At 43.9% G+C, this 69751-nt stretch overlaps 5 protein-coding genes across 24 annotated transcripts in view; 4 read left to right on the forward strand and 1 right to left on the reverse strand.

Annotated features, from left to right (window-relative positions):
• Positions 1-1306: 1306 nt before the first annotated feature.
• ARMCX4 (armadillo repeat containing X-linked 4) lies at positions 1307-35952 on the forward strand. Of its 10 annotated transcripts, XR_012493464.1 has the most exons (9): positions 1307-1486; positions 1914-2042; positions 2796-2885; positions 3246-3302; positions 3608-3699; positions 14124-14309; positions 21549-21637; positions 29379-29446; positions 31408-35952. XR_012493464.1 is itself a non-coding variant. In XM_074323967.1 (7 exons), the coding sequence occupies exon 7, from the start codon at positions 4201-4203 to the stop codon at positions 11590-11592; it is 7392 nt and encodes a 2463-aa protein (XP_074180068.1). In that variant the 5' UTR covers positions 1323-1486; positions 1914-2042; positions 2504-2582; positions 2796-2885; positions 3246-3302; positions 3608-3699; positions 4057-4200; the 3' UTR covers positions 11593-14168. The 10 variants fall into 10 exon arrangements, 7 of the variants coding, with proteins under 7 accessions (XP_074180068.1, XP_074180067.1, XP_074180066.1 ...); XR_012493463.1 differs by lacking the exon at positions 21549-21637 and having other exon boundaries at positions 1310-1486; positions 31408-35950; XR_012493465.1 differs by lacking the exons at positions 21549-21637; positions 29379-29446 and having other exon boundaries at positions 1312-1486; positions 31408-35950.
• A 451-nt stretch (positions 35953-36403) lies between these two features.
• On the forward strand, positions 36404-40579 carry ARMCX1 (armadillo repeat containing X-linked 1). 6 transcript variants are annotated; one of them, XM_019716643.2, is made up of 4 exons: positions 36404-36538; positions 37357-37518; positions 38298-38408; positions 38668-40579. In XM_019716643.2, exon 4 carries the CDS (start codon positions 38806-38808, stop codon positions 40174-40176), a length of 1371 nt encoding a protein of 456 aa, XP_019572202.2. In that variant the 5' UTR covers positions 36404-36538; positions 37357-37518; positions 38298-38408; positions 38668-38805; the 3' UTR covers positions 40177-40579. The 6 variants fall into 6 exon arrangements, with proteins under 6 accessions (XP_019572202.2, XP_019572200.2, XP_019572204.2 ...); XM_019716641.2 differs by having other exon boundaries at positions 36406-36561; XM_019716645.2 differs by having other exon boundaries at positions 36406-36561; positions 37417-37518.
• Positions 40580-44971: 4392 nt separating this feature from the next.
• On the forward strand, positions 44972-49027 carry LOC141569696 (protein ARMCX6-like). Its single transcript, XM_074323974.1, has one exon. The coding sequence runs from the start codon at positions 47840-47842 to the stop codon at positions 48422-48424; it is 585 nt and encodes a 194-aa protein (XP_074180075.1). The 5' UTR covers positions 44972-47839; the 3' UTR covers positions 48425-49027.
• Positions 49028-58145: 9118 nt separating this feature from the next.
• On the reverse strand, positions 58146-61046 carry LOC109437428 (armadillo repeat containing X-linked 6). Of its 2 annotated transcripts, none has more exons than XM_019716646.2 (4): positions 60916-61046; positions 60540-60631; positions 60101-60183; positions 58146-59796 (listed from the first exon to the last, which is right to left on the reverse strand). In XM_019716646.2, exon 4 carries the CDS (start codon positions 59649-59651, stop codon positions 58749-58751), a length of 903 nt encoding a protein of 300 aa, XP_019572205.2. In that variant the 5' UTR covers positions 59652-59796; positions 60101-60183; positions 60540-60631; positions 60916-61046; the 3' UTR covers positions 58146-58748. The 2 variants fall into 2 exon arrangements, 1 of the variants encoding a protein (XP_019572205.2); XR_012493549.1 differs by having other exon boundaries at positions 59659-59796; positions 60101-60221.
• A 4928-nt stretch (positions 61047-65974) lies between these two features.
• ARMCX3 (armadillo repeat containing X-linked 3) overlaps positions 65975-69751 on the forward strand; it is a 4611-nt gene continuing 834 nt past the window's right edge. Inside the window, exons 1-5 of one of the 5 annotated variants that reach the window (XM_019716657.2) lie at positions 65978-66114; positions 66228-66268; positions 66614-66720; positions 67006-67066; positions 67659-69751. The exon at positions 67659-69751 is cut by the window's right edge and continues 834 nt beyond it. In XM_019716657.2, coding sequence (XP_019572216.1) covers positions 67802-68941 — 1140 coding nt within the window. In that variant the 5' untranslated portion in view covers positions 65978-66114; positions 66228-66268; positions 66614-66720; positions 67006-67066; positions 67659-67801 and the 3' untranslated portion in view covers positions 68942-69751. Of the gene's footprint in view, positions 66115-66227; positions 66269-66613; positions 66721-67005; positions 67067-67658 lie in introns of all 5 variants that reach the window. The other 4 variants (XM_019716659.2, XM_074324290.1, XM_019716656.2 and 1 more) reach the window with 4 other exon arrangements.

Genomic DNA, 69751 nt, shown 5'->3' on the forward strand with positions numbered 1-69751 from the left:
GTCTATATTTAGAATATGAATCCCCAGTCGGTACAGCTGGATGTCTGGGGACTAACTTCTGCATACTTTGTCCCTGAGTTCTGGGATTATTCTGAGGGGTTTGTATAGGTGGTGCAGTGAAAATATAACAGAAGGCAGGGAATGAAAAAGACTCTTTCTCCTGGCAACTGCTTGGGATCCTGTAAACTGTGCTTTTTGTGAGGAAAAAATGACATGGATCTCACGCGTGTTGCAGTGATTTCCAGACACCCACAGACTTTTACCACTGTCTCCACTAAAAGATGCTGAACACTAGCTGCTGTTACGGTGACACGGCACATGAATGACAGATACCAGAGATATCACCAGGGTCGTGATTAAATGAAAAGTCCACCTGCTAAGCCTCATTTCCATCAGTGGGATAACAGTTGGCCCTTTCCAGGGTGTGATGAGACTGATTTGACCACATGCTTATGTAAAACACAAATAAAACAAAACCCCTGGGACGGAAAACAGGTTAATCTGGGAAGTCTCTAGTTAGCAGGCACTGGGTTCATCAGGAGCTGGGTCTTCATTCAATTGTCCAGGAGTCATCTATGAAGAAATTCTCAGACACCTGACACAAGATCATAAGTTCAGCCAGAACTTCAAAAGGTTGTATTGTAAATCGCTTGTGGAAAATTGCCAAGAGTAGAAAACTGAATGTGTTTCCAAAGATTAATTTATAAATCACATTGTTTAGGAAAATTTTGTATTTAAAATGTCAAGAATTACTAGTCTGTTTTGAAAGCTGTGATATAGTTTATAGCAACTAGAAAACATTTTGTAATGTGGCGCAAAAATAATGTAAACAAATGAGTCTTGTTATTTTTACGACCTCATTTTTAATGTCAAATGAAAATTGCTTGACTGCGTTTCCGGCTTACAAAAACAATGAATGTAATGTTAAAAAGAAAAAAAAGTTGCATAAAAAGAAAGTTAAGGCTTTCCCTTGCACTCTCTGCTTCTTTCCTGACATCCCTTCCCTAAGACAATTTTGGTACAGCAAAGTACCCGATGGGGAGCATTGGTCTAATAGCCTAAGAGAGAGAGGATTCTTCAAAAAGACAGCAGAAAAGGCTGGAGCCCAAGACTGGAGGTGGGTGGGGGATGTAGACCCTCCCAGGTAACCAGAGAGGAGCAAACCCCAACCGCAGGGTGGTGAAGCCACTTGTGGGCCCTCCAATTGGAGAGGACTGGGCTGAGTGACAGGGAGGTGCACGCTGGGGTCCCGCGCAGGGACGCGGGGAGGGGGAGTTCTGCAGGCGGAGTTGGGGGGAGGGTCGGTCGAACTCCTCGCGGGCCCTGGGAGGGGTAGGGAGCGCTCGTTGGTGACGCGGGGCCCTCACGTGACCGGGAGCTGCAGAGCGACGCAGCCTTCGGTGCAGTCGTCACTCCTGTCTGGGTACCAGCTGCCCGCTGCCCTGCGCACGGCGGGCTGGCATCGGGCCGGGGGAAAGCCGAGCAGGTAAGGGCAGGAGGCCGGGCGGAGGCCAGGGCGGCAGCCGCCCCCCAACCCCCTTAACGGATCCGGGGGTGAGGGACCAAGCGAGGTCAAGTGCCAGGAGCTTTCGCTGATTCTCCTGAGCCCCCTTCCCCCTGCAGGAGAACCGTGGACTTTGACAGGGTGGCTGGTGGCGGCGGGGGGGGGGCAGGAGGGTGGGAAGGGGAGTGTCTCAAGAGGGAAATACAGAGATTGAGATGTCCCTTCCTCCTTTACTCTAATTACTGACCGCACACGTCTGCGCAGCTTCCTGCTCATTTCAGTGGAAGGGACACGCCACGGTGGCGTTCTCAGAGAAAATAAAATGGTGGGCCTTAGTGACTGGACGGTTGGTGGGGGTGGGGTATTGGAATGTTGGGAGGGCGTTTGATAACCAGGTTCCTGAATCCAGACAGGCTAATATTGGGATCTGTGTCCTCGGTGCTGGTCCAAGCATTCAGTGCCTTTACTTTTGGTGTGGCATAGTTTGTGGCGAGGTGAGGGAAGAAGGAGTGGAGAAAACTGCACAGGACCTGTGGAGGTTAGTGCGAGCGTGGGCAATGTCTGTGGACCGCCCGTTGTATGTGAATTATGTATGACAGGAATTTAGGCGCCACTATCTGGTTGGAATATGGGGTGGGACTAGCTAGGGGACTTTCCCTAAACTGTGTTTACTTACCAAGCTTATAATTTGTAACTTAAATTGTATGCTGAAGACCAATAAAGATAGCAAACTTTTTTATGGATGCTTTTGTTTGCACTTTAGATAATATTGAGAAGATATAAATTGTTGTATTGAAGAACATTTCAATTTTTTTTTTCGAAAGAGAGCCTTTGTAGGGGATGGATAGTGATTTTGCAGAAGCAAAAGCCTTCCCCCACACCTTGTCTCTTCTACTGCTGGAGACTCCTAGAGGTGGGTTTAAGGGGAAGTAGAGGACTGTAGGCTGTGATTCTAGAGTATGGGATCTGGGGACCTCTATCTTTCTTGCTGTCCTCCAGTTCTCCAGATACCCTGCCTGTCTGAGCATCTTGGTGAAGGAAATGATGGACATTTGGGAGAAGTCCTAGAATCCTACAGGTGGTTTTAAAATATTTTGCCTGTGTTTCTCCCGTTTTATTTTTCCTGCCTCTCTTTTCCACCCTGCCCATTTCAGTGTTGGGGAAGTGTCAGGGTCTACTTGCCAGGGAATGGGTCTCTAAATCAAGTAAGGCAGGTACTGGGACCCATGCCTTAGATGCTGGGATGTCACAAGCACTCAACATTCACCTTCCCCCTTTTCTCTGTTCCTAGGTCTTCTCATACACCTACAGTAGGGCTCTTTACCACTGGAAGCAAGGGAAAGGGGGAGACTGGCCTGAAACCATGGAAGTTGGTGTGAAGGTAGGCAGTGCCTGGGGATGACAAGAGAGGGTGGCACCAGAGATGGCTGAGACTTGAGAGGGTCTCAGTAGATGGTACTTCTGTCTCTCCTACATTCTGCCAGATTTCCACAGTGTTACCACACCCCGTACTGACTTCAGTACAGGAAACAGTACGAATATTTGGGTAAGAGTAGGCTGGAGTGTGACTGAAAAGAGAAGACTTGGGTGGGGTGCCACGAGATGTGACACATTAGCAGACTGGACCTGGGCTCTGGCAAGGCAAGTACTGGGGTCAGGGATCAGGGTGCTTGTCTGTTCTATGAAGGATTCAGTCTCTATTACCTCCTGTTTGTTTACTTGTCCATAAATCTGCCTGTAGGTCTGCTTCAGGGCTTGAGATAACTGGAAGAAAAGAAACAAAGAGGAAATTGCCCTGGTCAGTATAGACTGGTAAGAGGGATGGGGACTGCCTGGGTAGACCTCAAGGGTGGGTTGGTGGAGGCCAGTGTGTATCCAGTAGGGTCAGTGTCCAGTCTGGAGGATCTTTAGCTTCTCCCTCTCCCAGCCACCTTTCCCACCATCCCTGTCACTTACCCCACACCCTCACCTATATTTTGGTACAGGGAGAGGGTTGAAATGCAGGTGATAAAGAAGTAGTTAATTAATATGCCTGTCACATCAAGAACAAAATATCTACTTTCATCTGTCCTTCCATCTCTCTGTCTGTCTGTCTGTCTCTAGGTCCATAGATCTCATGAGTTTATAGATCTATTTTAAGGTGTATCAGCAACCAAGAAAAAGAAAGAGGAGGAAACTGCCTTGGATTAATACAGGTTGGTATGAGGGTGGGGACCTGTGGGAATGGTAGCCCGAGTAGGTCCAGTAAAAATCAAGGTCTTCTGAGGCCTTCTCAGTCTCTCCCAGTCATAGTGAGTCCTCCCACTATCTTTTCCACCATTTTTTTTTTGGTATAAGGAAATGTGTATGGAAATTCCTTGGGGGAAAATTGTTGGGTACTGGGGGAAATGGGGAGGGGATAAAATAAAAGGGATGGAGAGAGAGTTTGCTAATGATCCTCTTCACCCACCAAGCACATCATTTCTGCATTTTCCTGTCCTTCTGTTTATCTATCTGTATGATGCACAGAATTAGATGAGAAATTTTAGTCCATTTCCTTCCTCCACTTCTAGGTCTACCTCCAGTGGCAGCTGTAGTGGCCTTTGAGTGGCTGAAGACCAACACCCTCACAGGCTTACATCCAAATCTAACACCCTTTTTCCCTAGCCCAACTGAGTACCCCTGTACCTTGTTCGTGCCTTCAGCTGAGTGGTTACATGGGTCGCCTTCAGGAAGTGGGCTGGGTGACTGCAGGACTGGTGATCTGGGCTGGTACTTGCTACTACATTTACAGATTAACCAGGGGAACAGCCCAGAGTGTGAGGAGACTTGCCAGCAATGGGTCTAGAGTCAAGATGGAGACTGTGGCTGGGCTACAGAACCAGACCTTGGCCATGAATGAAGCCATGACTGAGACAGAGATTGAGACTAGGCCCAAGGCCAAAACTGGAGCAGAAACTGGAATGGGAGATGGGGCTGGGGCTGAAGTAGAGACTAAGGCCACTTCTAGAGCCAAACCCAAAACCAACTCTCAGTCTAAGGCAATGGCTGGGGCAGAAGCAGAGGCCCAATCTGAGGTCAAAACAGTGGTCGTGACAGAGACAGAGACTCTGGCTGAGGCCAAAGTCAAAGCCAAGGAAGTGGCCATGAAAGAGGCAGTGACCCAAACTGACTCTGAGACTGGGAGAGTAGTCAAGAAAGAGGCAGTGACCCAGACCAAGGCTAAAGCTTGGGGACTGGTTGCCAGGGTAGGGACCAAGAAAGAAGCAATGACTCAGACAAAAGTGGAAGCTTGTATATTGGCTGAAAAAGAGAAAGAGATGAACAGAGTACTGGTGACACAGAATGAGGCCTTGGCAGCGACCAGGGAAGTGGCCAAGATGAGTGCCATAAACAAGATGGGAATTATGGCTGAGACCAAAGCAAGAGCCCTGGAAGAGACTGTGAGTGTGGCCAAGACTCAGTCTGAGGCCAGGTCTCATACCACAGTTGATGCTAAGGGAAATCTTAATACCATGTCCAGGGCAGAAGCTGGAGTAAATATGAGGTCCTGTGTATCATCTCAGGCTGTGGCCAAGATCCAGGTTAACGACATGCCTCATGCTGGGGTTGAAGCCAAGGGAAATTGCAAAACTGTGTCTAGGGCAGGGTCTGGGGCAGACAAGAGGGCTTCTGCCCAGCCTCAGATTGTAACCAAGGCCCAAGCTGAGTTCAGGACTGGGGCAAGTGTTGATGCTGGGGGTAATACCAATACCATGTGTAAGGCAGGGGCAGAGGCAGATATGAGAGCTACACAACCTCAGACTGTGGCCAAGAAACAGCCTGAGGCAATGTCTGGTGCCAAGGTTGATGACAGGGGAAATACCAATATCATGACATCTAGGTCAATGATTGGAGCTGACATGAAGTCTGTTGCTCAGCCTGAGACTATGCCTGATACCAGGGTTAAGGGTAGAGGTAATTCCAATGCTGTATCTAAAACAGGGGACAAGGCAAACTTGAAAGTCAGTTCCCAGGTTGAGGCCTTGCCTGATTCCAGGGTTAAGACCAGAGACAATCCCAATGCCATGTCTAAGGTGGGAGCTGAGACAGACATGTTATCCTATACACAGCCCCAGCCTTTGGCCAGTGTCCAAGTTGATGCCTTCCCCGATGGCAAGATTAAGGCTAAGGGCAATGCCAACACCATGGCTAAGGAAGGGGCTGGGACAGATACAAAGGCACAGTCTCAGGCTTCTGCCAAGAGCCAGGTTGAGGCTTTATCTAGTGCTAGAGGTAAGGCTAGAAGCAAAGCCAAAGGCAAATGTAAGACAGGGGTCGGGACAGACATGAAAACCCGTGCACAGCCTCAGGCTGGGGCCAAGACACAAGCGGATGTTTTGCCTGATTCCAGGGTTGATACCAGTGAAGATCCTCATGCCATATCTAAGGCAGGAGCTAAGGCAGAACTGAGGGCCTGTGGTCAGCCTCAGGCTATGGCTAGCACCCAGGATGAAACCTTATCTGGTGCTCAGAAAAAAGTCCGAGGCAATCCCAATGCTGTGTCTAAGGCAAGGGCTGGACCAGATGCAAAAGGCTCTGCCCAGTCCCAGGCTGTGGCCAATTCCCCAGGTGAAGCCTTGCCCGGTGCCAGGAAGAAAGTCAAGGGCAATCCCAATGTATCTAAGGCAGGGACTGGGACAGATGTAACAGGCTCTGCCCAGCCCCAGGTGGTGTCAAATTCCCAAGGTGATGCCTTGCCTGGAACCAGGAATAAAGTCAGGGGCAATCCCAATACTATGTGTAAGGCAGGGACTGGGCCAGATGCAACAGGCTCTGCTCTACCCCAGGCTGTGGCCAATTCCCTGGGTGAAGCCTTGCCTGGTGCCAGGAAGAAAGTCAAGGGCAATCCCAATGTGTCTAAAGAATGGGCTGAGCCAGATGTAACAGGCTCTGCCCAGTCCCAGGCTGTGGCCAATTCCCCAGGTGAAGCCTTGCCCGGTGCCAGGAAGAAAGTCAAGGGCAATCCCAATGTATCTAAGGCAGGGACTGGGACAGATGTAACAGGCTCTGCCCAGCCCCAGGTGGTGTCAAATTCCCAAGGTGATGCCTTGCCTGGAACCAGGAATAAAGTCAGGGGCAATCCCAATACTATATGTAAGGCAGGGACTGGGCCAGATGCAACAGGCTCTGCTCTACCCCAGGCTGTGGCCAATTCCCTGGGTGAAGCCTTGCCTGGTGCCAGGAAGAAAGTCAAGGGCAATCCCAATGTGTCTAAAGAACGGGCTGAGCCAGATGTAACAGGCTCTGCCCAGTCCCAGGCTGTGGCCAATTCCCCAGGTGAAGCCTTGCCCGGTGCCAGGAAGAAAGTCAAGGGCAATCCCAATGTATCTAAGGCAGGGACTGGGACAGATGTAACAGGCTCTGCCCAGCCCCAGGTGGTGTCAAATTCCCAAGGTGATGCCTTGCCTGGAACCAGGAATAAAGTCAGGGGCAATCCCAATACTATGTGTAAGGCAGGGACCGGGCCAGATGCAACAGGCTCTGCTCTACCCCAGGCTGTGGCCAATTCCCTGGGTGAAGCCTTGCCTGGTGCCAGGAAGAAAGTCAAGGGCAATCCCAATGTGTCTAAAGAACGGGCTGAGCCAGATGTAACAGGCTCTGCCCATCCTCAGGCTGTGGCCAATTCCCAGGGTGAGGCCTTGCCTGGTGCCAAAAATAAGGTCAAGGGCAATCCCAATGCTGTGTCTAAGGCAAGGGCTGGGCCAGATGCAACAGGCTCTGCCCAGCCCCAGGCTGTGGCCAGTTCTCAAGGTGAAGCCTTGCCTGGTACCAGGAGTAAGGTTAAGGGTAATCCCAATGCTGTGTCTAAGGCAGAGGCCAGGGCAGATGCAACAGGCTCTGCTCAGCCCCAGGCGGTGGTCAATTCTCAGAGAGAGGCCTTGCCTGGTACTAAGAATAAGGTCAAGGGCGATCCCAATGCTGTGTCTAAAGTAGAGACTGTAGCAGATACAATGGGCTCTGCCCAGCCCCAGGAGGTGTCAAATTCCCAAGGTGATGCCTTGCCTGGAACCAGGAATAAAGTCAGGGGCAATCCCAATGCTATGTGTAAAGCAGAGACTGAGCCAGATGCAACAGGCTCTGCCCAGCCCCAGGCTGTGGCCAATTCCCCGGGTGAAGCCTTGCCTGGTGCCAGGAAGAAAGTCAAGGGCAATCCCAGTGTGTCTAAGGCAGTGGCTGGGCCAGATGCAACAGGCTCTGCCCAGCCCCAGGCTGTGGCCAATTCTCAGAGTGAGGCCTTGTGTGGTGCCAAACATAAGGTCAGGGACAAACCTAATGCTATGTCTAAGGCAGAGGCCAGGGCAGATACAACAGACTTTGCTCAGCCCAAAGCTGTGACCAATTCTCAGGGTGAGCCCTTGCTTGTTGCCAGGTGTCTGACCAAGGATAATCCCAATATTGTGTCCAAGTCAGAGGCTGGAGCAGATAAAACAAGCTCTGCTCAGCCCCAGGCCATGGACAGTTCCCAGGGTGTGGCCTTGCTTGGTGCCAGGAGTAAGATCAGGGGCAAACCCAATGCTGAGTCTAAGATAGAGGCCAGTACAGATACAATGGACTACAGTGAGCCTCAATCAATGGCCCATTCCCAGAGTAAGACCTTGCTTGGTGCAAAGGGCAAGGCTGTACCCAAGTCTGAGGCAGAAGCCACAGAGCAAGGTGCTGTCTATGCAAATCCCAAGGCTGAGGCCATACCCACTCCTGAGAGTGAGGGTGGGACCAGCACTCAGGCCTACAGAAAGACTCAGCCTGAGGTCCATGACTATTACTGGAGTGGAATTGGTATTGAAGATTGGATTGCTTCTGAGCGATGGATCAAATTTAGGTTTCAGGCTAGGGATGGATACTGGGAGAATAGCATGTCCTGGGCTGATGATGAGATTGAAGCCAGTATTGAGTCTTGGAGTGGGGCTAGTGAGAAGTCTGGTATTAGGTCCTGGGCAGGGGCTTGTGATGAGACTGACATTAAGTCCTGTCCTGGGGCTATGGCTGAGAATGAGGTTGGTATTAGATCCTGGGCTGAAGTTGGAGACCAGGCCAGCAGGGGGCTCTGGGATGGGAATCATGCCAGTGAAGGGTCCTGGGCTGGGGATAAGGCCATTGCAGGGTCCTGGACTGGAGCTGAGAACCAGGTCAGTGGGGGGTCTTGGGCTGGCAGTGGGAACCAGGCTATTGGGGAATGCTGGACTGGAGGTCAGGCCAGTGAGGGTTCCTGGTCTGGGGGCCAGGCCAGTGGGGTGTCCTGGGCTGGGGAAGAGGCCTTTGGAGGGTCCTGGACTATGGCTGAGAATGAGGTCAATGGAGAGTCTTGGGCTGGGGCTCAAGAACAGGCCAGTGGGAGGTCCCGGGATGGGGCTGGGATTCAGGCTAACGGAGGGTCCTGTGCTGAGGCTAGGGCTGAGAATGAGGCTAGTATTGGGTACTGGGCTGGGGCTCTGGACCAGGCTAGTGAAGAGTCCTGGTTTGGGACTGGTGATCCAGTTGGTGATGGATCCAAGCCTAGATTTGATAATCAGACCAGTGAAAATGTATCCTGGGCTGGTGCTGGTGGCCAGGGCAGTGGAGGGTCTAGGCTGGGGTCTGAGGAGCAGTCCAGTGGAAGGTCCTGGGCTAGGGCTGGGAACCAGGCCAGTAGAGGATTCTTGGTTGGGGTTGTGGACCAGGCTAATGAGGGGTCCTGGGTTAGGACTGGTGATCATTCTGGTGGTGGGTCCAAGCCTAGATCTGAGGATCAGGTCAGTGAAGAAGGGTCTTTGTCTGGGGCCGGTGTCCAGGCTGGTGGAGGGTCCAGGTTGGGGCCTGAGAACCAGTCTAGTGGACAATCCTGGCCTGACTCTGGGGATCAAGCCAGTGAAGGGTTCTTTGTTGGGGTTATGGCCCAGGCCAAAGGAGGGTCCTGGACCAGACCTGGGGATGAGGCTGGTGGTGAAACAAACACTAGATTTGAAGATCAGGCCAATGGAAGAGGGTCCTGGCCTGACAATGGAGGCCAGGCTGGTGGAGGTTCTAGGCTAGGGCCCAGGGACCAGTCCATTAGAGATTCCTGGGCTAGCACTGGGGACCAAGCCAGTGGAGGGTCCACACAGGGGCCTGAGGATCAGTCCAATGGATGGTTCTGTGCTTGCAGTGGAAGTCAGGCCAATGAAAGAGGGTTTTGGGCTGGAGCTGATGGCCAGGCTGTTGGAGGGTCTAAGCCAGGGTCCACAGACCAGTCCAGTGGTGAGTCCTGGGCTGGCACTGGGTGTCAGGCCAGTGGAAGGTCCTGGGTTGGGGCTAGAGATCAGGCAGGTAGCTATTCCAAACCTAGATTTAAGGATCAGGCCAGTGGAGGAGGCTCCCGGGCTGAGACTGGAGATCAAGCTGGTGGCAAATCCTGGACTGGGTCTAGGCTGGAACCTGAGAACCAGGCAAGTGTAGGGTCTTGGCCTATGGCAGGGGACCAGGCCAGTCGAAGGTCCAAGGTCAGTGCTGGGATGGAGGCCAACAAGGAATACTGGTTTAGGGCTGGGGGTCATGCTAATACAGGGTCCTTGTTCTGGAGAGGAGAAGAAGCTGGTATTGTGACCAGGCCTGGAGGTGAAAATGAACCCAGTATAGAATCTAGATCAGGAGCTGAGGAAAAGGGCATCATTAGTTCCAGATTTGGGACTGAGGACAAGGCCAGTATTGGGTCCTGGATGAGATCTGAAGAGGAGTCCTTTATGGATTCCTGTGTGGGGGCTGAGGCTGGAGCTGAGGCCAGGAAGGAGTCTTGGCTTTGGGATGGAGATGCAACCACTACAGGGTCTAGACTTGGGGCTGGGGAAGAGCCTGGCATGGGGTCCTGGGCTTTGGCTGAGGATATAGATGAGGATGAGCTAAGTAGAGCATCTAGCCCTGATATTGAGGAGATCAGTTTAAGGTCTTTGTTTTGGGCTGAGAGTGAGAATAGTAATGAATACAGATCTAAGAGTGAGGAAAATGTCAGTTTTGAGGGTGGTGTTGGAGCTAAGGCCAACACCAAGGATAAGCTTGAGGCTGCTGGTGGAGTCAATGTAAGGTCTTGTTTCCGGGATGGTAATGAAAACAGAAGTGAAGACAAATCTGCACCTAAGGCTAAAGCCAAAAAGTCATCTGAGTCAAGGGGCACATATCCATCCATGGTTCCTGGGGCAGGAATGGGGTCGTGGGCAGGAGCCATGATTTGGACAGAAATGAAGTTTCCATACCAAAATGAGTTCTCCTTACCACCTGAAGATGAGCTCAGAAAGCAGATCAGGTCTGGGGAGAAAACTCAGCCCTGGGCTTGCCGCTGCAAACACAAAGCTAATATGGATCCACAAGAGCTTGAAAAACTCATTTGCATGATTGAAATGACTGAAGATCCTTCTATTCATGAAATAGCCAATAATGCTCTATATAACAGTCCTGATTATCCATTTTCCCACGAAGTCATTCGTAATGCAGGTAGAATCTCAATTATTGAAAGCTTGCTTAGTAATCCCCATCCCAGTGTTAGGCAGAAGGCTTTAAATGCACTGAATAACATCTCGGTGGCTGCTGAAAATCATAGGAAGGTTAAAACATACTTGAACCAAGTCTGTGAAGACACGGTCACCTACCCTTTGAATTCAAATGTGCAGCTGGCTGGACTAAGACTGATAAAGCACCTGACTATTATTAGTGAATATCAGCATATGGTTACAAATTACATTTCAGAATTTCTTCGTTTGTTAACTGTGGGAAGTGGAGAAACTAAAGACCATATTTTGGGAATGCTTTTGAATTTCTCTAAAAATCCATCTATGACAAAAGACTTGCTCATAGCCAATGCACCAACATCACTGATTAATATCTTTAGCAAGAAAGAGACAAAAGAGAACATTCTTAATGCTCTTTCACTATTTGAAAATATAAATTACCATTTTAAAAGAAGAGCAAGAGTGTTTACCCAGGACAAGTTCAGTAAAAATTCCCTTTATTTTGTATTCCAACGACCTAAAGCATGTGCCAAGAAACTTCGAGTCTTAGCAGCAGAATACAATGACCCTGAGGTGAAAGAAAAAGTTGAGCTGTTGTTAAGTAAACTCTGATTAGTTGTATGTTTCCAAACAAATCTGAGTAATATTTTGGTTTTGCAGCCTGGGGGTAATGCACTTTGTAAATTGCATTATAACTTTGAGACTGATGTTACTTATGATGGTCTATAGCTGGACTGTTTTAGGAACACCAAATGAATTCAAACTTTTACTGAAAATACATACGCTGATTTTTACCTTGTCTGGATTGAGATAATTTTAGTATGCTTCATGAGCAGAAACTAAATTGATTCTTCATAAGTAAGGTAATCTTTGGTCCTTTGTGGGGACTTATGTTTATACATTTGAGGTTTTATTTTTCTCATCAATAAAGTTGTGTGTTTTAAGCAGAAAAAAGACATGTCTTTGTCCTTGAGTTTATGATCTTTTTGAAACAGCAAGATGTATGGGGAAAAAATACTAACAAAACCAGAAGTGTCTGACATAGCCAGACCCTTCCCATCAGGGCAGAAACTTCTGCAGGCAACAGTGTTCAGAGAAAGTTTTACAGAGGAGGGGCACTTAAGTAAGCTGGGCTTGAAGGATGGGTTAAAAACGGGGCACAAGGGCATTGGAGGAAGAAAGAGTGGTGGGAAGAAAGGCATGGAGGTGGGAATCCTGCTCCAGAGAGGAGGCTGACCTGCCTGGAGTGCAAAGTGTGGGAAGGAGAGTGATGGGAAATACAGTCCAGCATTTGGGGTGTGTCCCATTCATGGAGGATCCCTGATTGCTAAACTGAGGTGCCTGCATATTACTCCATCCACCCCTGGAAGACACCAAAACCTTTCGTAACCACAGGAATGACAGGATGAAAGGAAAACGATACAGCTGATTTGTGTGCAAGATGGGTCAGAGTTGGGGATGGCCACTGGAGATTGGAACACTGGTTAGGAAGTTATTACCATCGTCCAAGTGCAAGATGATAAAGGCGTGAAATTTCACTGCTGATCATGGGAATGGTAAGGAAGGAAGTGAGAGACCCTTTGAATGAAGAAATGTTGGAATCCATTCTGGGGGCATACGGAGAGGGACAGTTTTATTTTAGAGTTCTGAGGGCATTTGATAGGAAAACATCCTCTTTCTTGGCCAACTCTGGTATCTATGTAAGTGAATACACTAGTTACTATTTGGAAATAAGAAAATATAATAGAAGAAAGAATAATTTTCAGCACTTCTATCAGATTTCTTTTATAAGGCCGGCTGGGCCAGGATCTTTATGGAACCATCAAGAGGGCTGTTGGCATCCATACTGGAGAAGATCCACCTCTCTCCCACCCCAGAGTGTGGTGAGGGGGGCGCACTCCAACTGTGCTGGTGGGAGCATACACTGGTACAAGGCCCATTTGGACACATGTTTTAGCAGCCTTTAAGATGTGCATGCTCTTTGACCCAGTAATTCCACTTGTAGAAATTTATCCTGAGGAAATAACCAAATAATTAGCTTGTACAAGGCTTCACATCATTTTGAAGAGTGAAAAATTGTGAATGACTCAAATGTTTCAAAATAGGCACCTGGCTAAACAAATTAGGGTATGTCTACACATTGAAACATTATGCAGCTCTTAGAAATGTTGATGTGCAGCTACATTAATTTTTAAAAATATATTTTTTCAGTTACAGTTGACATTCAATATTATTTCAAATTAGTTTCAGGTGTACAGCATAGTGGTTAGACATTTTTATAATTCATGCAGTGATCCCCTGATTAGTCTAGTACCCACCTGGCACTATGCATAGTTGTTGCAACATCTATGCTTATTTATTTGTAAAGGACTCAGCATACAATCTTAAGTGGGAAAATAGGCTGTGAAAACACATCTTATACTTTTTAATGAAGAAAAATATATATTTAAATTATCTCTGTGTAAGAACTCTGATGTATACTCTAAGAATGTTAATAGTTTCCTGTGGGTGTTAGATTAATAAGTGATTTTATCTGTGTTGAACTCATCTGAATTTTCTGATTTTTATATAATAAACCAGGATATTTTGCATAATTTACCAAATGGAAACAGTGAGTTCAGGCTAAGCCAGGCTGTAAGTAGCATTTCAGAAGCCTAGAGCAAAAGTATAAATGGATGCTCACATATTTAAGTCTGAGTATTTGGAAGGTATAAACTAAATTTTCAAATAAATATTATTTAAATAAAGCTGTAAATGTGTGTGTAAATGTTTGAAAATTTAAATCTTACTAACTTTTTAAGAAACTGAAACTGTTCTCTATTCTAGCATCCAATGGCTACCAACTTTCTAATGGAAAAAATGATATCACACTTGTGGTGGATTGTGCAATCTGCTGCCTTAATCCCCCTTCAGGAATAAAGAGTTTATTATTTCAGTTGCTAGGAGTGCTTCCAGCAGACAGCCCTCAGCTGTCAGCCCTCTTCAGGAATTTCCTCAGCTGGAGAGCCACCTCCCCCAAGGTCATACCCCACTCCTGGGGTACTTCACATGCAATGACTGATCAACATTGCCTTCTTGCCCCAAATTGGTTAGCTTAATTTCTCCCTATGTCCAATCCTACTTTTTTCTTTTCCTGTCCACAGGTGTTGATCCCAAGAACATTCCCTAATAAAAGCCCTTCATGCTGATCTCTGTCTCTGAGTCTGCTCTCCAGGAAGCCAGCCTATAACAGTTGGTATGAGAAGCAGTGAGGAAAGCATACATTGTGATTTAATTTTGGAGATGGATCACCTACTGCTCAGCTGGCAATGAGGACTCAGTCATTGGTGGTAGGTGGAATAGAGAGGCACCTGAAACAGGTGGCAGAGGAATTGTTACAGCTTTCACTGATGATGAAATGGGGGGGGGCACTGGTGGAAGAGAATGCATTAATTGCTACCATATAGCAGAATTTTGAGAAATATGTGGGAAATATTAAATATAAGGAAGTCCAGAAAATTGGGTGGCTATTGCTAAGCTTGATTGACCTCCAGAAAGAAAGAAAGAAAAAAGAAAAGCTGAATGAAATTAATGAAAATTAAAAGCTATGTGAGAAAGTCAGAGAGGGCTTCATTCAGAGCATATAAAGAAGCCCTCACCTTTTCCAGGTAGAAGGTAAAGAAATTTGAGAACCAGGCCCAGGACTTATTGGAAGCAAGCTTCAAAGAAAGTTAAAATCCCAACCAAGACAAGTCTGCTATGCCCTGCTTGGAAGGAATGAGACCCTGACACATGAGATGATGACATGTTGATTGATGTCCCTAAAAATCTTGTGTCCGCAGATTTCCCTAAACTCCCTGAACATTCAGAAGTATCCCACTTCTTTTTATTAAGGGGTAGTGCCTCACCTTGCCTGAACATGCAAACCCCTTTCCCCTGTAAGATAACGTGTTTCCCTCAGAATCTGTCCCCACCTCCCATTCTGTCCATTGGGCCTATATCTAGGGCTATGGCATAGCATAGCTGCCAGCAGACAGCTGCCACATCTCTGGGGATGTGCTAGGCCTGATAAGGAAGAAAAGAGAATGCCCAAAGAAAGAGCTGCAGGACCTAGCCAGCAAGTACTAGCAGGTGCTAAGGGAATAAGCATGGGACTGATCAGGGGAGCTAGAATATAAAATTGACTAAGGGTGAATTAATTGATTTAGGAGTTCTGTCTCAAAATACAATATCTATCACCCTGGGAAAGACCCCAGGAGATCATGTGAACTCACACTAGAATGACTCCTCAAAGTATGCAAAAATACAGTGGCCCACATTGAGTGAGGTATAAATGCCAGAGCTGTCATAGCAGATGGTGGGAGAAGGGATTAAAGGCTCAGGGGAGTGGGAATGATAGAATTAATATGCTATATAAGCCAGGAAATACTCCAGAGAACCATGTTCTGCAGGAAGACCTAAAGGGCACACCCTATAAGGAATGCACTGGTGAGAGGATCACCAGCATCACTGAGAAGTTCAGTGGTGGCTAGCTTTTGAAGGCCAGAGCTCAGAGAAGGAGAGGATGTTATAGGATGAGAATGACTGATAGAAACAGTGATGGCTCTGAAGCAATAGAGGATGATTTACTTAACTGTCAGAAGTCACGTGGATGAAAATACCATAATGGACAGCAGGGAGATCTGACCTGCAGAGAGCTGAGGAGATGGTTAATAGAATACAGTACCCCTACTAAATAGATGGTTAAGAGGTAATCAATAGAAGATGAGTAGTCAATATAACAGCACCCTAAGGAAAATTGGCAGCCAACAATCTGTACTCAATCCGTGCAATCAAAAGAAATTTAATATGTTCAGGAGTCTGAGGAAGGTGTCTCAATAAAAAGTCATAATCCCTTGCTCACCTTCTGGCCCTAAGTCAGTTTTTTTAAAAAAATATTTTTTAATTAAAATACAGCTAACATACAATGTTATATTAGTTTCAGGTGTACATCATAGTTATTAAACAGTACCCACCTAGATCTATACAGTGTTATTACCATATTATTGATTTTATTCCCTATGCTAAAGAAGTGATCACCATAAGTCCAGCAACCATCTGACACTGTACTATGCTATCACAATATAATTGATCTTCCCCCCCCTTTAAAATTTTCAATTAGAGTTGACGTTCAATATTATTTTATATTAGTTTCAAGTGTACAGCATAGTGGTTAGACATTTATATAATTTAAGAAGTGATCCCCCTAACTAGTACCACCTGGCCCTATACATAGTTATTGCCATATTATTAATTATATTCCTATACTTTACATCCTCGTGATTATTTTGTAACTACCAATTTGGATTTCTTAATACCTTCACCTTTTTCACCCTGCATCCAACCCCATTCCCATCTATCACCATGATAGATCTAACACCTATCTGACACCATACATAGTTATTACAATATTATTGACTATATTCTTTATGCTAGACCCTACATCCCCATGACTACTGTGTAACAGCCAATTTGTACTTCTTAATATCTTTCCCTTTTCACCCATCATTAACCCTCTCCCATCTTAAAGAAGTCCCTCTAAGATTCCTTGTAATACTGGTATGGTGGTGATAAACTCCTTTAGCTTTTTCTTGTCTGGGAAGCTCTTTATCTGTCCTTTGATTCTAAATGATAGCTTTGCTGGGCAGAGTAATCTTGATTATAGGTCCTTGCTTTGAATACTTCCTGCCGATCTCTTCTGGCCTGCAAAGTTTCTGTTGAGAAATCAGCTGACAGTCTTATGGGGGCTCCCTTGTAGGTAACTAACTGCTTTTCTCTTGCTGCTTTTAAGATTCTCTCTTTGTCTTTAACCTTTGGCATTTTAATTATGATGTGTCTTGGTGTTGGCCTCTTTGGGTTCATCTTGTTTGGGACTCTCTGTGCTTTCTGGGCTTGTATATCTATTTCCTTCACCAGGTTAGGGAAGTTTTCTGTCATTGTTTCTTCAAATAGGTTTTCAATTCCTTGCTCTCTCTCTTCTCTTTCTGGTACCCCTATAATGTGAATATTGCTATGCTTGATATTGTCCCAGAGGCCCCTTAAATGCTCCTCAATTTTTTGGATTCTTTTTTCTTTTTGCTGTTCTGCTTGGGTGTTTTCGGTTACTTTATTTTCTACATTGCTGGTTTGATCCTCTGTTTCATCTAATCTACTGTTGATTCCCTGTCATGTATTCTCCACTTCTGTTACTGTATCCTTTATTTCTTACTCGTTCTTTTCCATGTTTTCTATCTCCATTTTTATGTTTTCTATCTCTTTGTTAAAGTTCTTCCTGAGATAATTGAGCATCCTTATAACCAGTGTTTGAAACTCTGTATCTGATAGATTGCTTGTCTCCATTTTGTTTAGTTATTTTTCTGGAGCTTTGTTTTGTTCTTTCATCTGGGACACGTTTCTTTGTTTCCCCATTTTGGCTGCCTCCCTGTGTTTGTTTCATGTATTAGGTAGGGCTTCTGCGTCTTCTGTTCTTACTAGAGTGACCTTATGTAGTAGGTGTGCTGTGGGGCTCAGTGTGCAGTCTTTCTGGCCACCTGAGCCACACACTCCAGGTGTGTCCTTGTGTGGGTTATGTGTGCCCTCCTCTTGTAGTTGAGCCTTGATTGATAATTGCTCGTCAATGGAAGGGACTGACCCTTGGGCTCACTGGTTGTGAGGACTGGCCTTGACTACAGTGGAAGAGTTGTTATGCAGGGGCTGACCTTACAGAGAAGTATCTGCCTCAGCAGGACTCTGGTGCCGGCCCAATCACCCCTTGGATGTGTCATTCTTGGAGGCAGCTGGGTGATGCTCCAGTTCCTTTTGAAGCTGGCCACTGGGGGCAACAGCCCCAGGACCACCTTGGAAGGGATGTGGTATATGTCAAGTTCAGCTGCAGCCCATGCCCCACCCAGGGCTATCCAGCAGGAGCCACCAAGAAATTTGCAGATGGCTGCTGCCCATGTCATGCTTGGATGAGCCTTGAGAGGCCAAGCTGTGAACCAATACTGGCTGCCGCTCCTGCTGAGCTTAAGGCTGCTCAGCCAGAGGTACACACTCAAGCCAAATGCTGCTTGTCTGGGTTCCATGAAGCTTTGAGAGACCCTTGGAAAGTCTACAGCCTGAGCTAAGGCAGGTGGTTTGTACAAAAAAGCCACTGGAAGTGGACTGGGTGTGCCTGAAAGTTGGGTGGGGAGGGGTCTCCAATTGACAGGGTGTGGTAAACAAACAGCAGAAACTCAGATATGGCGGCAGCCTGTGCCTGCACTCCAGGAAGGGGCAGGGCTCAACAGAGAAACAATGGCCTCTGCCGGCTTCTCAGTCCAGGAGAAAGCTGCCTCTCCAGCCCCCATCCCAAGCCAGACAACTCAGTTCCCCACCATATGTCCCGCCTCCTTTCCAGCTTCTACCCCAGCATTAGAGCTCAAAGTGAGTGATTCTGTTGGTGGGTAAGTCCGCACGGTCTCTTTAAGAGGAGAGCCTGGGAGTGCAGCCTCCCTTCATCTCACTCAGTCGCAATCTCCGCTGGTTTTCACAACCAGAAATTATGGGGACTTCTCTTCCTAGCACTACAACCCTGGGCTGGGGTGAGTCTGGGACCTCTTGTTCCTCTGAGGGGTGGGAGGGACCTCTACAGCTGAATTATCCCTCTGGATCTTTAACGGTCACGTGCAGGTATGGGACCAGCCTGTTCCATGTCTCTGCCCTTCCTACCAGTCTCGAGGTGGCTTTTTCTGCACATCTTTAGTTATAGGATTTCGGTTCAGCAAGATTTTAGGCTATTCCCAATGATGGTTTTTTTTTTTTTTTTTTTTTTTTTTTTGTGTGTGTATGTTTTTTTTGTAGTTTAGCTGTAATTTTGATGTGATTGTGAGAGAAGGTAAGTACAGCATTTTCCTACTGCACCATGTTGATATTCCCTAAGTCAGTTTTTGATCCAGAGTGCACTGTTTGAAGGAAAAGCTGTGTGCCCAGGAAGAAAAAGCCTACAACATATGCATAGTAAAGATTCCTCCAGTCCTTCCATGTACCCAGGTAACGGTCTGCTGGGGAAAGAGGAATACACAAATATCTTGAGGACTGATGGACACTGGTTATGAGTTGATATTGATACAAAGAGGCCTAAAATATCATTGTGTTCCCCCCCCTGTTAGAATAGGGGCAGATAGGAATCCAGTATTAAGTGGGCTTCCAGCCTATGTTAGTTTCACAGTGGCTCCACTGGGTCTACAGACCCACACAGTGGTTATTTTCCTGGTCTTTAAATATATAATGTGAAAAGACATTTTGATAATTGGTAGAAACCCCATATTTGTTCCTTGGCCTGTGGAGTAATTGTAATTAAGAAGGGCAAGTGGAAGTTTCTGAAACTGCCCTTTCTTTTCTTGGCTGAGATTGTAAATGAAAACCCATGGCATCTCAAGGAGGATGGCAGAAGTTAGTGCCACCTTTAAAGACCTAAAGAGTGCTGGGATGTCTTCCGCATCATATCTCAATTTAATGACCAGTTTGGGCCCCTGGAAACATGGACATATCCTGGTAGATGACAGTAGACTATTGCAAACTCAACCAAATAGTAACATAAGTACAGTTGCCGTGTCACATACGATATCTTTGCTAGAGCAGGATGACATGGCCTGACATACCTAGTAATCAGCTATTGATTTAAAAAATGTGTTTTTTCTATCCCTATCAGAAAAAGTTCATATTTACATAGACTGGACAACAGTATACATTTAGTATTTTTTTTCTGGAGTCTGTACTAACTATCCTGTTCTCTGTCATGATATAATCTGAAGAGATCTGGACCATCTGAATATAATACTAGTCCATTATGTTGATGACATCATGATAATTGGACCAAAATGAGTAAGAAGTGGCTAGCACATTAGAGGCCTTGGTAAGACACATGTACTCCAGAGGATGGGGCATAAACCCTACAAAGATCCAGGGGCTGGCTACATTAAGTAGAGTTTTTAGGGGTTGAATGGTCTGGGGTATGCCAGGAGATTCCGTCCAAAATAAAGGACAAATTATTGCACTTTTCACCTTCCCCACTAAGAAGGAAGTTCAACATTCGGTAGGCTTCATTGGGTTCTGGAAGCAACACATTTCACACCTGGAATTTCTCTACCTATATACTTGGTGACACAAAATGCTGCCAGCTTTGAGTGGGGCCTAGAGCAAGAGAAGGCCCCAGGCTGTGGTTTCAAGCAGTCCTGCCACTTGACCCATACAATAGATAGACTGTAAGGTATTAGAGGTATCTGTGTTGCGGAAGATGCCATTTGGAGTTTTTGGTAAACCCCAGTGGGAAAGTCACAGCTTAGTCCAGAACTTAGATTCTGGAGCAAAGCTATGCCACATGCAGTGGAGAACCATTTATCTTTTTAAAAACAGCTCCTGAGATGCTACTGTAGAGATGGAATGCCTGGCCATAGGACATCCAGTGACCATGCATCCAGAACTGCCCATGGTGAGCTGAGTTCTGTTAGATCCACCAAGATAGACGGGTGGGCAAGCCCAGCAACAAGATGGAAGATTTACACACAGGATCAAGCACAAGCAGGACTGGAGGGCACAAGCATCTGATCCTCCATGATATCCATTAATGGAGCACTAGTATTTTTCACTCACCTTATACCTGTGGCCTCATGGGGGATCTCTTTTGACAAGCTAACTGAAAAGGAAAATCCAAGTATTGTTCACAGATTGGTGAGCTTGGTAAGTGGGTGTCAGCAAGGGTAGCAACTACAGTCTGAGAAAGCCTTGGTGATCAGGACTGAGTGTCTGGGTCATACCACCAGGTAAACCACCAAGACCCGAAGAGTGATGAGGATCTGTGATTGATAGTGAGAGAGGGAGACAATCATTTGCAACTTTGATACCAGCTGCAGTGTTGGGGGCTGTAGTTTGTCCTAAATTTCCCCTAGGAAGAGAGGCCCTGCAAGAGCCAATCCCAGAACTTATATGAAGTGGATCTTGGAGGCACACGGTTTGGACTGTAGTGGATATGGTACTGCAATGCCCTGCCCAATAAAGGCAATAAAGGCCTTATTATTTCAGTTATTAGGAATGTTGCCATCAGAGAGCCCTTGGCTGTTAGCCCCCTTCAGGGTTACATCAGCTAAGAGTTGTCTTGTTCAAGATCACATCTCATTCTCAGGGTGGCCCACATCCAATGACTCATTTATGCTGTGTATAACACTCGGCTCTCTTGCTCCTACTTGAGATAGCTTGGAAGTTTCATCCTATCTTCAGCATTCCCTACAGGGTATGCTGAGGCATTCAATTGATAGTGCACTGAAATTTGATTTCTTCCTCTTTTCATTCCTGCTTCTTTCTCCCTTTCCTTCCACAAGTTTTGATCCCAGGAACACTCCCTAATAAACCTCCTATACTCTAGTTTTGTCCCAGAATCTGCTTCCTGGGGAATCCATTCTGTGACAATGCTTTACACATGTTATGTCTATCTATCTATCTATCTATCTATCTATCTATCTATCTATCTATCTATCTATCATCTTAAAATCAAGAGTAATATGAGTTGTTTAATATTGTTAAATATTCTTTAGCCTCCATGTTCAACTTTTGCTAGAGATGGAATGCCTGGTCATAGGACATCAAGTGACCTGTGGAAGCACAAACTGGAAAAGAAAGACAAGTAAGAAAATGGACACTACTGGGAAATGAAAGTTGTTAAGCAAAAACCTATTGCATTCATATATCTTGGAAGAAGATTTTGACAAGTTAGCTTGTTTTTTCCTCTTCCCTAAGTGCTTCCACTGCTGGAATCTTCCCTGTAGTTTAAATAATGTCTGTCTCTATGTTCGCGGTGGCACAATACACAAATCTTCATAGCATTTGGACACAGTTGCCTTTTGTTTAGAGGATATAGGGAAACAGATGTGGAGAAGCATTTTCCTGGAGCCTGAATAGCGTTAGTCAAAGTGCAGATGTCTTGGGTTAAGAGTTGCATGGAGCGAACAATGTGCACCAGATCCCATGTGACACAGACACCCATGTGTCTTTAATAAGACAGAGAGAGAGAGAGAGAGAGAGAGAGAGAGAGAGAGAGAGAGGAAGGAGATGTGCAGGACCTTAAAACACGGGATTTAGGAGGGCCCTTGTGCCCAGTTCTAAGGATAACACTGAAGCTAGGATAGCATTGGATAACATTCCTAGCTGTTTTGGAGAGTTAAGTGGTCCTATAGCTCTGGGTCTGACTGTGGCCCCAAATCCCCAGATTCTTTATTTTTTTTTTCCAGTTATATAAAATTTAATAACATCGAAATATCTAATAGCATTGAAAAATGTTCACACTATATGTAACAGGTGATATATAAAACATAATCCAAAAAAGGAAGGGGAAATAAAAAGATAAACCAAAAACACAAATACGGTGGTAGAAATATGTCCAAATATATCAGTAATTATAATAAACATAAATAGATTAAATTTATCTGTCACAATACAGGGATTATTAGATTTTATTTTATTTTTTTTTTAATTAAATTTATTGGGGTGACAATTGTTAGTAAAATTACATAGATTTCAGGTGTACAATTCTGTATTACATCATCTATAAATCCCATTGTGTGTTCTACTGTTGCTGTTGTAGCAGACTCAGGGCTCAGGGGTTGGTTTAAAGTTTTGGGTACAGTAGCCTTACAGGGTCATGCACATATGAGGAATAATTTAACATCACTTTTTGAAGATGAAAATGCAGTCCCTCTTCTTGGGCAAGAAAGCCCATTTCTGGGAAACACATGAACTGATTGGCCCTGAAAGTAGTGTAGCATAGGGGAAAGAGTGCAATCTGGAGTAGGGGATGAAGGAGGAAGTGTATTAACATTTCTCTTCCCCTTCTGTATTTCATACATGAAGGAGCGTATTTAGGAGGGGAAGGAAATGAATCTGGTTTGAACTCTTTGATTGAGGTGTCTGTGGGACTTCCAAGTAGAGATGCTCCATGTCCATTTGAAAAGTATGGATCTAGAGTTTAGAAGACAGCTCTGACTAAAGATACGTATTATAATTGGTAATTGAAACCAGGGAGTGAGTCACATAGTCCCAGAAAGGGATACAGATTGAAAAACTGAGGACAGAATGTTGAAGAAGCTCAATGTGTGTGGGACTTTGGCAGGGAGGAGTGCAGAACTGAAACAGAGGGTATAGCCTCATCAATATTATAACACATTATCTCTGTATGTTCTTTCTCCCCCCCTTTAAAAAATTGTGGTAAAGTACATAAAGCATGTACCATCTTCACCATTTTTAAATGTACAGTTCATTGACATAAGTATATCTAAATTGTTGTATAACCATCACCACCATTCACCTCCAGAACTATTTCCATGTTCTCAAACTGAAATTCAGTACCCATTAAACAATAACTTCCTATTATCCCCTCCCTTCAGCAGCTGGCAAACACCATTCTACTTTCTGTATCTATGAATTTGACTACTCAAGTTACCTCATATAAGTGGAATCATGCAGTATTTGTCTTTTCGTGACTGGCGTATTTCACTTGGCATAATGTCACTTGGCATAATGAATCTGCTTGGACTGCTAGAACAAAATACTACAGACTGGGTGGCTTAAACAACAGAAATCCATTTTCTCACAGTTCTGGAGGCTGGGAAGTCCAAGATTAAGTGTTGGTAAATTTGGTTTCTGTAAGAACTCTCTTTCTGGCTTGTAGATAGCTGCCTTCTCGCAATGATCTCACACAGTCTTCCCTTGCTGCGTGCACATGGAGAATGAGTGAGTGAGCTTTCTGGTGTTCTCTTCTTTTAAGGACATAATCCCTATCGGGTCAGGCACCCACCCTTATGATCTCATTTAACCTTAATTACTTCCTTTGATGCCCCATCTCCAAATACAGCCATACCAGGGATAAGGGCTTCAACATATGCATTTTCGGGGCACACATACATTCAGTCCATAACAGTTCTCAAGGTTTTGTTTGTTTGTTTACATTCTTTACACAAAATTGGAGTCCTATTCAGTTTCAAAACCTGGATTTTAAAAATGTAATTTCCATAGTTATAGAGTACAATCAGATTTATAACAGCAACAACAAAAATCCATCAGAACTTTGCTTCATTCTTCCCCACTCCAGATTTCTGCTTCTCAGACAGTCACTTTCAAACTTTTTAACTCTTTCTTATGGTAGCACCTCCATATTTCTAAATAATCTGTTTATACTTTTATTTATTGATTTTTAATGTTTATACATCAGTTATGACTTCCTACAATGGAAGGATTCAGTTACCTCCCACCCCATATACAACCACACTTTTACCACATTCTTCCAATATATTGTTGTTATATCATTATATTTTGTTAAATCAATATTCACTGTTTATATTATGTCTGCATAAATATTCATAGCTGAGCCATGAGAAGTAGTTAAGAGTATAGATTCTGCCACTGTACAGCTTGGCTTCAAATTTTGGATTTTTCACTTAATAGCTGTGTGATCTCCGGCAAATCTATTTATTTCTCTGTGTCCCACTTTCCCCATATTTAGAATGGGAATAACGATAATACCTATTTTATAGGATTGCTGTGAAGATTAAAAGATTAAACACTTAGAGTAGTACTTGGTACATCGTAATTGGCATATATTATATATTATTGTTACTCCTTGTATACATTTTTGTTTTCCCTTCAATTCTGCCTGTTTTTGCTTCATGTATTTTGAGGCTTTACCATTAGGTGCATGTATGTTTATAATTATAAGATACAGTTTGTTATATCTTCTTCATGGACTGACCCTTTCCTCATTATAAACGGCCCTTCTTTGTCTCTAATAACAATGCTTGTCTTAAAGCTTAATTTTTCTGATATTAGTATAACCATTCCGGGCCCCTTTTGATTACTGTTTGCATGTTATATCTTTTTCTATCCTTTTATTTTAAACTATTTGTGTCTTTGACTCTGAATGTCTTTTGTAGACAGCATATGGTTGGATCATGTTTAAATTCATTCTGCCAATCTATGCCTTTAAATTGTTTAGTTAATATATATTTAATGCAATCACTGATAAGATAGGATTTATATCTTTTGTTTCTATGTTCCTCCATTATTGCCTTCTTTTATGTTAAGTAAGCATTTCCTAGTGTACCATTTGAATTCCCTTGTCATTTCTTTTGCTAATTTTAAAATGTATTTTCTTAGTGGTTAACCTGGGGATTACAATTAACAACTTAACTTATAAAAATCAAGTTCCAATCAATATCAACTTAATAACAAATCTTTGCTCACAGTAGCTCCACTTCCTCCCTACTATAGGGAGGAAGTGGAGCTACTGTGAGCAAAGATTTGTTACACAAATCACATCTTCATACATTGTATGTACATCAACATAGATTTTTCATATTACTTTATGAAGTTGTCTTTTAAATCAGAGAAAAAAATAGTTACAACAAAATACATTTATACTGTTTTTATGTTTACCTAAGTAGTTATTGCATGTATTTTAATTTCTTGTTGACAACTAGACATTTTAGATAATATATTATAGCAACCTTGGATACTGATCCTCTTCCCGGTGGTCGCTGTTGTTATTTTCTTGGTCATTTGTTTGTTGACTTGGTCAGACTAATTCTGTCAAGTCTATTTCCCCCCATCGTGTACACCTCCAGTATCTCAGCTCAGATCTTTTCCACTGTTTTCATCTTTTAGCCTGTTTACCTAGGTTTTGTCCCTGGGTTAGCATAAGTCACTTATTGGCCAAGTGTTGTGGTTAAGCTCTCTTAGCCAATTACATATTCACCCTTTATCATCGGATATGTGTGTAGCTTGGAGGCTGCTCTCACATTTCAGTGAGTTACATATTTTGCTCCTCCCCTATTCAGCCAGGGACTAGTAGCTTGTAGATTCCTTCTCTTATTGCTCCTGAAAGGGCATAGCCTTGGGCATTCACACATTCTTACAGACTGCCAAGGGTGACTGTGATTTTATTTTTAATCTTGGCTTTCTAGGATTCACCCCTGGGTCAGAGTAGCTTATGATTCAGTTAGTGCTTGGTCAGAGGTTGTGTTTAAGCTCCTTGTGCCAGTGAGGCTTTTGCCCTGTGTTTATGGGTCTGTGTGTGGTTTAGGGAATCCCTTCAAGCCTGTTCCATGCCTTTCTCTGATACTCCTAAGTGGATGCAGCATAGCATAAGTACACGGTTTTCTCCAACCCCCACAATTTTATATGATCCAAGGAGGGCTTTTATTGGTTGTCTTTTTTTCTGGTTATCTCTAATAAACTTGTGACAGTTCTGACATTGTTCTTGTATTAGTGCTACCAGCCTCCTCTTAAATACTCTCCATCCAAATCTGCATTGTTTTCGACAATGCCTTTAGCATGGAATTTTCTTCTACCTTTTAAAAATTAAGTCAGTCCTCTCAGGTAGAGCCACAGAGTTCTTCATCCTTATGTCCTGCCTTTCCTCCTGGGAATAACCCCTGAAGCACTGCAGGGACCTGCTTTTACCTGAGTGACACTCCTGCTCTATGAGATGATGTTTGGAAGAGGTGGTAGCTCCTGATCTTATTGGCTTGCCCCTCCTGGGATAGAAAAAAAATATTTGAAGAAATAATGTTGAAAGTCAAATTTACAGATTCAAGAAGCTCAATGAATCCCAAGCACAATAAACTCAAAGAAAACCATGGCTAGACACATCTTATCAAAGCTGCTGAAACTGAAAGTAAAGAAAAAACCTTGAAAGTAGCTAGAGGAAAACAGCACATTACCTATAGGGGAACAACAATTTGAAAGACCATGGTTTTCTTATCACAAACAATGAAGGCCAGAAGACAGTAGATCAACATCTTTAAAATGTGAAAGAAAAGAATTGCCAACCCATAATTCCATATACAGCAAAAATATCCTTCAGGAATGAAGACAAAATAAAAAATGTTCTCAGATGAAGGAAAACCAAGATAATTTGTTGCCAGCAGACTCGCTGTACAAGAAATGATAAAGAAACTCTTTGGGCTAAAGTGAAATACCAGTACCAGAGGGAAATATGGAATTCAGGAATGAAGGAGAAGCAATAAAAATTGTAAATATTAATATCTCGGTAAATGTAAAATACTTTCTCTTCTGTTCTTAAAAAACAAAACATTGTATTGGTTTTCTATCGCTGCTATACCAAATTGCCACAAACTCAATGGCTTAAAAGAAGACAAATTTATTATTTTATAGTTTTGGAAGTCAGAAGTCTAAAATGGGTTGACAGAGCTGTGTTGCCATGGATGCTGTAGTGGAGAATCCAGATCCTTGCCTTTTCCAGCTTCTAGAGGCTGCCTGCCTTCCTTGGCCCATCACCCACATCACTCTGACCTCTGATACTATAGTTACATCTTCTTAACTCTTATGCTTCTTCTGGTCCCTTAGAAGGACGCTGTGATTACATTGGGTCCACCCAGCCAATCTGGGGTAATCTCCCTATCTCAATACCTTTAACTTAATCACATAAGCAAAGTTTCTTTTGCAATATAAGGTAACAAAATCACAGGTTCCAATATGCAGATATTTTTGAAAGGGTCATTATTCTTCCTACCATAACAGTCATCAAGGATTCAACACTTTTTGTATAATTTAAAGTGTTCTAGAGCATAGAAAAAGGTGGAAAATACCCAATTAATTCTATAAGGCTTCATAAGACATATCAAAATAAAGAATATAACTAAAAAAAGTAAACCAGAGGTCAGTCTAACTTATAAACATACATGCAAAAGTCCAAACAAACTATTAGTAAATTAAATCTAACACTGTAGTAAAAGAATAGAATAGTGATAATGGTCCCTATTTTTTTGTGTGTGTGCTATCTTTGTTAGATTGGCATCAATGTTATGGAGGCTATGCGTGGGCTCAACAACATGGACTTCCACTCACCAAGGCTGATGTTGCACTAATAATGCTGAGTGCCCAACCCAACAACAAAATAAGATGATGATGATCCATTCAATACAATCAGGCATTATTCCCTGAGGGTACCAGTCACCCCCATGATGGTCAGGTTATTTATATAGGACACTCTTCATCATGGTGAGAACAAATTTTTTTCCTCATGGAAATAAATATATATTCCAAACACTTTTACCTTCTTTGCTCATAATACTGTCAGTGCCACCATCCATGGACTTCCAGAATGCCTTGATCATCATCAGGGTATCCTATACAACATTGTCTCTGACCAAGAAACTCATTTAAAGGTAGATGAAGTAGAATAATGGAGTCGTATCCAAAGATTCACTAGTCTTTATCACTTACTCCATCATGTAGAAGCAGCATGCCTGATAGAAAAGTAACTGACTTACTGAAGGCTTAGTTATGGAATCAACTGTTCCAGGTTGAGAGTGCTATACTACAAGAAAACAATAGCCACTTTAAAACTAGTGACCAATATATAGTGCTATTTCCCTTATAGGGAGGATACACAGGTCTGGGAATGATGGGGTGGAGGAGGGAGCAGCTCCTCTCATTATTATACCAATTAACCCAATAAAGAAAATTCTTTTGTCTCCACAACTTTGGGCTCAGCAGGTTTGGAGGTTCTATTCTTCCAAGGAAAAAATGCTTCCACCAGAGAATAAAGCCATAGTTCCATTAAATTAAAAACTGAAACTGCACTCTGGCCGTTTTGGTCTCCTCATGCTATGAACTGACAGGCAGAGAAAGGGGTTACTGTGAAGGCTGGAGTGACTGGATCCCATTACCAAGGGGAAATAAGGTTGCCGCTATACAATAAGAAAAAGAATTATGCTTGGAATTTTACTAACAATTGTCACCCTAATAAATTTAAAAAATAAATTAAAAAAAAAAAAGAATTATGCTTGGAGCACAGGGATAATCACTGGGGCACCTCTTGATACTCACTTGCCTAGTAGTCCTGGTTGATGGGAAAGTGCAGAAATCCAATAAATACAGCATTGAAGGTTAGGGTCACTGCATCAGGGTGAACTTTGACCAGTGAAGGGGAACATGAAATAGGTGGTGAGAGAATGAAATTATGATGATTGACTTTGGATTTATGACCAGCTACAAAAGGGAACTGTAGCAGCTAGGTGTATCTTTGTTGATAATTTATTATTTTTTTCTTCCTTTCTCTAATATATGAAAAATACTGGAGACAGTTGTTATAAGTTAGGTTTCAGATGAAGAGTATGGATTAGCATTACTCCATGACAGTAAAGTGGTTGATAGGACTTTTTGTCCCTGTCTCCCTGTTGGAGATGAGAATTTCTTCATTGGAATAAATGGCAAGAATGGTTGCTGAGTGGCAAAAGGGGTGGACTGTGTTGGTTATTGTTTATGTTGCTCCACATCCTGATCAACACCCTGCCCTCCTCTGTCTTATTCTTTGCCCCGGGAGGCTGACCCTTATGGATTGTATCCCCCAGGTTCCATTCTTGATTGCGGTCTCTTCGAGTTTGGACAAAACTTTGGAGTACAGAAGAGAGAAGACAAGGTATTTCTTCCCTGCGCCCTCCTTGATTTGGGCTGTTTTATTGAGTGACTGCCAATAGATATAAATATAAATAAATAAAATATATAAATATAAGTAAATGTATTGGCAGTGATGAGCCAAGACTTTAGTTCCTTCCAGAAGGCCCCTCCTCCATGGCTCTAGCTCTCACTAGGCCCTAGTAATACTATTTCTTCCTTTTGCCCTTTTAGACCTGGGGTAACAGCTTCATGCTATTGCTAGTCTTTGGTTACCTCAGAATTCCCTGTTTGGTTTCTCAGCCTTGCATATACCTCTTTGAGTAGTCTCTATATTCAAGTCTCTTAAACCAGCTGAGTTAGATTATTTTTTTCTGCTGGGACTTTGACCACTAAAGATGTAAGGTGCAGAACTATTGCAGCTATTTTGGTTCCATCAGAGTGGCCAGTCTGAAGATGAAGTTTGTACGTAAAGAAGGTCACAGCAGAGAGAATCAGAGAAAAAAAATGAAGCTGGAATCTTAATCAAATTATACTTGAAGCCAGATATCTTTTGGATACAACTTACTGGAGTAAGAATAGGTGGATACTTCTTTCATATGATCAAAATATACAAATTTCTAAAAAGAAGTCCTTTATTCTTGAGAGACAAACACTAGAAGCATTCCCATAAAAATCAGGAAAAAGACAAAGACATCAGTTTTTCCATAATTATTTAACATTGTTGTGGAACCACTAGTTAATGCAATTATCTAAAAGAAGGAAATGTGATATTAATATTGGAAAGGAAGAGACAAGATTAGCTAAGAGAATCAACTAAAAACTATTTAAAACTACAAACTTCATAAACAAGCTGGTTATACAATCAATATGCAAAAACCAATCACTTTTATATATAAAACCAATTAACAAAAAGTGTAATAAAAAGAAGATATTCAACTTACAGTAGCCATGGGAAAAGATAAGCTACTTAAATATTAATTTAAAGAAATCTGCAAGACGTATTCATTCATTCAACAAACACTTATTAATACCTTACAATGTGTCAGGCAATGTGCTAGGAGTATTTCTTTAATTTAGAAATTCTGCTGAGTAAAATAAATGCAGAGAAACAGTAACTAGAAAAAGAATGGGTTCTTGGATGGAAATACATTCTTTTTTCCCCAGCTGTACTGAGGTATAATTGACATATTGTGTAAGTTTAAGGTGTACAATGTGATGATTTCATACACATATATATTATGAGATGCTTATTACAGTAAGGTTAGTTAACACATCCATCATATCACATAATTAACATTTTTTGTGTAGTTGTGGTGAGAAAATTTAAGATTTGCTCTCTTAGCAACTTTCAAGTATACAATACAGTGCTGTTAACTCTAGTCACCATGCTGTACATTAGCTCCCCAGAACTACTTATTCATCTCATCTTATAACTGGAAATTTGTACCCTTTGGCCAATCTCTCTCTCCCCCCCCATATATACATATATACATACACACACATACATATATACATACACATACATATACGTATATATATAAATATAAATATAAATATAAATATATATATATATATATATATATATATATATATATATATACTTACATATATATACATATATATAGAGGGGGGGGAGAGAGAGATCTATATATCTGTATATCTCTCAGTGGACACTTAGGTAGTGTCCATGTATTAGATATTTTGAATAATGCCACAATGACCATGGGGGTGTAGATATCTCTTTGTGATCGTGTTTTCATTTCCTTTGGATATATACCCAGAAGTGGGATTGCTGTATCATATGGTATTAACAGTTCTATTTTTAATTTTTTGAGGAACCTCCATACTCTTCCATAGTGGCTGCAACAATTTACATTAAAAAAAATTATCAGAGTTAGGAAAGACAGGGCCCCTCACCTGTTCCATTATGTATTTTATTTATTTATTTATTTATTTATTTATTTATTTATTTATTTATTTTAGGAGAGCGCAGCTCATAGTGGCCCTTGTGAGGATCGAACCAGCAACCTTGGTGTTACTAGCATCATGCTCTAACTAACTGAGCTAACCGGCCGCCCCAACAATTTACATTTTCATCAATCGTGCACAAGTGTTCCCTTTTTCCAAATCCTGGACAACACTTATCTCTTGTCTTTTTGACAATAGCCATTCTAATGGGTGTGAGGTGGTAAGATGTTCTTGTAAAGATACCTCAATTAACTTATAAATTAAATGTAATTTAAATTGAAATAAAAACAAGATTTTTAGGGGAATTTAACAAAACAATACATTTTATCTCTAAATAAACACATGTGAATAGGCACATTGTGGAATTATGAAAAAAGAGAGTAATTAGAGAAACCTTACCCTCCCAGATATTAAAACCTATTATGAAGATACTATAATTAAAACAACTTAGTACATAAAAAGAAATAAAAATAACAGATTAAAGGAAAAGAATAGAGACTCGAGAACTCGATCCAAATATGTGTGAATATTTAGCTTATGATAAAGGTTAGGCATTTTAAATCCCTAGATGGATTATTTGATAAGTGCATTAGGATAATTAGCTAACTATTTGGAAAAAATAATTCCATATGCTCAATAAAGCTGGAAAAATATATTCATAATAACAATGAAATACTAGTTGCATTTTTCACTATGTTGACATTTATACAAATGGTACAACAGCAATGGTGGGTAAAAATGCTGGTGCCTTACTAATAATAAAGACAATGACACACACATATTCCACATGGACCAAAAATTTATTTAAAAACACACGTAAAAATTAGAAGAAAATGCAGGCCTTTCTAAGCAGTACACAAAACCCAAAAAGTGTAGAGAAAGAACTGATAAATTTTACATCATAATGATTAAAATTTCTATGTAGCAGAAATCCAAAGAAGATTATAAATTTGGAAAATATAGACAACACTTATGACAGTCAAAGAGCTCATTTCCTTAATTTACAGAAAATTCTTATATATTAATAGGGGAAAGATAAAAACCCTAGTGGAAAATGGGAAAAGGCAGTTCACAGAAAGAGAAATACAAATGGTTAATAAACCTATGAGAAGATGCTTAATCTCACTTATAATTAAAGAAATCCAAACATTTTGGAGCACAACAAAACGAGCAAATGTAAAGAGTAAAGTCTTAACATTTGCAATAACATGAATGGACCTAGAGGGCATTATGCTAAGTGAAATAAGTCAGACAGAGAAAGACAAATACCATATGATTTCATTTACATGTACAATCTAAAGAACAAAATAAATAAATAATCAAAGCAGAAACAAACTCATAGATCCAGAGAACAAACTGATGGTTTGCCAGATGGGAGGGGTTTGGGGGCCTGGGTGGAAAAGGTGAAGGGATTAAGAAGTTAAAATTGGTAGTTATTAGGTTGGTACAAAAATTGCGGTTTAAAAGGTTAAAAATAATTGCAAAAACCGCGACTACTTTTGCACCACCTAATACAAAATAGTCACAGGGATGTAGAGTACAGCGTAGGGAATATAATCAATAAATTTGTAATAACTATGTATAGTGCCAGGTGGATACTAGACTTATTGGGGGGATCACTTTGTGAATTATATAAATGTCTAACCACTATGCTGCACACCTGAAACTAATATAATATTGAATGTCAACTGTTATTGAAAAATTAAATTTAAAAAGAGATGGCATATAAGCTTTAACAGCCTTATCTGTATGGGTGGGGTCTCATATTCTTATGGAAACCCCCTACATACATATGTAATAAATTTGGTCAATTTCTCCTGTTAATCTGTCTCATGTTAATTTAGTTATTAGTCCAGCCAGAAGAACTTAAAAGGGTAGGAGGGAAAAGAAAAATTAGTTTTCCTCCCCCACAGTATAAACTGGGGGTATTTCGGAGTGGATATTATTGGCCATGTTTTCTTTTTATACTTTTCTGTATTAAGAAACCCTTATAAGTGTAATAAACCAGTTGATGAACTAAAAAAATGATATATGTGTATACACACTCACATATAATGTATCTACATATGTATTTTTCGTTGTTGGTATACATAAATCAACAAAACCTGGAAAGAGTCAACTGAAAACTTAGCAGTGGTTTTCAAAAGATTTATCATTGGATTGAGGTAGATGTGGTATCACGGTGGTTATCAGAAGGGTGAATTTTTATTTTCTGCTTCTCTCTTTTCCTGGTTAACACCTGCTTTCCTTTATTTCAGCTCAAAATTTCACTCCCTCTCTCCCCTCAAGGAAGCCTTCCTTGATCTTCCTTGATCCCCCGATTCTGTCACTTCTTTTACTATATTAACAGTGTTCTTTTCCTTCACAGTATTTTTCTCAGTTTGTATGTGTATGTGATTATTTCATTAAGGTCTTGTTTCCACTATGAGAGCAGTCAGTGTCTGTTTTTGCTCACCAATATATTCACAACCAGCATAGGACTTACAGCAACTCTCTCTCATCACCTCCCACTCCTAATATTATGATGTGGACAACTGAATTTTTCTCAGTCTTATCCCCTGCCCCCAATCACACAAACACAGATGAACACATCAGAAGCAAACACCAAATGTCACACTAATGGGTGAAATAGTAAGGATGTTCCCATTTACTTCAAGAACAAGATCAGGAGGCCCTCAATCACTACTATTATTCAACATAGTTCTGGTCGATGCAGTACATCCAGAAAGTGAAAGAATAAAAGACATAAATATTGGAAAAAAGAAATAAAATATAATTTGCAGATGATTAGGTATGCATACCTAGGAAAACCAAAGGTATCAACTGAAAAACTATTAGAAAAATTAAGAAAGGTCACTAAAAACATCATAAATATTTTTCCTTAGACAAGCAGTAACCTGGTAGAAAATATAATCATAAAAGAAATGTCATCCACATAAGCAACAAAAGAATAAAATACCTAGGAAAAAACTTAAGAAGTAAGGAGTATGACTTATCTGAAGAAACAAAATTTATTGAATATCATAAATGTCAGCATGGATAGACTCAATTTTTAAAGATGTCAGTTCTCAAGTTAAAGTGCTTATTCATTGCACTTTATGTTACTGAATGTCAACTATTTTGTTTTGTAAACTTGTTCAACTTGGAACTTGACACACATGCATACGTGGACTTTTTGTATTTGCATGAAAAAAGGTGGAAATTGTTAAAGCAGGGTGGTAGTGGAAGAGGCTTCCTAGGGCACTTTCACATTCACTTTACACATTTCTGCATTGTTTGCACACTTAAAAAAATAAGGAATGTGTATAACCAGAGAGAGAGAGAGAGAGAGAGAGAGAGAGAGAGAGAAACTGATTCATTTCTATTGAGGGGATATATCTTTTTTTTTCTAGGCTAGTAGTTCTTAGTTATTTTAAGTCATAGATGCTTGATGAGAGCTATGACTCCTTTCCCCACTAAAATGAACATATATACGTGCATAACTTTTGTACAACTTAAGTTAGAGAACAGCGGTGGCCAATTGAGAATGCCTACTCTAAATTAAGCAAGTATGGTTAGGGGGAGAGTCCCTTGGGCCTGGGCATCCCCAGTGCTGATTGAGGGGGCAGCAAAGCGGGCATAGGCTTCAGGCCCTGATCCTGCAGCAAGGCTAGGTTCTCCCTGGGTGCGCTATGGTGAGCAGGCCAGAGGTGAGGAGGCTGCACCAGGCTGCACCTCTCAAGCCAGGTGGTAGCCACAAACAGTGTTAGGAGCAATGTTAACTTGAGCGCCGAGGGATGAGGGCAGAGCAGGCGGACCTGGGTGCTTCCCCCAGCTATCACTTCTCCAGGCTTCATGGAAACCCACAGCTGCAGGGGTAGGTGGGAACAGCAAACCCTTCTATGCATCCCTGAGTTACCTCTGTGGGAATTGGGAGGCGGGAGGGAGGGAAGAAGCCACAGGCACCTATTCAGGTTAGTCACATGACTAAAGGTGGCATTTACCACCTTGGTCACCCGTCCATGTATACCTTTGGAGTGAGCCAACAGTCAGATGCCTGACTGCAGGCAATGAGAGGCTTTGGCATATGGGAGGGGGTAGAGGGGCAGCGCTTTCCTCCCTCCCCTCTGGACAAGGCAGAGAGGATGGGACCGTTTCTACATCCCTCACACACTCAGCTGCCTCTACCTTAGTAGACTTGAATCTAATCCAGGGGCAGAACAGCCATCAAATAAGAAGAGGTTCACACAGCAGTTAACCAAGACTTTGGGACATTAAATACATGTCTTTTTAAAAACAAACGAAACTGGATTATGTTGCTTTTATTTTATCAAATTGCAAGTTAATTCAAAAGCAGAAAAAGTAATAGATCACTTGCATAAAATGGCCAAGATTAAATGACTAGTCATCTCTTTGAGAACTAATACATAAATCATGTGAAAAATTCCAGTTATAAATATTAAAACAGGTCAGTATTTTTCGAAAGTTTCTGTTTGGCTATAACCAGTAGAAACATTTTCTTTGTGTTATAAATAAATATAATGAAATTAATGAGACGTTTTGGGTTTTTCTCTCCCCCTTAAATTCTTCTTCACTCTAATGGCATTTTATTTTCTTAATATAAAAGTAATGTATTATGATTTTAAAAAAATGAACAGAAAAGTTTAAGGACGTAAGACACTCCCACTACCTGTATCCTATTCTGAGATCTTTCCTCCCATTTCTATAGGGATGCAGGGGAAATACTGTACCTTCATGACTGGTGGTTGGTGAAGGGAGACACGGTTGGACAGGGATAAGGGAAACAAACTATTCCTCAAAGAGGAAGAAAAGACCAATGGACATGGGAGCAGATGTGGTTTCTCCCTGTAAGTAAAGAAAGGCAAATTCCAATCACAAGGAGAAGCTATCCCCGATTTCTGGGATTGGCAGAGGAAAATGAGTGGCAGGACCTGATGTGGTGAGGAAGGAAATTGGTGGGTCAGCTCCAGCCGCACTGCTGGTGGGAGTGGTAATTGGGGTCCTGAGCTCACCAGTGACGTGGCCCTCACGTGAGTAGAAGCGACGTGTGCAGACGCCCTTCTAATCCTGTTCTTCGTTTGGTCCGGTTGCCATCTGCCTATTGCCCCAAGGGCGGGCGGGCCTGTGGCCAGGGAAGGAGGAGGAGGTAAACTGTCCGGATCCCAGCAGGTCTGTGTGTGGAATGGGCGCTGCCTGGGAGATCCCTGAAGTGCAGGTAGTGGAGGGTGGAGACAGAAGAGGGATAAGGCCTTCTTTCTCCACACACTTGGATTATCCCCTGCCCTTCCAAGAACGAAAATGGTGGACACTGGGGGCTGTATTCCAGGGGAGACCCCAGATCAGGAGGGGAGAAACCTTTGGCATCCAGGGCTTTGAATCAGGGAGGGCAGTTTGTTTGGATTCCTGCACTGTGTGCTGGTCCATCTACCAAGCCAGAATTTGGGGGCTGCCCGTATGTCATTCCGCTTGTCTTTCAGTAGAGCGCTGTACCACTCGGAGCAGAGGATCTGCCCTGAATCCCTGCATGTCAGTGTAAAAGGGGGATTGCCCCGTGGCCCCGAGAAGGGCGGGGATGGCTGAAGTCCTTACCTTAACTTGGGCCCATCAATGACTCTCCAGCTAGCTCCCTGCTATTTTATGTAGGAAAAAGGATGTGACACCGCCTCCAAAAAAAGTTGTCATTGGGGGTGGGACTGCGTCGGGGAGAGGGATCGAAGAAATCTTTTGGTCTTTATCTCCTCTAGTTTTCCGTAGTCCCTCGCCCCGCCCCCCCTCATTCCAGTTGTTCCAAAGGGGTGTGGTTTTTGCTGGGAAAATGGCCGACCGCTGTGAGTGGGGGATAGGGGTTGGGGGGAAGGGATGGGAACGGGTGGACGTCTTGTAGGAAGAGGACTGATGTCCGCGGAGTCCTGAGAAGTGGAGATAGGGTGAGAGACCAAAAGGTAAAATCCGTTCGACCACCAGGACCTTGAATTCGGAAAAGCTGGTATTGGGACTCTCTGAAGTGCTGTTCTGTCCGCCCAGCCATCCGCCTCTGCCTAGTCGCCTGTCAGTGTCTGCGGATCTTGCGCCGGAAGGCCAATCCGACCCGAAAGCAGGAAGAAGAGGAACACTATCCAGAAACAAGTAGGTCAGAGTGAGGGTGCTGGCACTATTGGAGACCCCTGGGGTGGAGAATGCTGGAGACTGCAAACTCGAATAGGCCCGTGGACCTCCTTCGCATCCCCCTTCCTCCCCTCCTCTCTACACCATTTCGGAGCTTACAAAAGAAAGTTCTCTGCAGGTACAAGACAGGGAAAGAAGTGGCTGGGAGGAGGAGGGTGTCATGAGAGTACTGGGTGGGGGTAGGGAGGACCTTGCTCCAAATTACTCTTCGGGGTACAGTGTCCTTGGTATTGATCCGTCCATCAAGCACTCAGTCCCAGAGTGGAAGCGGAAACGGAGATGTGGGACGAAGGAAATTCCTCCGGAGCAGGGGAAGTTAGTATAATGGGTGGGGGAGGAGTGGCCTGGTATCTCTGAGATGGTGGAGGTGGCGGAGGCAAGGGTGGAGTTGGAGACCTTTGTGCATTTTACGCCAGTCTGGCTAGCTTCTAGACACTCTCACTGCACCACCATTGGTTTTGTTACAGGGAAGGGGATGTGGTGTCACCTTCGGAGGAAGTGATTTTCCGGGTGTGGGGGTGGGATGGAGGATTAAAGGAGATCCAAGGAGGAGTAGGGGGGAAATAATGAATTTCAAAACCGCAGCGCTGTGAGGTGAGGAGTATAACGAAGATGGGAAATATTGGGCTATGCGGGACTAGGGCCAAAGATTTGGGAGAGGAGCGTGTGTCCAGCACCTGGTGAGATCCATCTATCCCTTGAGCTCTCAGCATCCTCCTCCCCACCCGTTTTGTATGCAGGTTTGCAGGATACAGTGCACTTCCCAGCAAGAAAGAAAAGAAACTGTCTGGACCTGTGGGGGTGTATGTGGGGGTGCCACTGGCCCCAGGACATTTGGAGGGGCAGTAGAGGTAGGGAACTGATTAGATACCTTAAATTGAACGAACTGGGGTGAGGTGGTTGAACATGAGGTTGGAGAATCTGGAGGTGTGGAAAATTTTCAAAATTACCTTGCTGATGGAAGAAAGGAATCAATGATCTAGCTCTGAGTCCCTGCCATGTCCCATCCTGTTTGCTGGTCAGTCTGTCTTTTGGTCCATAGTTTAGTCTGTCTGCATGCACAGGTACAAAGAAGGAGACTGCAGCCTGAAATCTTTCCTTCTTTCCTAGGTCCCACTGTATCTGCATCTGTTGCAGAGCCTGCCAGCTATAACTAAAGACTCCACTCCTGACGTGGGAGCACTCCTCTGGGCCAGAGCAAGCTCTCTCTGCCCCTGTTAAGAATTCATCTCAGACATTCGCCCCAGTATGGGTCGTACTCGGGAAGCTGGCTGTGTGGCTGCTGGTGTGGTGATCGGGGCTGGCGCTTGCTACTGCGTGTACAGACTGACCTGGGGAAGGGATGAGAGCGAGAAAATGTGGGCCGAAGACGATGATGACGATGAGGAGGAATCTAGTGATATTGCAGAGACTGGAGTCCAGACTGGGAAAGGAACTAATGCTGGGATGGGGGCTGGAACTAGACTTCAGGGTGACTCAAAGACCAAGACTGAGGTGGGTGTGGAACTCAAGAGTGGTCCAGATGTAAAGGTGGAGGTCCACTCATGGTCCCAGAGTGGAGGTAGCCTAGAAGCCAAGGCCAAGGCCCTTTTTAGTACCCTGAAGGAACAGGCAAGTGCAAAGGCTGGCAAAGGGGCCAGGTTGGGTACCATATCTGGGACCAGAACCCTTGCACCAAGTTTACCCTGCCCAGGAGGTAGAGGTGGAGGCTGCCATCCCACCAGGAGTGGAGCTAGGGCTGGAAGCAAGGCAAGTGGAAAGTCCAAGGGAAGGACCCGAGCTAAGAGCACCAGGACTCCAGCTACAGCATGGCCTGTTCGCAGGGGCAAGTTCAACTTTCCCTATAAAATTGATGATATTCTAGGTACTGCAGACCTTCAAAAGGTCCTTAATATCTTGGAAAGAACAAATGATCCTTTTATTCAGGAAGTAGCCTTGGTCACTCTGGGTAACAACGCAGCATATTCATTTAACCAAAATGCCATTCGGGAATTGGGTGGTCTCCCAATTATTGCAAAACTGATAAAAACAAAAGATCCCATTATTAGGGAAAAGGCTTATAATGCCCTTAATAACTTGAGTGTGAATGCTGAAAATCAGGGCAAGATTAAGACATATATCAGTCAAGTGTGTGATGACACCATGATCTGTCGCTTGGACTCAGCTGTGCAGATGGCTGGACTAAGACTGTTAACTAACATGACTGTGACTAATCATTACCAACATTTGCTTTCCTATTCTTTTCCAGACTTTTTTGCTTTGTTATTCCTGGGAAATTACTTCACCAAGATTCAGATTATGAAACTAATTATAAACTTTACTGAAAACCCAGCCATGACAAGAGAGCTGGTCAGTTGTAAAGTACCATCAGAATTGATTTCCCTCTTTAATAAAGAATGGGACAGAGAGATTCTTCTTAATATCCTAACCCTATTTGAGAATATAAATGACAACATAAAAAATGAAGGGCTTGCATCATCCAGGAAAGAATTCAGCAGAAGTTCACTTTTTTTCTTATTTAAAGAATCTGGTGTGTGTGTGAAGAAAATCAAAGCATTAGCAAATCACAGTGATCTGGTTGTGAAAGTAAAAGTCCTAAAAGTATTGACCAAACTCTAATTGGGGGTCTGTCCCAAACAATAATGAGGTATTTTTTTAATTTGCACTTGGGAATAGTGCATTTTGTAAATTATTTCTTTTTCACTGTGCTTATATGACAAAGAGATACTTTCAGCTGCTATTTTGGAATAATGAATATCACAGATCACCAACAGTGATGCTGGTTGTGATGGTTGGTTTTAGTCTGGACCACTTTAAGGATGTCAAGTGAATACTAGAACTTGTACAAAGAAAGCACTTACTGATTCCATCTTGCTACCTAGATTGAGATATTTTTACTATTTACATAAACTGACAGCAAACTAATGAATAAGCTACACTTTTGTATTGGTTTACATTTGTTAATCTTAGACTTGTGTTTCATCAATAAAGCCGTGTGTTTTAACCAGTAAACAAAAACAAATTTATCATGTTATTGAATTTATGATCTATTTGGGAAGGAAAGATGTGTGGAAATGAAAAGATACTAACAAAACCAGGAGCCTCTGATCACGGCCAGCTGATTCCTACTATTGCTTAGAGATGGCAAAAACTTCTATAGGCAACAGTGTTCAGAGAAAGTTTTACAGAGGAGGGGCACTTAAGTAAGCTGGGCTTGAAGGATGGGTTAAAAACAGGGCACAAGGGCATTGGAGGAAGAAAGAGTGGTGGGAAGAAAGGCATGGAGGTGGGAATCCTGCTCCAGAGAGGAGGCTGACCTGCCTGGAGTGCAAAGTGTGGGAAGGAGAGTGATGGGAAATACAGTCCAGCATTTGGGGTGTGTCCCATTCATGGAGGATCCCTGATTGCTAAACTGAGGTGCCTGCATATTACTCCATCCACCCCTGGAAGACACCAAAACCTTTCGTAACCACAGGAATGACAGGATGAAAGGAAAACGATACAGCTGATTTGTGTGCAAGATGGGTCAGAGTTGGGGATGGCCACTGGAGATTGGAACACTGGTTAGGAAGTTATTACCATCGTCCAAGTGCAAGATGATAAAGGCGTGAAATTTCACTGCTGATCATGGGAATGGTAAGGAAGGAAGTGAGAGACCCTTTGAATGAAGAAATGTTGGAATCCATTCTGGGGGCATACGGAGAGGGACAGTTTTATTTTAGAGTTCTGAGGGCATTTGATAGGAAAACATCCTCTTTCTTGGCCAACTCTGGTATCTATGTAAGTGAATACACTAGTTACTATTTGGAAATAAGAAAATATAATAGAAGAAAGAATAATTTTCAGCACTTCTATCAGATTTCTTTTATAAGGCCGGCTGGGCCAGGATCTTTATGGAACCATCAAGAGGGCTGTTGGCATCCATACTGGAGAAGATCCACCTCTCTCCCACCCCAGAGTGTGGTGAGGGGGGCGCACTCCAACTGTGCTGGTGGGAGCATACACTGGTGCAAGGCCCATTTGGACACATGTTTTAGCAGCCTTTAAGATGCGCATGCTCTTTGACCCAGTAATTCCACTTGTAGAAATTTATCCTGAGGAAATAATCAAATAATTAGCTTGTACAAGGCTTCAGATCATTTTGAAGAGTGAAAAATTGTGAATGACCCAAATGTTTCAAAATAGGCACCTGGCTAAACAATTTAGGGTATGTCTACACATTGAAACATTATGCAGCTCTTAGAAATGTTGATGGGCATCTATACTTATTTACTTGGAAAAATTCAGCATATAATGTTAAGTGGAAAAGCCAGTTACATGCTTGTATACCTAGATAGTATATTTCATTTTTGAGAAATATAAAATATTTACATGTATTAAAACTTCTGAAAGACTATATGTCAAAGTAAGAATAGTTATGAGTAATACAATAATGCATGAATTTAATATTATCATCTTTTCCCTCATCTGTATTTTCTTATCTGTAATATATGTTGATTATTTTTGTGTAATTGCTGGGAAAAAATGTTTGATGCAAGCTAGGCTGGAAATTAAGGAGGTGATAGAATGGGAAAATAGGCAGGGTTTATATACATTTGTTTGGAGCACATAGTATGTGAAAAAATATTTAGACCAAAAAGGGAGCTGTGTTAATATGATAGATGAGTTGTCAACATGTGGATATTAGGTTGGTGGAAAAGTAATTGTGGTTTTTGCAATTAGTTTTAACCTTTTAAACTGCAATTACTTTTGCACCATCCTAATACATTCGCATGACTATTTGAAATACCAATTTGTATTTCTTAATCCCTTCACCTTTTCACCCTGCCCCCAAAGCCCCTCCCATCTCTCATCTCAATAGATCTAGTACCCATCTGACACCATACATAGTTACTATAATATTATTGACTATATTCTTTATGCTATACTCTACATCTTCATGACTACTGTGGAACAACCCTTTTCCCTTTTTCACCTACACCCAACCCCCTTTCATCTGGCAATGATCAAAATGTTCTCTGTATCTATGAGTTTTTTTCTGTTTCATTTATTTTGTTCTTTAGATTCCACTTTTAAGTGAAATCATATGACATTTGTCTTTTGCTGTCTGACTTACTATACTCAGGACAATCCATATTGCTGCAGATGGCAAGATTTTGTTCTTTCTTATGGCTGAGTAATATTCCATTATATATATGTACCACCTGTTTTTTACCCATTTATCCATTTAAGGACACCCAGGTTGGGTTCATATCTTGGCTTATGTAAATAATGCTGCAATGAACATATGGATGAGCATGTCCTCTCGAAGTAGCATTTTGGGTTTGTTCAGATAAATACCCAGAAGTGGGATTGCTAGGTCTTTTTTGTCTCGTTATAGTCTTTGTTTTAAAGTCTATTTTGTCTGGTATAAGTATTGCCACCCCATCATTTTCTATTCTGTTTGTTTGTTTCCATTTTCATGAAATACCTTTTTCCATCTCTTTACTTACAGTCTGTGTATATCTTTTGATCTGAAGCGAGTCTCTTGTAAGCAGTATATCTAAGGGTGTGGTTTTCTTATCCACTCAGCTCCCCTACCTTTTCATTGGAGCATTTAATTCATTTACATTGAAAGTAATTGTTGGTAGGTATGTAATTATTGCCATTCATATTTCTGATTTTTTTTCCATCTTAAAGAGTCCCTCTAAGATTCCTTGTAATACTGGTTTGGTGGTGATGAACTCCTTTATTTTTTTTTCTTGTCTGGGAAGCTCTTTATCTGTCATTTGATTCTAAATGACAGGTTTGCTGGGTAGAGTAATATTGGTTGCAGTTCCTTGCTTTTCATCGTGTTGAATATTTTGTGCCAGTCCCTTCTGGCCTGCAAAGTTTCTGTTGAGAAATCCGCTGATAGTCATATGGGAGCTCTCCTGTAGGTAGCTAATTGCTTTTCTCTTGCTACTTTTAAGATTCTTTCTTTGTCTTTAATCTTTGGCATTTTAATTATCATGCATCTTGATGTGGGCCTCTTTGGGTTCATCTTGTTTGGGACTCTCTGTGCTTCCTGAGCTTGTATATCTATTTCCTTTGCCAGGTTAGGGAAGTTTTGTGTCATTATTTCTTCAAATAGGTTTTTAATTCCTTGCTCTCTCTCTTCTCCTTCTGGCACCCCTATAATGTGAATGTTGGTATGCTTGAGGTTGTCCCAGAGGTCCCTTAAACTCTCCTCAATTTTTTGGATTATTTTTTCTTTTTGCTGTTCTGATTAGATGTTTTCTGCTACCTTATCGTCTAAATTGCACATTTGATCCTGTGCTTCATCTAATCTACTGTTGATTCCCTGTAATGCATTCTTCATTTCTGTTATTATAGTCTTTATTTCTGACTGATTCTTTTTTATGTTTTCTATCTTCATTTTTATGTTTCCTATCTCTTTGTTGAAGTTCTCCTTGATATCATTGAGCATCCTTATATCCAGTGTTTGGAACTCTGCGTTTGGTCAATTCCTTGTCTCCATTTAGTTTAGTTTAGTTTGTTTGTTTGTTTGTTTCTGGATCTTTGTTCTGCTCTTTTATTTGGGACATGTTTCTTTGTCTCCCCATTTTGGCTGCCACTGTGTGTTTGTTTCTATGTATTAGGTAGTGTTGCAATGCCTCCCAGTCTTTGTAGAGTGGCCTTATGTAGTAGGTGTCCCAGGGGGGCCAAGTAGCATAGTATCCTTTGTTACCTGAGCCAGGTGTTCCAGGTGTGTTACTTGTGTGGGTTGGGTGTGTCCTCCTGTTGTAGCTTAGCCTTGATTGTTATTTGCATGGCAGTGGAAGGGATTGACCTTTGGTCTGATTGGTTGTGAGGCCTGGCTGTGACTACAATGAAGGGGCTGTTGTATAGGGGTTGACCCTGTGAAGCAGAATTTGTTTCAGCAGGACTCTGGTGCCTGCCCAGTCTGCCCTTTGGGTGTGCCCATGCATGCAGTTGTGTGGTACTCTAGCTTGGGGTGGTGCTCACATGCCGGACCAGGGACATCCTGGGAGGGGCTCTGCTGCAGGACCAGTTCAATCACAGACTGTGCCCTGCCTGGGGCCACCTGGCATGAGCTACAAAGCAATCCTCAGATGCCAGACTCCCACACTGGACTTTGAGGTGCCTGGGAGAAGCCAATCAGCCAACCGATGCCGGCTGCCACTAGTGCCTGGCTTGGGGCTGCTCAGTACAAGTTATGGGGCATGCAAAGGCCAGATACTGCTTGTTTGGGTTTCATTAACCTTTGAGAGATTTTAGGAAAGTCTGTAGCATGAGCCAAGACAGGCTGTTTGTATGGAAAAGCCACTGGACGCGGCATGGATGGGCCTGCAAGTTGGATGGGGCGGGGTCTCAAGGAGTCACCAGGGTGGGGCAAAGAGTGTTATCCAGGTTGAGGGGGACTCAGATATGGTGGCTGCCTGGGTCTGCGGGCCAGGAAGGGGAGGGGGCTCAACAAAGAAGTAATGGATTCTGTATGGGAGAAAGCTTCCCCTCCAGCCCTCCGCCTGCAGCCAGACAATTCAGTTTTCCCCTATATATCATTGGGGCCTTTTGAGCTGCTGTCCCAGCGCTGGAGCTGAGAGCAAGTGAGCCCATCAGTGAGTAAAGGGCCCAGTGTGCACAGGGCCCTTTAAAAGGAATGCCTGGCACTCCAGCAGCCCTCCGTCTCACTCAGCCACAATTTCTGCTGGTTTACACAGCCAGAGGTTGTGAGGACTCCTCTTCTCGGCACTGGAACACTGGGCTGGGGAGCCTGATGTGGGACTGGGACCCCTCATTCCTCAGGGGAGACCTCTACAGCTGAGATATCCCTCCCTATTTTTAACCACCACTCCCAGGTTTGGGACCAGCACATTCTGCATCTTCACCTCTCCTACCAGTCTCAGTGGCTTCATCTGTGTTTTCTTCATTGTAGGACTTCAGTTCAGCTAATCATCAGGCTATTCTCCAGGATGGTTGTTCTGTAGTTTATTTGTAATTTTGATTTGGTCATGAGAGGAGGCAAGCACAGTGTTTACCTACTCTGCTATCTTGACTGAAGATCCCAAATATTATTTATTTATTTTTTTAAATTTATTGGGGTGACAATTGTTAGTGAAATTACATAGATTTCAGGTGTACAATTCTGTATTACGTCATCTATAAATCCCATTGTGTGTTCACCACCCAGAGTCAGTTCTCCTTCCATCACCATATATTTGATCTCCCTTGCCAAATATATTTTTAAAAGCCAGTATTCCAAGAACAATGAGCAGAGACAAATAAATATTTAAAATCTCTCCCTCTAGGCTATATTTCATGAAATCTGCTTTCTCATGGGTCCAAGAAAGATGATGGATATTAGTAGCTGAGAAGAGGGGAAGTAAAGAGATAGGCTGTTTACCTTTGCTCTAGGAGAAGTCAAAGAAATAGAAACAGAAATAGTTGCTCCAGGAGAAGATAGATCCCCTGGAAATCAGAGGAAGACAAGTTTTGGCAAAATGAAAATCCATTTTCTTTTGTTTTCTGGCATTGGCATAGAAAAAATGAGTGACAAATCTGGTGTGCTGAGGAGAAGGGAGAGAGGCTGGTGCACTCTTGCATCACTGCTAGTGGGAGGGAAACTTGAGGACCATGGCTCGTTGGTGACATCTATCTCAGGTGACCAAAAATTGTGGACAGGTGGTCTTTTTGGTCCCTATTGGCCCTTATTAACCTTAAAGAGACGTGTTTATAGTCGAGTGAAGAAGGAAGAAACTACTCTGGTTGTGTGCAAGTTGGTGTGATAGTGAATATTGCTCTCAGGGTGGAGTCAGGGTGGGGTTAGGGACAGAGAACTGAAGGGACAGAGTCAGCTTTCCTTACACCCCCAGGCTACCCACCAGTGCATTTTAGTTTTCTAAATGGTGCATGGCATAGGGGGAGAGCTGAGGCTGGGATCTGGGAGTGAAAGGTGAGAATCTTTGACAGAGTCCTAAATCAATAAAAGGTAGGAACTATGACCTACTATCCAGCACTAAATGTTCACCAACCCTTATTGGATTGCTTGCTACCTATAGGGGGCGGCACAACTCAAGAGAAAGAAAGAGGAAGACCAATTAACAAGATTTCTAGTACAAAATGAACATTTCTTCAGGAAATGTGGGGCCTGAACCCGTCACAAGGGGGTGGTAGAAGCAAGCATGAAATCATTACCTGCTTTTCTACTCTTATGGTATCTCAATCCTTTTTGGCTCTGGGGAAGCAGCTTCAATATTTATGGGGCAGAAATTAGGGGTGGGGCAGAAATTAGGGGTAGAGCAGAAAAGTGGGAATTTGGGGGGAGAGAGTGAGGTAAAGATAGTAGATGAGGGCAAGGGAATGGGAAAGGAGGGTATTTGGGGGTGGAGTGGAGGGGTGGTAAAGTGGCTGGAGGGCAGGGTGGAAGGGACTCCTGAGGCCTAAATGGGAGATATTTGAAAACTAGATTACTCATTCTGGAGAGAGGGCACTTATGTACATCTACCAATCTCCATTCTTCCTTGTCTGTCTACCTGTAGGCATAGATCTAGTCAAGGAAGGAAGGAGTTGCTCCACACATTATGATATCCTGAAGACAAGGGTTGGAGATAAGGATGTTTGAGTCCGAATACAGGGTTTAGAAGCAAACCAGCTTCTCTTCCTCCCAGCTTGTATTCTTCTCCACTCTTACCTTGGCGCTGGAAAACTCAAATGTACCTTTACGAAAACAGTGGGAATAAGCTTAAGGGAGATAAAAGCCAGAGGAGAAACATTTGAAAATTAAGACCCTAAATCAGGAAAGAGAGATACTGATACCCTTGCATCCTGAGTTTTGGCATGTCTAGCTGCGAAGACTGAGATCAAAGTTCTATATGTTTGCATTGCCCCTAGCACCATGTCGGATGGCAGTTAGTGCGGTTCGTGTCCAGAAAAAAATGGTCCAAAAATCTCCTTCCCAGAGCATCAAAACTAGATGGCTTTTTCAACAGTGGGAACATTTTGTGATTTGTCAAAGATGTTGAATATGCTCAAGTTATTTATTTAGTGAAACCACATCTGGAGGTCAAGGCCAGAAGTTGCTAGCGTTCACTCACTAATCAGGGGAGTGTACAAACACAGCAAAAAAAGAACAGAGGAGGAGTGAACTTCAGACAGGGGAGAGGACAGGAAAGGGCTCTGGAATTTATTCAAGGATCCAGGAAGAGCCAAGCCCTGGGGATGAGGCTGACATGAAGCATAAGTACTGAGGACCCCCAAAAGAACATGGTGCCAAAACAAGAAGACATTTTCCCTAATTAAAATGATGACTTTTTGTGATGCTTGCAATATAAAAAATGTGATTTCTGTTTTTGGCTTCTCCAGGTGTCCGTTCATTCAGGGAAAAATGTCGTTTGTTCAGCCCAAGGATGCCGGTTTTTCATTTAGCCACAATATCAATAGTCATTTGGCCAGCCTCTCCATTGTCGGAAACACGATCCCCATTCGTGTCCCCGCTGTTAAGGAGAAGGCTTTATGTGCCCTGGATAACGTGAATGCCAGTGTGGAAAATCAGGGCCAGATTAAGATGTACATCAGCGAAGTGTGTCAGGGGACTGTGTCACATTGCTGCAACTCATTTCTGCAGCAGGCCGGATTAAATTTGTTAATAAGCATGACAGTTATTAATAACATGCTTGCCAAGTCCGTTTCAGACTTGAAGTTGTTTTCTTTGATATCAGAGGGAAGTGGCCGTGCTGAGGTTCAGGTTTTGCAACCGTTGATGGGTTTGTCTGAAAAGCCAGTCTTGGCAGGAGAATTGCCGGGTGCCCAAATGCTGCTCTCATTCACGTCCCTCTTTATCAGGAACAGAAACAGACAGGCTCCCGTGGACACCCTGGCCTCTTAAATGGCCATCTCGCACAGAATGGGACTGAGTCTGCCTAAAACTCGTTTGGTGAACACACAACTTGTGTTCTCATTCAAAGACTCTGCAGTGGGTGCTACAGAAGATCCATTCTTAGCCGATCATCACATCATGGGGGGCAAGTTACACTTGCTAAATCGAGGACCACACTCTTATTGGCCAGGCAGGGGTTCCCACAGAGCTTTGAGTAACTTCTTGGTTTTGCAGTCTGCGGGCAATGCACATTGTAAATTACTCCCTTCTTCCTGTGGTAAAGGGCTCATTTCAGCTGCCAGCCTTGGATAAAGAACATCATATTATAGCATCACGAAGGATGCCTTGCTTGTGGTGGTGTCCCTGTCCAAGCTGCACCATTTTGTGGAGACTAGACATGTATGGGAGCTTGTGCTGAAAATGCATTTCTTGCTGCATAGGTTGAATTCTTTTTCACTTACTCTTCCCTCTACACGAGCTGATGGATGGTGACCCTATTCATCAAAAAAGTACACTACCCTTCTATGTGCTGTACTGACAACCTCATTCACCCAAGTCTACATTTGTGTGTATTATCAATAAACTTTTGTGCTTTGATTGGCAAAAACAAGACATGGTTCTTGTCGTTGAGTTTACAGTCTGCATGAAGAGAAAGGCAAAACTACACAATAAATGATAATTAACTGGGGCATTTGCTCCCTGACAAATGCACGCTTATCAGGGCTCACAGGAGGCAGAGGTAGAGATGGGCTGCATTGTTCAGGATAAACCTCAAGAAGCGGTTGGGGGCTGGGGGCGAGTGGTGGGTGTCAAAGGGGGTTTGGTGGAATTAGGATGGAATGTTGGGAGGACTAAAAGAGACAACACCTGTGAAGCAGGCAGCACAGTGCCTGTCACCTGGCACAAGAAGTCCCTCGATGAAGGTGTCCTTCCTTGACTGCTGGTATACAGGGGAAAGTCAGTATCCTCGGGTTTGTCTACATACACATCCTTGGGGGCCACTCGCCAACCCATCCCTGCACCTTTAATGCCCGATTATAACAATAATGGTTGCCACTCGCTGAGTGTCTATTTTGTGTAGTTCTCTTCTGGGAAGCAGCTGTTAAACCTACTCGCAGACCCCTCCCTTCCTTGGGAGCCCAAGACCAAATTCCTGGCAGAGTGAGAAGGGTTGGTTGGCCTCTGATTCCACCGGGGGAAGCTCCCTTCTGCCCTGTGCTTAGTTCCTTCGGTGGGATCCAGGAAGGGAGCCCCCGATGAACTCCCTGTGGGGTGGTTCAGGCAGGCGCTGAGGGTGCTTGGAATGGCTGTGACTGTTCCATCCATCCTCCCCTCCATCCAAGCTCCCGTCACCCTTTGGGGGAAAGAAAGAGCCCAGCCCTGCCCACTGAACCCCTCCAGGGAAACGGGCAACTCATTCCGCCACCCCCTCCCAATATTTTCAGACCCTTTCCTGCATCACAAAAGCCGGGTTCCTGCACGTTTTTGATGTGTCCAGAAATAGTCCTCTTCCTCAAAGCCTTGGCCAACAAGTAGACAAGAAAATTCCCTTGGGCAGAGCTGCTTCTGCGACCGGTGCCCTCTCCTGGTATCCTGGGATGTTGCTTTGGGCCACTGTGCCCCGGGCATCAGTGCTCGCTGAGTGCTCTGCCTCCTGACTGCTCTCCTCAATAGAGAGTGTAGTTTTATTCTATTATTTCTCCCTTCTCCAGGAGTTTGGGTTACAGGTCGGTTACAACTCTCCTGCTTGTACCCATTGCCCTACACTTCAGGCCGTCTAGTGGGCATGGGTGTCCACCAGGTCCCAGGGCCTTCTCTGGGGATCCGCCAACTTGCAGTGGGGACGCTACCTCTTCCCAGGTCCTGGCGCCTTGGACAGCCAGCATATGATTTGAGGTTGCTCAGTCCCCAGCAAGGTTCACCCCCCTGGGGCTTTTTTGCTGGCTCTGGGGCCCTGTCTTATTTCCTAAGAGCTCCTAATGTGACCATCCCTTTCTCCCAAGTGAGCCTCATGTGGGCTGGGCAGTCAGTTTTCCACGTAGGATTACCCTACACACAGCTCCTGCATCTACTTGCCCCAGTGTAGTCAGCTTGGCCCAGGCTGTCTTCGGTGACACTTCACTGCTCAGTCTCTTTAATCTCAGCACAGAGGCAGAGGGTTTTCTCCTTCCTCCTGGCTCAGGGTCCCAAATTAACACATGCCTCCCTATTCCTCTGCACTCTGCCGAATTCCTTTTTGGGTCCTGCCTCAGGCAGTTGTCCCCCATCTCTGAGGCAGGCACTTGGTGCTTGCAGGCCACAACTGACTCCTAACACAGGGAGGGTGTGGGGACAGAGCCCCAGAAAGCAGTTTCCAGGCTCTCGGCCTCACATAGAAAGGTGCTGGCTCAGGTAGTAAATGGCCGTCAACTGTGATTGCATGGCCATCAGCTGTGGCTAGTTGGCCGTCAGCTGTAACCAGTGAGCCATTGGCCACTAATATAACTGCTGTGGCTACGCTTAGCAGAAAATAGAAAATGGGGGCTAGCAAGAAAATGGGGGCTAGCAAGAAGATGGTGGCTGGCTGGCAAGAGCGGATTGCAGAGAGGCGGATGCCGCCAGCGAGAATATAGTGATGTGACTCCCCTACTTATGGCTCCGTGGGTGTTCCTTTTTGGCCTCACCGTGTACTGCGTTCTTATGTGGGGAGCGGGAGCAGAGACCCCGCCGGACTCCCTGCACGACAGAGGGCCTCAGAGACCTTCTGCTGAGCAACTCTGTCACAGGGAAGCCTACTGGCATTGAAACGTCTCCACGGTGTGATCTTGGCCCAACTCAAGAGCTTCCTCTCCATTTGCTGGCACTGCCTTCCTGAAGACACTCCCTGTGTGTGGAAGCTCAGGCCTCTGGTCTGCCCTTCATTCCTTGGTGGACTGCTGTGCCGGGGCAGGAACCCAGTTCCCAGTGGATTCTATCTATGGACGTGGAGGGGAGTCGGGAACATGCCTGCCAGTCAGGGTCTGATTAAGATATTCGGAGGCTATCAGCACTGGAAAGACTATGGTGCTACTTCCCGCACTGACTTCAGAATGAAACAGCACAGGACCCCAAAGCACAAAACTTGCCTACCAGCCTGCTGCAACCAACAGCGATTTTTTTCTGGGTTTCTCAGTGGTAAACATTTGACATGGTCATCAAAGCTTGAGCTTGTCTCATTCTGTGAGGAGATGCTCTGCCATAATGGGGCTGCCCCAGCCTAAGCTGTCTCTTGTGTAAATCTGGAGCTGCTGCCACAGAATGCCTTGTAGTTCCAGAAAGGGCCTCGGATTTTTTTCTTATTCATCTCATTATCACATCTACATTTGGTGCCTGTAGGTACCACATTAACTCCCAGTGCCCTCCCCAGCCTGCTACCTCTCCTGGGGATTCTGTGGTTTTACATCCAACCTTCCCCTCGTGAGTGCAGGCAAGGTTGCAGACATCCAGCTTCCCAGCTGACACATCCAGTCTCAAACCCTGCATCCACACCATGGCCCTATGTGCCACTGTCAAAGCAGTTTCAACCACACTCTCCTCACTCTGAAGTGTCACCCACGGATAGGCACAGCCCTCACCAAGTCCATCTCGAAGCTGCCATAGCACCATTTGGCTAAGAGTTTGATGGCTGTGTGGAGGACTGGCTCCCTGCTCCCTTCTAGGGGCCACTGATTGGTCTAGGATACAGATGGGTGCTGCACCAGAGTCCAGCACAGTCCTGCAGAGGATTACACAATCCCTTGTCTGTTACACATGCTGCATGCATCACCTCACACTCTGTCACTTCCCTCCGCTCATTGCTCTTAGCCTCTTATTCACCCTGAATCTCACTTTCCCTTATTGCCTCTTGTTTTAGTGTGTGGCTTAGGACCACTGCTCGATTACAAAATGAGTGTTCATATACGTTCCTAATTCTTTCACACCTTTCCACTTAAAGGGTTGTCTCGAGTATCTACTTGGAATTTACCTTTGTGCAAGGTGGAAGGTGTGATCCAACTTTACTTCTTTTCCCAAATGGATAACCAAATAACCCAACACCATTTACCACTCCATTCTCATGCTACAGGGTGGCACATTCTAGGATCCTCATGCACCTAGCCAAACATCCCCCCGATGGCTTCCTGGTGTTGAAGTTCCTCCTGAGACACACCCCTTTGTCCCAGGAACCTCTCCTTACTCAAGACCCTCAGCTCACTGGGTAGCCTATGGCAGGTGGTGTGTGTGTTGGCGGGGAGGCGTGTGTTGGCGCTTGTGAGCAGGCCTTTGCCCCAGGTTCCTTCTCAGGGCTTAACCTGGCCCACAGGAAACTTAGGAACCCTCACCCTGACTATTTAGCACCATGGGAAACTGGGGACTAGTTTTCCCCCCACCAAAGTTATCTTATGTGTATGAGAGAAAAGCAAATTTGTTGTCTCTGTGTAGACTTGCTTTCCATAGGGTAGCCATTAGCCACACTTGTAAGATGGCTATTGTCATATATTGAACTCATATTTTGCAGTGGTTTCTCTCAATCATTTTCTTTATTTTGTTTTTGGTGGTATATTTGATGAATTAGGAATTTGAGTTTTCTGTTTTAGTCAATGTTTTCCTGTTGTGCTGTTATATTTTCATTTCACTTCTTAGGACAGTGCTTCACTCTCCATGGTTATTATAAAACATTTGCTCTTATTTCTTTCTTGTATCAATACAGTTTCCTTTTTAGAGTTAGCTCCTTTAGCCTACTATTAGTGTGTGTATATATATTCGGTTTGAGGTAGACTTTGAACATTAATTTTCTCTAAATGTATAGTTAATCATACTAATGTCATTTATTGCCAAATCTATTTTTATGTGTAGATTGAAATTACACTAAGCTTATGAATTAATTGGCAAGGATTGGCATCTACAATCTTTCTACTTAGGCATATTTATTTAGATACTTTCGTCACTTAGTGATGTTTTCTTTTTAATCATCTTTCACATGGGTGGTGGTGGTGAGGGTTATTCCTACTTATTTGTCTGTTTTTGTTGCTTGTGTGAATGGGCATGGTCTTTACCTTCTCCTACAATACTATACTACTACGACTCTGCTGTCCTTATCCCATGTGCCAGCACACTGGACATATCTGTGCTTTCTGCTGCTTTTGGAACAGGGGTTTGGTCAAGTGCCTCACCATCACTACTCCTAAAAAGGAGGGAAAGGGAAAAGGACAAGATCTTAAGCTCTACTATTCCACAAATGCTATTTTCTCAGAATTAGCTATGCACCTTTTTATTTCTTTCATTTTACTTTTATGCATTCTTTCTCCTTCTCACCTGGCCATAGAGTAGTTCCAACTGGTTCTTCTGGTTTATTCAATCATATTTCTTTAACTCTGGCAAGGTATCCATTAAGTCTAACCATTAGTATTCTATTGTTCTTTGTTCTTGGATATCTGAATATGGGATGATTTCGAAAGAAGGAAAGACAGTCTGATGGCTCAAGGTATTGCCACAAATAACCACTTCAAATAACCATGTCACACAAGCCCCCTCTGAACAAATATTTGCATCTCACAAAGACCAATTGTTACTGTGTAAATATGAATCCAGAATTGTGTATTTTTTTTAATATCCAAGCTTTTAATTTGGGTAGTAGATGGATTTGGTGACTTTATCAACTGGGAAGAGCATGTGGAGGTAAGGGAAGTGATAGGGAATTATTCCCACCAGCCTTTTCTCTCAGCCTTTCTTACCCTGCCACTTGGGCTGGCCCATGTAGAACCCCATACTTTTCAGAGCTTGTGCCTGGCAAAGTAAGAAACTAACCCCAGTGTTCCGAGATTTTCTAATAACTGGTCTGATCATTTCTAATACTCTCTAGAGTTTTGATCTAGGGATTGATTTGAGCCGGGAGACATGTGATTGGCTCTTCTTCCTTCTCCCCCCCTCCACAAAGTTCCTCTCTGATGGACACTTCCTTTAGGTCCTGAGTTCTCACTACCGTGTTTCCCCGAAAATAAGACATAGCTGAACCATCAGCTCTAATGTGTCTTTTGGAGCAAAAATTAATATAAGACCTGGTCTTATTTTACTATAACATAAGACCAGGTCTTATAATATAATATAATATAATATAATATAATATAATATAATATAATATAATATAATATAATATAATATAAATACTGGGTCTTATATTAATTTTGCTCCAAAAGACACATTAGAACTGATGGTCTGGCTAGATCTTATTTTCGGGGAATCACGGCACTTACAGTTTGCAGCAAAGATCTATGTTCAGAGTGTTCCAGGCCTGCTTCCTGATATGTAATGAGAGCTTTTAAAATTTAGGAAAACTCTAAATTGATGGCCATGAGTTTTACAAATAACCTTTGAGAACTCTAAGTTTCCTGAACCAGATGCGGGCAGTAGGTTGCTTCTGTTTGTATGAGGTTATAATCCTAATTACTTAGTATTAATGGTGAATGGGTTATATGATAAAATTATTTACAAGAGAGATGATAGGTAGTTTGGTTAAATATTTTTGTGACATTATCCCTGATACATGCTTAAGGGAGTGCACCAGATCAGGGTTAAAAAATGGACAGGGACACAGAGGCCAAGTAGGCAATCAGGACACTACCCTATATGTTTGCCTGAGTCCTCAGAGGGGCCAGAAGAAAGAGAGATATATGTGGCGTTAGGAAGCTCTACAAAGCATAAGCATATGTCAGGCATCTCACATAACACGCAAGGTTTGGCAAAGACAGGTCAACCAATTATTTACATTTAATCTTAAATTTAAATTTAATTTATTTAAAAAATAAGTAACATCTTAGTGATTCAAAATTCAAAAGATAACAAAAGGTATACGTTGAAAATCTCCCTCTCAGTTCTCTGTCACCACAACCTAGTTCTCTCTCACCAGAGGCAATGTTACCAGTTTTTTGAGCAACATTTCAGAGAGATTTTTATGTATTTATCTATTTATTGATTTTAATACACTCAGAATAATCTTAATAATCCTTTGATATTACTAAATAAAATTTTGCTTTTTAGTTTATAGCTGAATCGTATTTTATTGCATAAATATGCCGTAATTATTTAGTCAGCCCCCAGTATGTGGGTATTTTGGTTTCCCTCCCATTTTCCTTGATATTACAAATTATGATTCAATGCGTATACATATTTTTTCTCTTTCCTTCTCCCTTTCTTCTTTTCATCCACTCAATTTTAATTAATTAAATTATATTTCTTTGTGTTTATCTTTGTACTACTCAATACACTTAGACCCCTATTGCCAGCTTTGTCTGCTTTAGATGGTATCTTTTGACCTCAGCTATTAGTCTTTCCAGTGCTGATAGCCTCCGAATATCTTAATCAGACCCTGACTGGCAGGCATGTTCCCGACTCCCCTCCACGTCCATAGATAGAATCCACTGGGAACTGGGTTCCTGCCCCGGCACAGCAGTCCACCAAGGAATGAAGGGCAGACCAGAGGCCTGAGCTTCCACACACAGGGAGTGTCTTCAGGAAGGCAGTACCAGCAAATGGAGAGGAAGCTCTTGAGTTGGGCCAAGATCACACCGTGGAGACGTTTCAATGCCACTAGGCTTCCCTGTGACAGAGTTGCTCAGCAGAAGGTCTCTGAGGCCCTCTGTCGTGCAGGGAGTCCGGCGGGGTCTCTGCTCCCGCTCCCCACATAAGAACGCAGTACACGGTGAGGCCAAAAAGGAACACCCACGGAGCCATAAGTAGGGGAGTCACATCACTATATTCTCGCTGGCGGCATCCGCCTCTCTGCAATCCGCTCTTGCCAGCCAGCCACCATCTTCTTGCTAGCCCCCATTTTCTTGCTAGCCCCCATTTTCTGCTAGCGTAGCCACAGCAGTTATATTAGTGGCCAATGGCTCACTGGTTACAGCTGACGGCCAACTAGCCACAGCTGATGGCCATGCAATCACAGTTGACGGCCATTTACTACCTGAGCCAGCACCTTTCTATGTGAGGCCGAGAGCCTGGAAACTGCTTTCTGGGGCTCTGTCCCCACACCCTCCCTGTGTTAGGAGTCAGTTGTGGCCTGCAAGCACCAAGTGCCTGCCTCAGAGATGGGGGACAACTGCCTGAGGCAGGACCCAAAAAGGAATTCGGCAGAGTGCAGAGGAATAGGGAGGCATGTGTTAATTTGGGACCCTGAGCCAGGAGGAAGGAGAAAACCCTCTGCCTCTGTGCTGAGATTAAAGAGACTGAGCAGTGAAGTGTCACCGAAGACAGCCTGGGCCAAGCTGACTACACTGGGGCAAGTAGATGCAGGAGCTGTGTGTAGGGTAATCCTACGTGGAAAACTGACTGCCCAGCCCACATGAGGCTCACTTGGGAGAAAGGGATGGTCACATTAGGAGCTCTTAGGAAATAAGACAGGGCCCCAGAGCCAGCAAAAAAGCCCCAGGGGGGTGAACCTTGCTGGGGACTGAGCAACCTCAAATCATATGCTGGCTGTCCAAGGCGCCAGGACCTGGGAAGAGGTAGCGTCCCCACTGCAAGTTGGCGGATCCCCAGAGAAGGCCCTGGGACCTGGTGGACACCCATGCCCACTAGACGGCCTGAAGTGTAGGGCAATGGGTACAAGCAGGAGAGTTGTAACCGACCTGTAACCCAAACTCCTGGAGAAGGGAGAAATAATAGAATAAAACTACACTCTCTATTGAGGAGAGCAGTCAGGAGGCAGAGCACTCAGCGAGCACTGATGCCCGGGGCACAGTGGCCCAAAGCAACATCCCAGGATACCAGGAGAGGGCACCGGTCGCAGAAGCAGCTCTGCCCAAGGGAATTTTCTTGTCTACTTGTTGGCCAAGGCTTTGAGGAAGAGGACTATTTCTGGACACATCAAAAACGTGCAGGAACCCGGCTTTTGTGATGCAGGAAAGGGTCTGAAAATATTGGGAGGGGGTGGCGGAATGAGTTGCCCGTTTCCTGGAGGGGTTCAGTGGGCAGGGCTGGGCTCTTTCTTTCCCCCAAAGGGTGACGGAGCTTGGATGGAGGGAGGATGGATGGAACAGTCACAGCCATTCCAAGCACCCTCAGCGCCTGCCTGAACCACCCCACAGGAGTTCATCGGGGCTCCCTTCCTGGATCCCACCAAGGAACTAAGCACAGGGCAGAAGGGAGCTTCCCCCGGTGGAATCAGAGGCCAACCAACCCTTCTCACTCTGCCAGGAATTTGGTCTTGGGCTCCCAAGGAAGGGAGGGGTCTGCGAGTAGGTTTAACAGCTGCTTCCCAGAAGAGAACTACACAAAATAGACACTCAGCGAGTGGCAACCATTATTGTTATAATCGGGCATTAAAGGTGCAGGGATGGGTTGGCGAGTGGCCCCCAAGGATGTGTATGTAGACAAACCCGAGGATACTGACTTTCCCCTGTATACCAGCAGTCAAGGAAGGACACCTTCATCGAGGGACTTCTTGTGCCAGGTGACAGGCACTGTGCTGCCTGCTTCACAGGTGTTGTCTCTTTTAGTCCTCCCAACATTCCATCCTAATTCCACCAAACCCCCTTTGACACCCACCACTCGCCCCCAGCCCCCAACCGCTTCTTGAGGTTTATCCTGAACAATGCAGCCCATCTCTACCTCTGCCTCCTGTGAGCCCTGATAAGCGTGCATTTGTCAGGGAGCAAATGCCCCAGTTAATTATCATTTATTGTGTAGTTTTGCCTTTCTCTTCATGCAGACTGTAAACTCAACGACAAGAACCATGTCTTGTTTTTGCCAATCAAAGCACAAAAGTTTATTGATAATACACACAAATGTAGACTTGGGTGAATGAGGTTGTCAGTACAGCACATAGAAGGGTAGTGTACTTTTTTGATGAATAGGGTCACCATCCATCAGCTCGTGTAGAGGGAAGAGTAAGTGAAAAAGAATTCAACCTATGCAGCAAGAAATGCATTTTCAGCACAAGCTCCCATACATGTCTAGTCTCCACAAAATGGTGCAGCTTGGACAGGGACACCACCACAAGCAAGGCATCCTTCGTGATGCTATAATATGATGTTCTTTATCCAAGGCTGGCAGCTGAAATGAGCCCTTTACCACAGGAAGAAGGGAGTAATTTACAATGTGCATTGCCCGCAGACTGCAAAACCAAGAAGTTACTCAAAGCTCTGTGGGAACCCCTGCCTGGCCAATAAGAGTGTGGTCCTCGATTTAGCAAGTGTAACTTGCCCCCCATGATGTGATGATCGGCTAAGAATGGATCTTCTGTAGCACCCACTGCAGAGTCTTTGAATGAGAACACAAGTTGTGTGTTCACCAAACGAGTTTTAGGCAGACTCAGTCCCATTCTGTGCGAGATGGCCATTTAAGAGGCCAGGGTGTCCAGGGGAGCCTGTCTGTTTCTGTTCCTGATAAAGAGGGACGTGAATGAGAGCAGCATTTGGGCACCCGGCAATTCTCCTGCCAAGACTGGCTTTTCAGACAAACCCATCAACGGTTGCAAAACCTGAACCTCAGCACGGCCACTTCCCTCTGATATCAAAGAAAACAACTTCAAGTCTGAAACGGACTTGGCAAGCATGTTATTAATAACTGTCATGCTTATTAACAAATTTAATCCGGCCTGCTGCAGAAATGAGTTGCAGCAATGTGACACAGTCCCCTGACACACTTCGCTGATGTACATCTTAATCTGGCCCTGATTTTCCACACTGGCATTCACGTTATCCAGGGCACATAAAGCCTTCTCCTTAACAGCGGGGACACGAATGGGGATCGTGTTTCCGACAATGGAGAGGCTGGCCAAATGACTATTGATATTGTGGCTAAATGAAAAACCGGCATCCTTGGGCTGAACAAACGACATTTTTCCCTGAATGAACGGACACCTGGAGAAGCCAAAAACAGAAATCACATTTTTAAAGCTTTCAGCACTCCAAGTATTTTTATGTTCATAGGGGAATGGACGCTGTGTTACTGGGTGTGTTCGGTTGGCCTTGCCCCCACCTGCGGGCCTGTCCTCAGTGCCACCGGGGGCCCCAGGTTCAGTCCAATCCCCATCCTCACTCCAGGGCCGAGCCACAGTTGTGAAGTCAGACCAAATTTCGGGCTCCTCCTCATCCAGCTCCTCGTAGTCCCACTCCTCTTCCTCCTCCTCCAATTTCTCACTGTCATCTCTTCCTATGGTTAGTTTGTAAATGCAGTAGCAAGCACCAGCCCCAATCATCAGTCCTGCAGCCATCCAACCCACTTCCCGCGCCCGGCCCATGCTCAAGTCCGTGCCAGCCTTGAGGCAGGATGGGAGAAGGTGTTTCTCCACCTGTTTAAGAGGAATCTTAGGGCCAGGGTGTGTAATGGTGGAGGGTAGTCGTCTTCAGCCTCTCCCAGGCTCCTGTAGCTCTCTTTTGATGAATCTATGGGTGAACAACAGTATTAGGCCTTTGGGCTGTGCCTGAGTTTGTGCTTCATCAGAAAGACAGAGTGGAGTTTGAGTTCTGATTGACAGACTTGGGTTATTAGGAAACTATTTCTTTGTTCTTTTCTGTCATCCTTTATCTGTACTCAGGATCCACCATTTCTCTTCCAGGCCCCACAGAGAAGGCAGGAGGTAGGGCTGTGCTATGATAGACAGGCGGGTGACATGAAGAGGCTAACCCTCATGTAGTCTCCTTCTCCACCTCACCCCCACCCCTAAGATTCATAGTTTCTCCCACCAACCTCTATCAAAGTCAGGTAAATTCCTTCTTCTTCCCTTGTCTTCTGTTGTCAGAGCTCCTCCCACGGTGACTGATGAACAGAGTCTGGCAGAAGGACAGATGGAAAGACAGCCGGCAGTGAACTGAAAGTGTCGTGGATAGGTCAGCACTGAGAACACTGCTTCCAGTGTTTGCTTTTCAGAATTTTCAGCCTCTGAGTTGAAAATATTTCTCACACCTTCCGACTTTCCTAAAGCGCGCCCCCACCCCGCCCCGTCATCCGCCATTTCCCCAGCAAAGGCCGCCACACCCCTTTCCCTGCACCGAAATGGGAGGGGATGTGGAGAAAGAAGGGGCCGGGAGAGGGCGACTCGGACCGGCGGACAAGGATCACAGCCTTCTCTCCTCCACCACCCCCACCGCCACCCCCACCCAAGAGTCCATCCCACCTTCACACTGACCTGCAAGGTCCCAAGGCAGTTTGCTCTTTCCCTCGCCGCGACTTTTACAGCGACCTACGGGCCAACAGAGCTTCAAACCTGCAGACAGGGGACTGAAGGAACGGAGTGCTTAGTAGACGGAGCAGCACTTGGGACACGAAGGTTGTGGACCCTTTCTTTCCCCGGAGTCTCAGTTACCATTCACTCCCCTCAGCCCCCGCCCGAAGTCCGCCAGTTCTCTACTCAAATGTGCATGGGGGGGTGGAGGTGGGGGGGAGGTATTTATAAAGTAGGTGAGAAAGGGACACAGCCCCAGTTGGGCTGAACCTGGATCGTGGCGCTCTTGGCTCTCTCCCATCCCCACCTCTCTCCAAGCAGAGCCCATGCTCCCACCGACCTGCACGGTCCGGGGTTACTTTTCTCCTTCCTTCACTCGCCTGCAGAGTAATAGGGGGCTGGTACCCAGACAGAGGCGACTAGCAGGACTTCAGCTCTAGGCAGCTCTTGGTCACGTGACGACCACGTCACCAGTGAGCTCTGGCCCCCAATTTCTACTCCTATAAGCAGTGCGGCAGGCGCCAGCCTGCCCCGTACCTCCGGTTCCCCCCCCACACCCCATCACACTGGGCCCTGTCACTCTTTTCCTCTATAACAATAGCAGAAACCAGAAGTGATCATGGCTCCCTTGTGTTTGAATTTGCCTTTCTCTAATTACAGGAAGGGGCAGTATCTTTTTCTGGGTCTACCGTTTACTTATACTTCTTGGAAAAATGTCTTACCCTTTCCTTGGCTCTGAAACTGACCCCTTCCCACATCCAGTCTCTGTATCAAAATTGCTGGGGGAGGGGCGGAAAAGGAAGCCCAAGTAATAGTGAGGTTTTCATTAATATTTTTGATACATTTATGTTCTATTTCTCCCTTCATTTTTTATTTACTAAAACAACATTATTTTGTAATAAAAGACACAATAAAGCTATGTCACTGGGAGAAAAAATAATTCATATATATCTACATCTATATCTATCTATCTATCTATCTATCTATCTATCTATCTATCTATCTATCTATCTAAGATTTCCCAGTTAATAAGGAGGCCTCATTGATTTGGTTAAGTTAATTTGTGCTTCATTGAAAATGCTTTCTTCTGACTGCACAGGAAATAGCAACTTTCAAACAGCATATTAAAATTTAAAAACATATCATTACAAACAAAACCAGAGTGCTTTCAATATGGTTTATAAATTGATGGATAACATGAACCTATAGTGAGGTGGTCAGTGTTTTAATTATGACCATTTTAGATAAGTGAACCACTATCCCTTTCTTTTTCCTGGCTGAACTCATAGTATTAGACTGAGATCTTCATAGAAGACTACTGGATGGCTTTCATTCTGGCTTCAAAGCACAGGCTTTATGCAGACCCCAAATTCAGATGAGTCATACATCTTCAGATGCACTTAACAAATTAGTAACCTCACAGATCAGCCTGCTTTTCATTCAAAGGTCTTTATTTAAAATCTATTCTGAAGTTTCTTGGTGTAACCCATAAATCATCTAGAAATTAGAGAATTCCCTATTATCCCATTGATGAAAATGAGACTAAATAGATGGACTTTTCATTTAATTATGACCTTGGTGTGATATCTCCGGTATCTGTCATTCATGTGCTGTGTCACCATAACAGCAGCTAGTGTTCAGCATCTTCTAATGCAGACAGTGGTGAAAGAGTGTGGGTGTCTGGAAATCACTGCAACATGCGTGAGATCCATGTCATTTTTTCCTCACAAAAAGCACAGTTTAAAGGATCCCAAGCAGTTGCCAGGAGAAAGAGTCCTCTTTATTCCCTGCCTTCTGTTACAATTTCACTGCACCACCCATACAAGCCCCTCAGAATAATACCAGAAGTCAGGGACAAAGTATGAAGAAGTTAGTCCCCAGACATCCAGCTGTCCCTGCTGGGGAGTCATATTCTAAATAGAGACCAGGCAGCCTCTTTCTTAGAACATTGAAATATGATACCCCAGCAGAAATCTCCTGGTGTGAGAGGCCCCTGTGGCAGAGAGGCCCTTTAAAGAGGTGAGCCAGGGATCCCAGAGTGCCTTGTCAAGAACATGTTACAACTTTCTGGCCTCCCTCAAACTTTTATAGGCCAAACTCGCTCAACCATTGTACCCCATCTCTCTAAACCCCTACCTCATTTGTTTTGTCATCATTGCCTTATGCTGTTCTTTTTCTCACCCTTTATTTTATTATCTTAGATAAGTGAATCCTGTTTATGAAGCTGTACTAACAGAACTTGATGATTCAACTTTCCATCATTCAATTTCTGGCTGATAAGTACTTATATAAGTCGCTTTTGTTTTGAATATACCCATGAAAAAGAACTAAGGAGTATGTAAAGCTTAACAAAGCAAGGACAAAAACTCCACTCTTAACCTCTCTTTACCAGTATAAAATAACCTCCCCCCTTTGGTATATTTTCTATAATAATTGGTCCAATGTATAAACCCTGACCACCATTTTCCAGTCTTTCAGACCTTTCCTGTTTGAATCCACTCTCTTTCTCTCTAAAACTTCCTAAACCCCATCGGAAAGATTACCCTTCAAATCGCTCTCTTTTTTTTTTTTTTTTGTCTTTTTGATCTACAGTTCTTACCAAGGACACTGGGGACTAGCATTTAAAATCCACTTTGCTCTCCATTATATATCACTGACAAATATTTATTTAAGGGTATGTTATTTGCCTGACATATCATTTCAAAAGCAAAAAAGGAAAATCCTTAAGCAATTCCTCAGACAAGCTTGTTAAAAGTTCCTGAGTATGCAAAAGACTATGGGAAGCCACTATCAAAAGGAACCTTTTGGCTTAAATCAGTATGTGGTCATATGTGATGTGTAATTTATAAAGTATTTGAAAACAAAAAAGGACCAGCAGATGCTACCACTGGTGGAATTGTAGAGGGTGAGAAAAAATAGACCATAGAAGATTGTTATCTTAATAACCTATATTATTTTTTGTACCTTGTTATTTGTTTTTGTCTTGTGTATTTTGCTTGGTTGCAAACAACAGAAACCAAACCTGGTTAACTTAAACAATGAGGGGATCCTGAAGACCAGGGTCAGCTCAGAGGGCTCTAGGTTGGAGGATTTGATAGTCTCTTCAGGATGCCATAATTCTACTGATTTTCAGGTCTGTTTTTTAATCACTGTTCAAGATTTAAATTTTAGTAAGAGAGTATTGAGTTGGTTTATTTTGGGTATGATGCTCACTCTCGCTGGGGAAGATGACAGGGTTATGTAAAATGTAAAGTGGGCTTCCTTTCGTTTCCCAGAGAGAATTTAAACTGTTTCAGATGTTGTTGATGATTTGCAGGAGCCCTTTAGCTTGGATATTAACCCACTGTCCAGCTGTGACTGAGTTGCTGGGGGCCTATTTGCCACAGCATATCTTAGTTGTAATTTTCAAATTAATTAAACATTACAGAGGTATAGTTTTGAAATGGTGATGCACAAGGTTGTCTTCTAAGCAAAAGCTACCTGGGTCCCCTGACAGAATTCCACAAAGTTGCATCTACAGTTCAGGGTCTTGTTCTCTTGCTGCATGATCAACCCCCGATTTTGTCTTAAGCTGAGGGCAGATGCCTCTGTCAAGGAAAGACCCCCATTCACAGAGATGTGTACATAAATCTAGATCTGGATGCCCAAACCCATGGGATCTCTGCATTCTCTCCCTGTAAGTAGGCCACAATGGAAGCTAACTCTCAATAGGAGTTACAACTGAATAATTTACACTGAGAAATACATCTGTCAGGGGTATCGGAGGTTTCTGTCAGTTTTACCGGTCCATTCTTTTCCTGTAGGCAAGCTACTACTTTGGAAGTCAGGACTTCAGAAAGTTGCTTGGTGAGCCTGCAATCAGAGCAAGGATGTGGGTTCACCTTAAGAAGTGGCTTTCAGCTAAGGAAGCTTGAAGTACTCTTATACATCATGGTGATGGCTTTGCCAAGGAAAGCTAAATGTTCCATTCCCTCTCCTCCAGACAGTGCTTGGGTGGAACTACCAACACTTTCCTCTGACTTTCTTTTTCAGACATTCCTATGCTAAAATGAGCCCCCTTGACTGCACATGCTCTTTCTCTAAACACAGAATCATATAGTTGATTTGGTTTCTGTTTACTAAATTTCAGTCATTTCTAAGTACTGCCTCCCAGAAATTACACTGATATGAATTTAACTGGGGTTTTGTCTGTTCCCAAATTTTCAAGTCTCTTAAATAGCTCCCACATTGTCTCAGGATTTAAAGTTATACTCAGATAATAAACTTATATCCAAGCTGTTAGGGAATGTCCCACTGTAGACCTCATGTTTTGACATTATTTTATTACTTTTCCCGCTACAAAAAAGTTCAGTTGTGGCTGACAGGTGAATCACTGGGTTCATCAAAACTGTTGGTGAAATGGTTTGGCACTAAATTGCTAGATGCGAATTCAGCCAATTTTATCTTGGTCTCAGTGTTTCTCTAACAGTTGTTTCATTTAAAGATAATGTTTTCTATTTGTACCCAAATATATTTCATAATGTTCTTTGTATGCCACTCACTTTGTCAGTATGTATGCTTCCTTAGCCAACAGATATCCACTATGTAGTTGTGGTTTCTACTCAACCTTTTCTGTGTTACTGGCTTCTGAGGGCTCCATGCCTCTTCCTTGCTAACTGATGTAAGTGGAAGTCTGTGACTTCCCTGTTCAGAAGACTGGCCTAAATTAGAAGATCTATACATTCTCCGACACACTGATTAGCGCATTCAGGGTTGTGTTATGTGCTAGGCCCAAAAAGACATTAAGATTGCTTTGAGTGAAGCGTGTAACATTCCCCATAAATGAGAAAATGTGGGACTTTTGGAGGCCATCCACCCAAATTAACACTCCAATTCCAACTTTTCTTTTCTCAAATGAAAATAGCTTTATAGTAATTTCTTTTCTCATAAAAAGAATGCAGGCTGGGGGCGGGAGACGGCAGAACAAAAATAACAACAAAAAAACTATTTAAAAAGTGAAAACCACACTCATACTCCAAGTCTCCTTTTCTGATGTTTCTTTCTTTTTTTTTCCTTCTCGTTTCAAATCTGGGACTAGATTTCAGAGGACATGGTAGACATTAAAAGCTGGGAGGAGGGGAGGTGGAAGGAGAGGTTGAGGTCCCAGGAGCCTAGGGAAGGAAGAGGCAATTTTTCAAAAAGTGCAAGTGGCCAGTAGCCCCAGGGGAAGATTCTCTCCTTTTCCGGTAATCGGAGGAAGGCAAACACAACTACGGGTTGATGGAATTAGCAAAGAAAGAGTAACAAGGCCTGGTAGGGGGGAGGGAATGTAGGGGGGCGGGTCCTCTTCTGCCGCACTGCTGGTGGGAGGGGAAATTGGGGACCAGAGTTGGTGGATGACGTAGCTCTCACGTGACCAAGAGCTGACGTGTGCAGAAGTCCTTCTTGTTCTGGTCGTTGTTCCCGTCTGAGTACCAGCTCCCCATTGCCCTGAGGGCGAGCGAGCCTGAGGCAGAGGGAAGAAGGAGGAGGAGAAGGAAACTGTCCCGGATCCCTGCAGGTCAGTGCCTGGGAGATTCCTTAAGGTGGGGGTGTTTGAGGGCGTAGGGCGGAGACCGTCGCGGGTCCTGAGGCGCCTCTGTCGTCTCTCCCACTCGCTACCGGCTTTCCAAGACATCTGTCCCGCCTGCAGCCCATTCTGATGCTGCGAAATGGTGAGCAGGGGGTGTTTGAGGAGCAGCCCAGAAATCGGGAGGTGGGAATCTGCTACGAGCTGAGGCCGTAATCCGGAAAGGGAGCTGTGGCCTGGGTGTTGGCCCCGTCCTCTAGGGCAGTGCTGGCGGGGAAAGCCTGGACATGGGGGAGGGGGCGTGCAACGTGATGTGTCAGCAGAGCCCTGAGAAGGGTAATAGGGGTGGGAAACCTTTGACAGCCAGGCCTCCGAATTAGGAAAGAGTTTCATGTTCTGGGGACCGGTCCGTCCACCAAGCATTCGGTAGCGGCTGTTTCCAGTCTTTCTGACTGTGGCTGTGTCTTCCTGACCGTGGCTCTGTGTTTAGTGGGTCCGATCCTCTCCCAGTTGCCAGTGTTTCCATAGTTTGCGGCACTACGCCAGGCAAGTGAAGAGGAAGGAAATTAACCCTGATCAGTGAAGGTCGATTTGAGGGTAAGACCATCTGGGGACCCTAAAAGGGGCGGTGGTGGGGGTGGGGAGAAACCAGAGATGAGAATAATATAGGTTAGGTCTGAGTCTGAGTGTGTTTATCTTACTCTTGGGACTGTGGCGAAATGGCGTGCGATGTGTGTGTGTGTGTGTGTGTGTGTGTGTGTGTGTGTCGGGGGGATGGGGGTGGGGGAGAATGACAGAAGGGAAACCTATCAGGTAGTTTGTTCATAATCCTTCTCTCTCAACAGCATTTAGTCTTCATGTTTTCGATCTGTCATCCTGCAGGTCTGCTGTAGCAGGTGGCACCACTTGAAGCAAGGGAGGAAGTTTCCTGGGACCAGTAGAGGTCGGTGTGGGCGTGGGGGCTGCCTGGAATGGGGGAGGGGTTGGAAATCCACTGCGATTGGACAGGTTCACCCAATCCTACCTTATTTCCCTAACAGGGAAGGGGCAGGCCTGTGCATATTTTGGATGGCATTAAGAGGTTAAGAAAAAAATCTGACAACCTAGATGGGGAATCAGGAAAGCAAGGAATGAACAGTCAGTCCATCAAGCCCTCAGCTCTCGCTGGCTCTAGTCTCTGCAGATCACAAGGATTGTTGGGTGTGGCACACCTCCAGGGGAGGGAAGAAGGGGCAAACTGCCCGTCTGGAAGAAGTTAGTGCAAAGTTGCCACTCCCTGGGGACACCCAAGGTTGGATTGGCTGAGGCCCCAGTAGAGACTATGGACTCCATTGCCTTTATCTAGGTTTGGGGAGGGGGTGGGCTGGAGAGGGTAGGTAGATGGTGGAGTGAGGGGGATAGAGAGAGTTTGACAACAATCTACATTTTCTATCAAGTACTCATTTACTACTCTCCTATCTCTCTGTGCAACTCCCTGTGTGGGGCAACACAAAGAGAAGAGAAACTCAAACCCCATTTCCTTCCTCCACCCCTAGGTTCACCTCCAGTATCAGCTATTGTGACCTTGAAGTGGCTGAAGACGATTACCCTCCACAGGCCTGCACCCAGGCCCATAGCTCTTCCCTAGCTCGAGTGACTACTCTGTTCCTTGGTCCCTGCTATTGTCAGGGACGATTGCATGGGCTACGCCAGGAAAGTAGGCTGGGTGACTGCGGGACTGGTGATTGGGGCTGGTGCCTGCTACTGCATTTATAGACTGACCCGGGGAAGAAAACAGAACAAAGAGAAAATGGCTGAGGGTGGGCCTGGGGATGTGGATGATGTCGGAGGCTGTCCTGGGGCCAGGTACAATGACTGGTCTGATGATGATGATGACAACAGTGAGAACAAGGGTATAGTATGGTACCCACCTTGGGCCCGGATTGGGACTGAAGCCGGGACCAGAGCTAGGGCCAGGGCAAGGGCCAGGGCTACCCGGGCTCGTCGGGCTGTTCAGAAACGGGCTTCCCCCAACTCAGATGATACTATTTTGTCCCCCCAAGAGCTGCAAAAAGTTCTTTGCTTGGTTGAGATGTCTGAAAAGCCTTATATTCTTGAAGCAGCTTTAATTGCTCTGGGTAACAATGCTGCTTATGCATTTAACAGAGATATTATTCGTGATCTGGGTGGTCTCCCAATTGTTGCAAAGATTCTCAATACTCGGGATCCCATTGTTAAGGAAAAGGCTTTAATTGTCCTGAATAACCTGAGTGTGAATGCTGAAAATCAGCGCAGGCTTAAAATATACATGAATCAAGTGTGTGATGACACAATTACTTCTCGCTTGAACTCATCTGTGCAGCTGGCTGGACTAAGATTGCTTACGAATATGACTGTTACTAATGAGTATCAGCACATGCTTGCTAATTCCATTTCAGACTTTTTTCGTTTATTTTCAGCGGGAAATGAAGAAACCAAATTTCAGGTTTTGAAACTCCTTTCAAATTTGGCTGAAAATCCAGCTATGACTAGAGAACTGCTCAGGGCCCAAGTACCATCTTCATTGGGTTCTCTCTTTAATAAGAAAGAGAACAAAGAGGTTATTCTGAAACTTCTGGTCATATTTGAGAACATAAATGACAATTTTAAATGGGAAGAAAATGAGCCTATTCAGAATCAATTCAGCGAAGGTTCACTTTTTTCCTTTTTAAAAGAATTTCAAGTGTGTGCTGATAAGATTTTGGGGATAGAAAGTCACCATGATTTTTTGGTGAAAGTAAAAGTTGGAAAATTTATGGCCAAAGTGGCTGAGCATATGTTTCCAAAGAGCCAGGAATAACTTCTTGATTTTGTAGTCTAGAAGCAACATGCATTGTAAACTATTCCTTTTTTCCACCTTGTTTATATGGTAAAGGAATCCTTTCAGCTGCCAATCTTGAGTAATGAATATCATATTGTATCATCAATGCTGATATTTATCTGAGTTGGTCTTCAGGTCTAAGCTGGATGAATGAATATCACTACCTGTTCTGAAAACATGTTTGTTGCTTTTTATCTCGCTACCTAGATTGAAATATTTTTACTATTTCTTCTGCATAAGTGACAGTGAACCAATTGGTCCTAAGTAAGCCTCCCTCCATTTGCATTGATTTCATTTGTGTATCATTAATAAAGTTGTGTGTTAATGCTGGGAAAAAAAGAAAGAAGAAAGAAAGAAACCATCCTTGTCCTTCTGTTTATAATCTAGCTGGAGAGATAAACAATACAAACAAAATAACTGAGGATATCTGGAATGTATACTCATTGTCAAAAGGTCCTTCTCAGAGCACAGAGGAAACAAAGGCTTCTCTTGGATACTGTAGTCAGCTACAGATTCATGGAGGAAGTGGCCATTTAAAAGGAGTCTTGAATTAGGGAGTTCCATGAGATGGGAGTGAGGCGTGGCTGGTGTGGAAAGGCATGGAGGTAGGAACTTTCTTCCTATGACACTGAGGAGACTTGTCTGCTTAGAGTGGGAGTGTAAAGAATGGAAATAAATAAATTTGGAGAGCTGGGTGAGACCGCTTTGTGGAGAGCTGTTTGAATATTATCCCACTGAACACCAAGAGCCACTGAATGTTTTTGACTGGAAAGAATACTTGGAATTCAC

The sequence above is a fragment of the Rhinolophus sinicus genome, chromosome X (genome assembly GCF_036562045.2).
Source record: "Rhinolophus sinicus isolate RSC01 chromosome X, ASM3656204v1, whole genome shotgun sequence".
Taxonomy (NCBI): Eukaryota; Metazoa; Chordata; class Mammalia; order Chiroptera; family Rhinolophidae; genus Rhinolophus; species Rhinolophus sinicus.

Coding starts and splice junctions, on each gene's coding strand:
- ARMCX4 (XM_074323967.1), top strand. CDS start 4,201: ATGGGTCGCCTTCAGGAAGTGGGCTGGGTGACTGCAGGACTGGTGATC.
- ARMCX1 (XM_019716643.2), top strand. CDS start 38,806: ATGGGTCGTACTCGGGAAGCTGGCTGTGTGGCTGCTGGTGTGGTGATC.
- LOC141569696 (XM_074323974.1), top strand. CDS start 47,840: ATGATGACTTTTTGTGATGCTTGCAATATAAAAAATGTGATTTCTGTT.
- LOC109437428 (XM_019716646.2), bottom strand. CDS start 59,651: ATGGGCCGGGCGCGGGAAGTGGGTTGGATGGCTGCAGGACTGATGATT.